This window comes from Erithacus rubecula, assembly GCF_903797595.1.
Source record: "Erithacus rubecula genome assembly, chromosome: 3".
NCBI classification, from domain to species: domain Eukaryota; kingdom Metazoa; phylum Chordata; class Aves; order Passeriformes; family Muscicapidae; genus Erithacus; species Erithacus rubecula.
In genome coordinates this window covers 136,047,966-136,120,054 of record NC_136689.1, presented here as the reverse complement: position 1 = coordinate 136,120,054, position 72,089 = coordinate 136,047,966, and the positions used below count along the sequence as shown (strand labels likewise).

Here is a 72,089-nt window from a genome sequence, read left to right as displayed (position 1 = left end):
TACAAAATAATGACTATATTTGTGGACAGATCTCATTTTCATCAATGCAAAGGGCTTCGAATCTTTGAAAGACATGAGAAGAATCTAACTGAATCCACAATGCTATTGCTGTATATTAACACACCTTTGCTGAGTAAAACTTTAATTCCTGGCCTGTACCAATGCTACTAGTCAGGAAACAAACTGAATTACATATGTTTTCCAACACCAATTCCAAGGTAATATGTGTCCACCTATCTTTGCAGACCCTTTTGGGCAACATCAATGTGATGGCCCTAGAAGAAAAAACCACCAGCATCTTACTGATAGGCCTAGCTGAGACTGAGAAAGGAAAATCCAAACCTCTGCCAAAGGCAGAGCATAAAGACTGCAGTTCACAAAATACAGGTGTTCTACAACTATTGCATTTTGACACAACTAAAAAATATAATGGAGCTGAACTCAAATTAGGACTGGTTTTCCTTCATGTTTGCTCAGGAAAAAGAATGAAAGCTGTTCAAAACATTTGTATCGAACTGGTATGCCAGAAAATTGAGTTTGACTAAGAGAAATGGCCACAAAGGTCATTGCTGACAGCAGGTACTTTAGTACTTTTCTATATGCTTTCTTTTTTTCAAACTGTACTCCTAAAGAATGGTCATTTTCCTATTTGTCTGAAAAATCTCTTCCTTTTGGTTAAATATCCCTGCAAATTAAGACACATCTTCTCATACTCAATGCATCAGCTTTCACCTACTTAGCTGTCATAAAACTCTTTGTAGAAACATTTATACACTTTCTACCTCTAGTACTCCTCCCACTGCAGTGAGCTGAACTGGTTCTGTACACATTTGGCTCTCACTGATTGGTTTAGCAGCCAACTAGTACCAGTTAGCCCAAACCTGAATTCTGAAATCCTCATCCACCACCTCCAAGTACTTCCATAAGAAGATGCCAGCTCTTTCTTTGGTTGTTCTTCCCCATCAGTGGCCCTTTGCTTTATCAGTCAGGTCTGGGAACCTGCTTGGGTGTTGTCTGCACATTTTTGGACAACCTTATCACTAAGTCTGGCATTCCCTCATGACACCTGTAAAATATCTGAACTGGTTGCCCACAAACTTCTGATTTCACAGAGTTCCACACACTCTGACAGGACTCTCTAAAGATATAGGAGTCTGTCCTAAAATTATCATGATTAACAGAGAATATGAGAAAGAAGTCTTGTAAATACTTTGTAAATCCTTTTGTAGTTACTAAGAGAATCTTCAAGTGTAGAAGTTGCTCTGTCTTCAGCCCTGTCAGGGCAGTGTAACACTGCAGTTACTATTTTCAATCACAGCACAGGTACTGCAGCAATGCACCAGTGAGCCAGACACCCTGAACACAGTACCCAGAACCTTGCCCCAGAACTAACTGGAAGGAAATCAGGGTAGACCAACAGTGGTAGCCATTTGTACTATTGTGTTGTCAGGATTTACCTGGACAGGTGAGCAGTGGTCTGCTCAATTGCATGGCACTGGCAGGGGTGGGAAACCTGAGGTGGGGAAAGGCTGATACCTGCAGCATCAGGCTGCTCTCTCAAAGACTCGAGAGCAGCACTACCAACAGGTACTGGTGAATATATGATTAGTTACTTACTGAAGCTATGGGAAATACTTTACAGGCTGGTCCTACAAAAACAGATGGGAATATACCATGATGGGAAAGATATTAATTTCATTGTGTTCTTTCAGTTCACTGAAACAGAGAGAGCCCACGAGGAAAGACTGCAGAAGCAGCTTGTGCCATCCTGAGGGCTCCTGAACACAGGTCCACAGTCACTGAACCCTGTAACTCTTCTCTCTGATCTCTATGGATTAAACAAAGCTCATCAAAAGATGAAAGCATCCAGAGGTCCGTGACAAGGACAGAGCTGAACAGAGGCCACAGCCGGTTCATGAACCCTGTTTGTGTCTGCATGGCAGCATGAACAGGAAATCAGCTGTCACATTGAGACAAGTAAAAACCCTTCTTTCACTCTGGCTTTCCATTTCCAGAATATGGGTAGTACCATCCATAACAACTCTCCCTTAGCTCTGCCCTGGATTAAGCCAGACAGCTGCATACATTACATCATTATCCACAGAGAAGCAAGATTCTCCATGTTCTAATAATATATTTTTAATAAATCCACCAATCCCTCACCAAAGAACCTACGCAAAGATCTGACGAGTAAGACTTATTTCCACAAGACTGACTCACATGGTGTTATGCCTCTTCAGGGAGGGCAAAATGTTCAGACATGAACTAATAAAGCAATTGCTGAAATTAGTGGGAAATGCCTACGTAGTCCTGGGTTAATGAGGACACTGGATATGGGTGGAGATCAGCAACGGCCCAGGGGTGGAGGGATGGGAGAAGGTGGGCACAGGAGAAATGTCTCAGTGGCAAGGCTGGACATGAAACCCTGTTGCAGAAAGGCAAAAGAAAGAGCAGAGCCCTTGAGCGGGGAGAGGCTGTGAAGAGGAGAAAACCAATGAGCTGGATTGAAGAGGCCAAGGAGGAAAGGACCTTGCCTCTCCACTTCATCATGCTTCCTACATTTCTGATATTTAGCATTGAAACACCCAGCTGACATTATGACAGGAAAATCTATCCAGTTAACTCTCAGATCTCTGTGATTCGTCACCCAAGGGTTATGTCTGCACTTTTAGGAGGTGTCACTTTAGTTCTTATGCCAAGCCCCAGAGCCTCTGCAGGATCATCATCACTTCCAGGTGGATGGGGGCTGTAAAAGCTGCTGCTTGGCAGCTCAGCTGAGTGTGCCTGCTGAGGTGAAACCTGCCAGGTTCAGGAACAGTAGGGATCTTGCTTTAACCCAGCTGTACCTGGTTGGAGAAAATGTATCTCTTTCCTTTGCGGTTCTATAAAACACATGTGAACAACTGGACACGCTCACTGATTTTCCTCTCTCACCCCCAAGTTCAGACTCACCCCACTGCCAGCAGACTGCCTTCCATGAACACTGAGTTAGTGATGACAACTTGGGGCTGAAAACTTGGGGTTTTTTCTCATTACTAATCAGCCCTACACATGGCACAAATGGTCTCGAGGAAGATCCCACATGTATTTCCTGCACAGCTGGCCAGTTAAGCCAGAACAGTTCCCCAAATGTATCAACAGATGTGTCCTTGCAGGCATACACGTAACATTTTGGACATTGTCGTTCGTCTTCAAGGAAGTAAATTTTCTTTTAACAGTTTTATGTTGGATAAAAACGACTTTAAACAGGATTAAATTGTATTTTCTCTAGCAGTCAGCCTGTAAGTAGTTAACTCATTCACTTCTGTGATGCCTTTTGGGCTAAGATTTGTTATTTCTTTGTGCTGTTAATTAGCTGATAACAGTGGCAAGGAGTTGTGGGTGCCGAGGACCGCATTACTGCTGCGTTTGTGAGAGATAAAGTCTGCCCGGCTCTGCTGAGGCAGAACAATAAAGCCCCTGAGCAATTAGGGAAATCCGATCAGTCCCACAAATATAAGGTGCAAGACCTCCTTTTGTCCAGGGCTCTGGCAAGTGCTTCACGCCTTCATTCAAGGGAATCCAGCGGGGAAGCTGTCGCCTCAAGAAAATGTTTATTAGCTGAGCTACTGAAACTGTGCCTGAGTAACATCCCTACTATTCTCCCCTAAAGCCAAGGGGAGCTCATTACATAATTTGCTAAATTAGATCTACTGATTGGGCTGCCAGTTCCCGGCAAACATGAACCAGCTCCGGTTCCTCAGGCAGCACAGACTGGCTGGTTGCACTGGTGACAAGGCTGATTCCATGACCTGAGAAAGGTGAGCTTCACTTTTCCCAATACCATAATCATATTTAAACAAATGCCTTGGGAGTGGTCAGATTCTAGCAGTTGCTGTCTTCTTCCTCTCTGTTACAAAATGTCCCAAGCTCTCAGGACAGAGTTCAACACCTTCCCTCAATCCACTCAGAGCATTCCATTCAATCCATTCAGCATGCAGAATATCAAAAGGTGGTAGCCCAAGGTTTATTTGATCTCATCCAGCTCTTCAGGTGAAGGACTCATACTTCACAATCCACTTTCTTGTGGTATTTAGTCATTAAAAGCAGAAAATCTCAGAGGATTTCCTCTTAAGTGTCTCAAATTCACTCAGAAAGTTATCTCTGACGTTCAAATTCGAAAACTTACACAACTGTCTCGTCTAGTTCTTGGAAGTAAACCCTTGTGCATCACAGCTTTTGTGCAATTTATACATGCTACAGTAAAATTAATATCCTCTGTTTAGTCTGAATTCGTTGGCTCAATGCCTAGAGTGACTAAGGAAAGAGACTAGCATTTATAGAACAAAGCTGGAATTAATTCTGCTGGGGAAATGGACTGTGTGGAGAAAAAAACTGTGAGAGGTGGAGAACAATGGGACTCTCACTATCCAGAAATCAAGAGTTGTCACATATGAACTGGAGTCTGGGAAGCAGAGAGGACATAACATGCAATAACTCACAGAATAAAGGATCTGATCCAAACTCCTTGACTGCCACTGGAAGTTTATACATTTCTGAGAGTGGGGCTCAGATAACATCTGTATACATTGAGTCATTTACAGTTGCAGGGCCAAATTCCATTTTCATTCATCCTAGTATTCAAGCAGAATTAATCCATCAGAATATAGACAGATCCACACTTCTTACCATGGCCAGACAAAGAGTGGCTCCCCTGTAATCTGTGTAGCTGTTCATACCCAAGAGGATGTTCCATCCCACCCATTCAGAGTGAAGCAGAAGAAAAAATTGCTCAGCTTATCCATTAAACCCCCAATATAAACCTATTAAATGTTTTGAAACATATAAATGTAGTTTGAGGATTTTCATGGCAGACATTGCAAGGCTATAGTGAAAACTGTATCACTGCAAACTAGGTCCAGGCTGGCAAATAGCTTTTTGCTATAACTTCAGCAGCAAAAAAAAAAAATCCACATTCCCAGAACTGGAGAAATGTTTGAAAGATATGGACTAATTAAGTGCTGCTAATATTTAAACAGCTTAGGGTTGAAATATTTTTGGGATTTAATAATGAAAGAGAATAATGGATATTATGATTGAATTTGGGAACAGTTTAGCTTGAAGGAAAATGGTACAGATTAGAGGGTGCTTATACCTGTCTTGGAACCAAAACTTAATCACTGTTCCTATAATAAATATTTCCATAAACTGATCACTCCAAAGTGAGCTGTGTTTCTTTGGAGTAAAAAAATGGTATATGAAAACAGCAACAATAGAGAACAGCCCACCTACTGAGGGCAAACTGTTTTAGACAATACAGGCTACAAAATAATCTGTTTTGATGTTTGCATTTAGACAGATTGACTCAGGAAAATGTGATAATTATTTATTAACAAACTCTGTAGAATAAAGAGCTTTCTGCAGGAATTAATAAACTCACATAGTTAGCTCACTGACAAAAATTGACTGTTCCTTTTTATTGGTGAAGTTTTCCACTAATCAAACAGATTTAAATCTTACCTTACTGCATAGCCATATCTTGTTGGGATCAGAGTGTTTTTAAGAGCAATAACAATCAGCAATGATAGCTTGGGAATTTATGATTGAAAGAGTTTAGAAGTTTAGAAAATTGGTTAAAAACATCCTTCAACCTTTGAAAGATTTGATAAACAAGACCAGAGATAATTTTATGACTCAAAAAGGAAAACAAATTTCAAGGAAAGTTTTAACCATTCATAACCACTTTGAGCAGGTCATAAAATTTCACCCATCATTAAGCTTTGATACTGTAATTAATAAAACCCCTGGGCACCAGATCTCGGTGTCAGTAAGACACTCTGTGGATGTTGTTATGGAAAAAACTGTTTCTAGGTCCCAAAATTATGATTTTCAGATACTTGGTTGTTTGCTATCAGTAGTTTAAAATTATGTTTGTAGAGATGATAATGTGAGGCTAATTCTTTTCAACACTATTTAATAAATCTGTAATTACTGATTTATGTATTTGTTTCCCATCTTTCCCACCCCCTCAAAAAAAAAAAAAGTGATGGTATTAAATATTATCAAGCATTGATAAATCCCATTTAATCAATTTTCAGGTATCAATACAGTGTGAAGACTGATGAAACAAAGCTCTATACAAAGGTAGATTTACCTGGCAATTCAATACTTCCAATTTCTTTTTAATGCTTTGGGAGGTGGCTTCAAGAGGAAAAATACTGGCATAGGAGGTGTATGCCCCCAAGGAAAAAACTGAGAGGTGAGAGATGGCAACTCAACAGCATCACTGGCCCTGCAGTTCCCTGGGTGGTAACTGCCAGGCCACCACCAGGTTCTTCCAGGTGGAAACGAGCACATTTATGGATGTTGCTACTTTTACTTACCTGTCGTGCATTTGCAATACTCATTACTCCTAAATTGTGCAGATGCAGTTTGCAGAGTCTCCTGAGCAGAGTGAAAGTGGTTTGGACAGACATGACCCAACAAGCAGAGAGAGGTGTCTGCTCCATACCCTGAGGGAAGTTCACTCAGTTAACAGAATATCATGGGCATGATGTGGTTTGTCTCTTTATTCACATGCATATGACTTGTTTCCTTGCATTTTACCAAACTATTTACTACTGACTGGCAACTTTGGGCAATTTATTTTTTTAAGAAAGAGGGTGGGTAGCTTTTCCAGCTCCTGACATTTTACTTAAGCTATAAAGCAATATATTTCTCATTTACTTGCTGAGCTTGTTCTAAAATGCAGTCAGTCTGTCTTCTCATGACTACTTTGCTGTCCTATCTGTTTCTGTTTTGCTGCATTCAGCGTGTTTCTTCAGCCTTTGCATTCAGCACGAAAGCCTGCTTGCATGTGAGGCTCATGGTCATTACTGTCATAGTGTTAACTTTGAGTTCTTGCACAAAGTCTGAGATCCGTTTTCATTTGCTGTACTGCCTCGGCAGAATACAACTGTTTGTTGCCATGACTGCAGTTTGCAAACAGAATTCACCCCTAAAAGATTTACTGAACCCTCCAGATATATTTCATTCACCTTCAGACAGTCACACTCTATTGATTTAGATTTTTCTTCATGAAAGGCTGTAGAACTGTCATTTTCTCCAGAGATATTTTTTTTATTGTGATGGTCATTATTATACGAATTGGTGAGTAAGTTTAGCAGCTACAATCTCACTTCAAATCCATATTGTTCATCTCTGTGAAAGAATAAAAAAGGAAAGGTTATAATAGCTTAATAGCAGAAGCTAGATTAACTGAAAGGATTTTTGATCCAGCCATGAGATTTTAAGGCATTGTGTGCATGTCAGAGCAATGGAAACTGCATGTGTGTGGATTGAGTTACAGCAATAGAAAGGGGAATTAGGAACGAATTGTCATTTGTTCTTGGGAATGAATAACATTAGCACATTGCTGTCAGCCCACTATGTCTTAGCTACAAGTATGTGCACAAACATTTACTGCCAATAAGCTCATTGCAGGAACCCATTAAACTGAGATAAGCTGCCTCAGGCCCATCTGCCTGCTCTGATGTGACATACCAATCTCCAGATAAGTCTCACCAGCATAGACCACAATTTGTAAGCATTCAAATGCATTGCAGAGATCACCAGCATATAAACGGAGCTCAGAGGAGTATTTTACTAGATCTCAAGGCAAATAAAGTTTTGAGTCAATGGAGTTTGCAATTTGAGCCCACAACATATATCCAACACTTTTTACATCTGCATTAAAATATTAAAAGGAAACGCTGTGATGTAAACATGCACACAAATCTCAAGGGCCATATATTACTAGTGGTGTCTTTTCAGCGGTGTCTGAAGCTTTTAGAAATGCTTCCCAGACTGGGCCAACTGTTAAAGTGGCCCAAAACCAAGAAGGAGACTGCCTGCCCTAACTCAAGAAGGGAAGCACTGTATTTGCTAATTAAAGATGACAGCCATAGGTGAATAATAGAGATAACTGTGACATTAATGATGGTCACTAACAGCCAGGGCACCCAAACTCCTTTATGGGACTGAAAAGGAAAATTCTGAGGCAAAACTGGGAAAAGGGAGTCAGAGTAGGGCTGCATTCCCTGCACAAGCAGTCTGAACTTGAGATGCAAGACAAGAGAAAGGTAATTGCAGTCCTGGGTTTTGTTATGGCCAAAAAAAAAAAAAAAAAAAAAAAAAAAAAAAAAAAAGGGCTTCTGCAGAAAATGGCAAGGTTTGGGAAGCAAGGAGATAACCTTTGTGCCAGAGATGTGTTTAGACTTGGAAGTGGTCCTAATGCTGCTTTTGGAGTCATTTTGGTCAAGCAGTTTGTTTTTCCCAGGCCTCCCTCTTTCCCTGGACTGCTTTTTTAGAAGACAATACAAAGCAAAAACAAACTGCAATTAAGTTCAGGTAACACTAAATGTCTGACCTGAATCCACAAACACAAGGGGTCTTTCAAGCTGAAGCTGGAAACTTCATCCCTATGTCAATGGTCTCAGTAATACTTTGAATGCCAGCTGAGATCGTCTAACAAACTGAGACCGCAGGTGATTGTGTAAAGAAAACAAGGTATCCTCAGGATGGAGTTGGGACTTTAACTCTATGTGATCTGGTTTCTGTTGGCTTAAAAAAAATAGAGTATTTCCTATGCCTATTGCAGGGTCCTGAAAGGATCAGATATGACAAAATCTTTTCCTAGTTCAACAAACAAATCTGTAATACCCAGCTTTGAAAACTGGAAAAGCTCTATCTTTCAGGTGTTAACTGTTCAAACAAAAGGTCAGATCTTAAAAGGTGAGCTTATACTGTTCTATTTGCTGCAATTTGCATAGATACAATGCAGGGGAGACTTTTCTTTATGCTACAGGAAACAAGGAGCTTACATTAAAGAGCACTGAAAGGTGTTCTGTAAGTTCACAGAGCAAGAAACCCCTTTGGTCTACATATCTGGATGGAAATCTCATGAAAACAGGCTCTTCCATAACATTTCCAGTCATTTCTAATCCTAGCTGGCTCAGAAACATCAGAGTGATAACATTTCTCAAGTTATTTCAGTAGCCCTGGTTTTGGTCAAACATGGGAAGCACATAAACTTCACAAACAAACAGAAGTCTGACAGACAGAGGAAGCCTCAGAAGAAAGGCTTACTTCAGATTTAGTTCATCTATGGGTAAAATTTTTTAGTATATTAATAAAGATGCTTTGTACTTTCATCCCAGAATCATGGAATACCCCAAGGCCTAGTCTGTGCCTCAATTTTCAAACTGTGCAATTCTGTAAATCCAGAGCTCCTTACTGCCAAGGTTAAAATCTACTTTTTCAGCTGCTCTACCTATGTGAGATTTTTTGTGCTAACATAAATTATGTTGTTTCACTGAACGTCTATCTGGAGTAGGCTGCTGTGGCTGAAAGAGAGAAATATTTCAACATACACATAACTTCCCACCAGCAGGAAAAGAATTAAAAGAAATAGCATGATCTCCTCTCATCCTGGGGGCTTCCTTTACTTTTTGTTGTTGTTGTTGTTGTTGTTGCTGCTGCAGTTTTTGCTGGTTTTGCTTTTTTTTTTTTTTTTTTTTTTTTTTTTTCTGTGATTCTTTCTCAAACAGCAGTTCTGTGGAAGTGGTGGGATGCTTTGGGTGCCCTTCTCTCCTCAAAGACCTCATCTCTGTTTATCGTTGCTTGATTTCATATTTTTTGCATGCCTAAATTGGGAGTTTAGAATTCAGTTCTCTCTTTGTTATTTCCTAGATTACTTTTACTAATTTTAAACTTTTTGAACCTTTTCAATCAATTCACTTGCTTCACAGTAGATCCCATGAAACCCTAAGGTCTGAAGACAATGTCACAGTATTAAATGATCAATGAATTCTTTTCAGACAGTGGAGGTCAATAAGGCAGATATTGTGACATTCAGCAGCAGTCAAATTGAAACATCAATAACACCTTTTCTGCATTTTTACCCACCAGTTTGTGATTTTATTTGGCAGTTACATGATCACAAAGGAAAACTGTGTGTCCAGCCCACATCAGTCCAGTAAAGACAGAAGCCAATTGCTTGCACAAAATAATCTTGAGAGCTTGTGCTTCCCAGCAGTTATCCTGGTATGTTTAAAGAGAACAAATTGCAGTCTGCAGGTCAGCATTGAATTTGCCAATAATATCAGCAGTCTGAAGAAAGCTGAGATGTTTGCCATTGCTCAGTAGTGTTGTTTGCCTGGCTCCTAGACTTGACCAGTCTTAGGTAAAAGCAAGGAAACACTGCCAGAAGGAGGAATGCCACACAACCTGGAGGCACAGATATTCCACAGGCAAGGAGGTTTGTTTGAAGCCCCTTCATGGAAGTATAGAGAGACAGTGCTACAAAGGAGGAATGCTGCTGGTCTGTGAGCAGACCAGGAGACTGGGTCTATGGCTGAAGAAACAACTCCCCTGAAAAACCCCTTTGTTTCCCCCTGGCCTCAGCAGAAATGGATGGATCTGACCTCTGAGCAGGGCACTGCCTTCTAGCCCATCATGCCACCTCTGAATCTTTCATTCTTCAAGACCATCAAGTGCATTTACACATTTACAAATAATATACTTGGTACAAGGATATTCCCCACTCTCATGAGTGAAACCGTTTTTTTGAGTTTTGGGCTTATTTCCCATTTAAGATGGCATCAGAATCATCTGACTCTTGAATGGCTGAGGACTCCTCATACCAAAGAAAGAGAAGCCAGAGTTTGGGAACTACCAGCTATAGGCAAAGCAAGTGTAAATAAAGGGATCTGAACTTATTAACAGTAAGTAAATTTTCCAGTGGTAGTTTGCTGTTAAAGATAAACCATCAGCCTAGCAGTGCTTCTACAGCAGACACTTGAGCTCCAGGCATAGCTTGCCACCTAGAAAATCCAAGCAAGAGAAGGAAACATGATCCCATATCCCCTTGAGGTACCTGCTCACTCCAGAGAGGCTACAAGAGACCTCTGAAAGATCAGTGCACTGTCAGCCACGGAGATCCTCTTCTGCATCTCGCTCTGGTTTTGCTCCAGACTCAGGCAGGTTTCAGCAGTAGGATGGTCCTTCTCAGCAGAACCTGAGCTCTCCCCATGCCCTCAGGCAGCCCTGGGCACTGCCAGCAGCCAGTGCTGCTCCCAGCTGCAGCCAGGCACAGCCCCATGAGCAGAGTCCTTCCCTTGCTGCCACCCCTGGCCCCTGCTTTCTGCTGGCAGAGCTTGTGGCTCTCCCCACTGGCCAGGGCTGGTGCTGGCTGCCCTGCTAATTGCTCTTAGTTAGTTGTTCTAACAAGGTTTGTTCCCAGGTAATCTTTTCCACCACTTATTTGCTGCTTTCCTTGTTGATTTCCTGGCTGCTGCCCTGGTTTGCATAGAGGCTCTCACAACAACCCCTGCAGGGATCCAACATGCAAAATCCATCAAAACCAGAGGAAACCCTTCAGGCTTTCATCCTCTGAAACTTAAACACTGTCCAGCACCTTCCTTCCTCAGTGTGAAGAGTAATAACATGTTTTCTACCTCTTTAAAATCTGATTGTTCATAAAAGAAATTGTCCCTAATACAGAAAAAAAAAAATCAAATTATATTCTCACTGCATTCTATTCCATTAGCCTCTTCCAGATTAATTCCTTTAACTTTTGAACACATACCAACCAAAGGTATCTCTCTAATCAGGGTATCTCCTCTACAACAAATCAGCAGACTTATACTGACAGTGCCATTGCTAGAATTACTTTCAGTGATGTAGCTTTGATCAGTATTTTTATATCATTATGCTCTTCTCCAAATGATGTATTACTTCTCAGCACTGCAACATCCTTAAATAATGAGCATTATATGTGTGCAAAGCATTACCAGAATTACATATCTCTCATTCAGGTAACACTTGAAGACTTTTTTCTAAGTGAGAGCTAAATTTTCACAGAACCAAAACCAGAGGCTTTCAATGTGCAACTAAACCTTTCTTTCCTTCAAAGTTTTCAACTTTTTTTCCAAAGTTACAAGTCACTAGAGAGTGGACTTTCCAGCTACTTCAGCTGAGTACCAGAACTTGTAATGGGAGTGTCTTCTTTTATCTGTGAGAGAAAGAGAAAAATGGGCATAATTCTACATGGAATTTCACAATAGGTCTTAAAAAGCTAAACTTTATGTCCAGACCACAAGAGGCAACAGAATGAATTACAACAAAACTTTGGTAGGAGGCTAACAGTTTGCAGAAAACATGTACATCACTAAACACTAACTAATCTGTCAGGCGTATCAAGGAAAATCAAAGCAAATAAGGAGCTGATAAAAGTGTTGAACAGTGTTAGACATGGAACAGCCCACTGGGGAATTTCCATGAGAAACACATCCATTTGGTAACAACTCCCCATCAACAAATACTTCTTGAAATCTGCCAGCTGGCCAGCCCTTAATCCATTTAGTGTGTGCTATACTCACATTTTAGCTGCCATGGTGCTAAACCAAGTGACTTTGCAGGAATATGCAAAATCTGAATTATTATGCTTATTAACCTATATGTGATTTCCTGCCAAACCAAAATAGTAGACAATCTTTTTCCTCAAAATAATTTTTGGTGTGTTGACCCAGACTGGATGCCACATGCTCACCAAAGCTGCTCTGTCACTCCTCTGCACAAGTGAACAGGAGAAAATAAAACAAATGTTACTGAGCTAAGATAAGGACCAGCAGATATCACTCACCAAATACCATCACAGACAAAACAGACTTGAATGGGGGAAATAAAGTTGAATTTGTTACTAATCAAAATCAGAGCAGAATGAGAAATAAAAAAAATCATCCCCCCTATCCCTCCCTCCTTCTCAGCTCTACCTCCTCCTCCTCAGAGGTGCAGGAAGACAGGGAATGAGGGTTACACAGCTCATCACAGGTTGTTTCTGCTGCTGCTCAGGGAGAGGAGTCCTTCCCCTGCTATGGTGAGGGGTTCCTCCCAAAGACAGTTCTTCATGAGATCATGGATTTAGCTCCAGTGTGAGTCCATCCCATGGCTGCAGATCTTCATGAACTGCTCCAGTGTGGCTCCCTTTCCACAGGGTGCAGTCCTTCAGGAACAGGCTGCTCCTGCATGGATCCCCCACAGGGTCACAAATCCTGTCCCCAGATTTGCTCCAGTGTGGATCCTTCTCTCCAAGAGTCCCTGCCAGAAACCTTTTTCCCACAGGTTCACAACCCTCTTTCAGGCATCCACCACTTCTGGTGTGGATGGATCCTCCATGGGCAGGGGAATCTTGACATCCCTGTGATCCTCTATGGGCTGCAGGTGGATCTCTGCATCCCTGTGATCCTCCATGGACTGCAGGTGGATCTCTGCATCCCTGTGATCCTCCATGGGCTGTGGGTGGGTCTCTGCATCCCTGTGATCCTCCATGGGCTGTGGGTGGATCTCTGCATCCCTGTGATCCTCCATGGGCTGTGGGTGGATCTCTGCATCCCTGTGACCCTCCATGGGCTGTGGGTGGATCTCTGCATCCCTGTGATCCTCCATGGGCTCTGGGGCACAGCAGCTGCCTCACCATGTTCTGCACCAGGGGCTGCAGGGGAATCTCTGCTACAGCACTTGGAGCATCTCCTGCCCCTCCTTGCTCACTGACCTGGGTGTCTGCAGGGCTGTTTCTCTCTGCAGGGCTGTTTCTCTCACACGTTTTCACTCCAACCTTCTCTGGCTACAACTACTTCTGTGCAAGAACTTTTTATTTGCCTTTTAAAATTTGTTATCACACAGTCATTGCTGCTATCACTGATGGAGTCTGCCTTGGTCAGTGGCACATCTGTCCTGGAGCTGGCTGGAATTTGCTCTGCCAGACATGGGGGAAGCTTCTGGCAGCTTCTTAGAGAATTCACCCCATACAGACCTGGCCACCAAACCTGGCCATGCGAAAGGCAATGCACATGTTGGTTGGCATCAGTGTATTACACAATTATCTACTTATTGATCCTGTTTCTGCTTTTGTTTTGCTTGGCAGTGGAAGCTCTCTGGGTTAAATTTCAAGAAAATAAAAACTCTTTTAAAAATGACAGACGAGAAAAACAGCATTCTGCATTGGCAGAATCTGTATATTAATCTTCAAGAAAATGTTCAATACCAACACCACTCTTTGTTCAAGATGGCTTAACAGTAGAAAAATTAGTAATACTGCAGTCAGAGGGAAATTTTTTTCACAGAAAGAGCATGTGTCATTAGAGAAGTAAGTTGTGTTACTGGTTTGCTGAAGATAGTTCCATCATTCATTATCTGTTCTACTTTTGCAATAAGTTGAACCATTTTTTTAAGTATGATTCAGATTTTTAGATGTATGTTAAGATGATTTTTAAGCTGGTCACAAAAGGTGAATTTTCCATATGTAAAGAAAACATCTTTAGCACTGATTGGGTGTTAAGTGTGAGACTCTGAGTATATGAAAAGAGTTTATGATTATTTCTCACAGAACCATTGAATGTTCTGGGTTGAAAGGAACCTTACAGACCAGCTAGTTCCATCCCTCTGCCATGGGCAGGGATGCCAACTGCTACATCAGGTTGCTCAGAGCTCCATTCAAACTTGTCTTGACCACTTCCAGATATGGGACAATCCCAGCTTCTGTGGGCAACCTGTTCCAATGCTTCACCACCCTCTGAGTAAAGAATTTCTTCCCAATACTTAATCTAGCCTTGTCCTCTCTAAGTTTAAAACAATTGCCCCTTGTCCTGTCACTGTTTTCCTACACAAAAAAAAAAAAAAAAAAAAAAGAAAAAAACTCGAAATATAAACAAAAAAAAAAAAAAGCCAAAACAAGCCCTCTGCCTTATTTTTCTAAACCCCCTTTAGGCCCTGTGAGGCTGCAATGAGCTCTCCCCAAAGCCTTCTCTTCTGCAGGCTGAACAATCCCAGCTCCCTCACCTCTCTCTGTAGGAAAGGTGTTCCATCCCTCACAGACTGAGCTCCTGGGAGGTGGTGGGGTTGCTCTGGTTCCAAGGGCAAATCAGAATTCAGCTCTTGTCTCTTGTATGGTTGTGATCACCAAAGATCACATCTTTACCCATCATGTACTTGGGAGATAGTTGTAGTTCACTTATAAAATCCATAAAAATTTAGGTATATGGATGATATAAATCAAATCAATTCCTTACAGCATGTAGCAACATAAACAAATTTTCCTTAAAGCCAACTATGTTTTTATCTTCCCAGATATGATACTACTGTTATGAACAATTAACGTGAGATATTTTTTAAAAAAAGATTTATTAAAATAAGGCAGGAGTGGGAAACCTAAAACCCCTTACAGTCCATGTGGTTTGATATGACCATATATTTATAGTGGTAAAGGATTATCAAGGGAAAATAACCTGGCTTGTTAACACCTGATCAGAGGGATTCACATCAGACTGATAAAATAAAAAAGGGGGATCTTGTTAAAGTGCTGGAAGTTGATGGAGTGTTTTGTTACTGATAGTCTCATTCTCAGTAATACGAACAGTGTTTGTACAATCTAATTATAGGGGAAATGGGATACAAAATGTTATCATATCTGTAGTGGGGGACTCAGGATGAGTTAGTGGAAGTTTTAACAGGCTAGGCAGGAAAATGTTGATTAGTAGCACTCGTGACTTGGAAGGTTTTAGTTCTTACATTTAGGAAATAAAAACTTTTGAAATAGTTTAACAAAGGTGTGAAGCTCACTGGAGCTGTTATTGCTGCCTTTTCTTATAGGAAATACTTAGAGGAGCACAGAGTGAGAAGGGGCAGAGGAAGTGGAGTGAGTAGACCCAGGGAGCAGCCCAAAGCATGGCCAACTCTGGTTCCTACCCAGCCCCTGGAAAAGACAGGAGCCTGCCTTGCTCCTGGAGCCCCACTGGGACCCCAGGCACCTGCTGGATGTCAGAGCTGGAAAGCTCAGGGCTGACAATGATCATTCCCATGGTGAGCACCCAGCTGAAGAACAGAGCCCACAGAAACCCAGACATCTGGTGATACCTCAGCCATCTGGGCAGTTCAAGGAGATGTTTGAGGTGATACTTTAGTCAGAGAAAGGAAAAACCAGACAAAAGGCTACCAGCCCAGATTCCAAGTGGTACAGACCCACTTATAGCACCGTGGCCTCTCTGGGAGCTTCTGTGTCCCGTCCAGCTGGTCAGACCCACTGGGGCACACTGAACACTTGCACAGAGCATGCTGGTCAGGTGTGGGGGCTGGGAGTAGGATGGAGAGCCATGCTGATGCCAGGGGGAGCCCTCCTTGGAGGGAGAGCTGCCTGCATGCTGCCCAGCCCTGACCTCATCACAGACTCTATAGACTTCCCACAGCCAAGAGAGGAATCCTTGTAATCTGGGAGAGCAGGAATCTGGGAGGTGTGAGGAAGAGCAGAAGATCCAGCACTGTGCCTGGAAGGTAATTTTGGGGGCTCCACATCCTCCTGGAAAATGTTGCCTCTGCACCAGAGAGGGGCAGGACTGTCTCCTCTTGTCTCATGGTGTGGTTCATGTATTTCACAGAGCTGGACCCATCTCATGAGCCCCACACAGCATCATCCAACCAGAGGAAACCTTTCAATGTTCCAGTGCAGCAGACTTCCAGCTCTGGCCATTCTGCCACTCTGCTCTGACATCCAGATCCATAGGAATGGACTCTGCATCTTCCACTGGGCACACTCTCCTCTGGGTGTGTTTAATCAGTCATCCTGCACAGTGGTGATAATGTTATTGTTGATGACCACAGGAACTGTAATTGCTGTGTCAATCCAGCACTTTGTAGATGAGGATGAGATCAAGATATTATTATAAGATATTAAAACCACTTGAGGTTGTGGAAGAGTATGTATATATATATATATATATATATATATGGAGATTACATAGATAGATAGATAGATAGATAGAGAGAGAGAGAGATGTATGTTGATTTCAAACACCATCTAAATCAGAGGGGTGTTTCCTATTTATTACCATTAGCTTTAGCTTAAACCCTGTGGGACTGACATTTACGGGAGCAAACAACTGGGCAAGGACTCCAGAGACCATTTGACCAGTTTACACAGTAGTTTTTTCCATTTTCTTCTTAATGACCTCAGACACCTCTCCCTATGACTCAGTTTCTCCATCTGCAGAGGGGGTAAACCTGACCTTCCTGGGAGAAGGATGAAAATCTACAGAGAAAAGGTGAGATGAGCTGGGTATTCTTATTTTGTACTTAGTAATAAGAGAAGAAATTAAAAATAAAAGATGAGAAACTTAATCCATTTAAGTAAATGTGTTTCCTTCTGGTGAGGAAGCTGATCTCAGAAGAATCTGTTAGCTATTACCAGAAAATTTCTCAGCAGCAGCTGCAGAGATTAGTAATCTGCAGCTACCCAGAACTCAAATCTATACTCTGTATTCAGTGTGCCACTATCAAATTCCTGCTAATCACTCAGTGCAATGGTGGCAGCTAATGCTGATTCCCAGCCTCAAACCCTGCCCTTGGTGAACATAAAAAGCAAAACTCTCCTCGCCACTCCTTCAGGAAGCAGCATGAGACAGGACTCAGCTAGAAATCAAGCTGGAAAAAGAAGTCTGGGCTCTAATCTAATCAATGGAAACTCTCCTCACATCTACAAAGCCAGGGTTTAGCTCTGTATCCAAAAATAAATATCAAGGATTTTCCAGTGTGTATCTGTGACATTTTAAGAAGGAGCCTGGATGAGCTTTGTCCCAGCAGCACCCTCAGCAGCAGCATCCCCCAGCCCTGGAAATGTGCTGCCCAAGGCTCCAGCCCTGCCCTCCCTCACAGTATCACAGACAGAGCTGCTGGCCTCACCAGAGTATTGTGGAACATTCTTCAGCTATGGCCAAGCTAAGGGTTGCTTGGCTGGAGGGTGTTTTGGAAGATAGTGCAGCCACATGCTTTGAATAACTGAATTAACTGAATCTCACATGTTCAATTATATTTCTGGTTTCTACAGCTACTGGGACAGTGCAGGGCAGGACATGAGCTCCAGTCACACAGCTGGAAACTCAGAGAAAGACATGGGATTCAATAATACCTCAGCTCTGCACAGTCCAGTAACAGGAGTCCTTTGGCACATGAATCTTCCATTAAGCACATTTTTGGAATCAGACTGATGGTCAGGGAGGGGTTTGTGTTTGCTTGATAGATTTACAATAGGATCTCATTGGTTTTCTGCTCTGTGTTTATCTGGCTCTTGCTTCTAGTTAAGCATTCGAAGCAATACCCTCGGGTTTGACTGCATGTGATCCAAACCTGCTAAAGTGAAATGGCTAAAATTTGAATATCTTTCCTAGGAGTCCATGAATCCTTGGAGATAAGTAAGGAATTCTTGCCATTGAGATAATATAGACACTCAGGCTGGCCAAAGCATGAGTCTCCATGTGCTGCCACTAAAAACTGGAATTTGGGGTGATTTTTTCAGTCATGATAGAGATGCAAAATACTGTTTGTGTAGATCAGGACACACCTTAAAATACCCACAGCTCTCTGTTACTAGTGCAGATAAAGCCAGTGAAGGACACATATCACTAAAGGTCAGTGGGCACAAAGATGCAAATGGAAATTAAAAACATCAGAAGGAAGGTGACAGTAGGTTCAGGGAATTTCAGAGGAAGGGTGGGCATCCATGATGGGAGTCACCAAGGCTGACCTCAGACCATGAAAGGAAAGATCATCACAGATGCCAGTAATGACAGCAGATGGAGATGTGACATAACATTGGCTTCCCAATACATCATTGACTAATTAAATGACCAATGCCATCTTACCACAAAAATCTACAAGTGTCTAAAGACTTCAAAGAAAGTAAACTCATTTTGTAGATGACAAATATTAATGAATAACTCAATTAAGAGGCTCATAACCCTCCACTCAAATTTAAAGCTACTTGCCCCAAGGATACTCAATGAATTGCCATGGTGTATTGTGAAACTTAACTCTTTATTTCAATCAGGAAATATTTTCTTCTTCAGTTACAGTAGTAATAATCATGGCTTTGCCTTCTTTATGGTAGTGTTAATCACAAACAGTGGAGTACAAAGGAAACATACCCAATATATGTCAGCAGAAATAGTGGTAAGATTTAGCCATTTTGTGTTTGTTCCTGAAACAAATAAACACAGTTGTAAAGGTAAGTGGTTTGAGGTCTTTTTTTTTATAAGGCTTTTACATAGCTATCTATCCTAAAAAAAAAAAAGAAAGAAAGAAACAAAACCAAAAAAGTTTAAAAAATAGTTAGATTTTCCTGCCTTCTAGCCACAGATGTAAGCCACATTACACATTGCAAAATTGTCTAATGTTGATGCAATTGTTGATCATAGTCATGTTGGTCATTTTAAGAAACCAGACCCACAACTTTGATTCGGAGTCATTCAATCTGCCAATTCTAACAAATTCAGCCTTTGTCATGTTATGCTGGAAGTGTGGCTCAGGAAGCCACCTCAATAACTTTGCTTATTCATTCATTTGGCTTTTATGAATGGAAACCAGAGATCTGGGCTATGGGTTATAGTGGGGTGGTTTGGTTGTGGTTTGGTTTTAATCTGAACAGAATACTGCTTTTTCTACTGTGGATGTTTATGGGATTTTATACAGCCTAAATTCATTCAGATTAGGTCAGGGCATCCTGAATTTGTCTGTAAACTGACCAACATAAAATTACAGAGAGATTCAAGAACCACACTTTGGTATCCTTCCATGTGTGTTTTATGCAGATAAACATCACCTAACTGAAGGACAACGAGCTTCCACAGAACTGCAATATCTTCACTAAATACAGAAGCTGTGATTCTAACAGTCTGGCTTAATTTACAGAAAATTATTAATTTCCATGTTATTGTTCAGTTATTTATTTCCCTGTTGTGAAGCATTTTATTTTTTTATTGTTGACATCTGAAATTGAACCCACGTCTGTTTAGCAAGACAGCTACTTTCTTTCAAACTGTCTGTTTATGAGACTTTCACCCCATTGTGCAAGTTATGCCGTATTTCACACAAAAAGACAAGTTTTATACATTTGCCATAAAAAAAGAGCTGTTCAGCTATATGAAAAGGCTTATCTAAAAAATTGAAAATATTAATCCCTAACTAGGCTGCTGCAAAAATCTGCTCTCCTTCATGTCATCTTCTTGGGTGTTTGAATACACATTTACAGAGACAGGCATCTTTCAGGTGATCTCCTCCCATTTCATTGCTCTAACTCAAACCAGCCAGTGTTCAGCCTGGTCATTTTCACATGGGAAGCAGGAAACAAGGCAGAGATTTATCAGCTGTGTCCCACTGGCATCTGGGAATATCAGATATTTTATGCAATAATTTTTAGCATTTGAGCTAAACTGGTTCAGTTCTTAATGAAACAGATTTGATTGCTGTGAAAACCAGCACTGAGGGTATGAAGAATAAGCTTCTTCTCATTTAGCTGCGTAAGAATTAGGCACTTCCTTTTAATGGCCACTCCAGATTCCTCACAAAACAGTAATCCAAGCCACCTCAGGAAGGGATGAACAGTCATTGTCAGTGCCCTGAATGTCTCTGTTAAAAAGTGAGAGAAGCTATGTGACCATCTTGAGCTCAGTATCAAATACTTGGATACACAAAGTGAGCAGAGATGAACTCAATCCTGAAAAGTGTATGCAAAAAGTACTTAGCAGCTTTTAAAATGATAATTATATAAGCAGCACAAAAGAGATTTGACCAGGTACAGATTAGAATAAATTATCGCTCTGTTGGAAATCTGAGCCTAAAAACTGTTAGAACTAAAAATCGAAGACAAGAAGTTAAAAATATGTGTGACAGGCGTATATTTAGGTATCTAAAGAAAGGGTAAAGGTTTTTTTGAAGTGTGTGTACTGGGCAGAGCCATATGGGCTCAAGAGTAGCTACCAGAATTTGGTGTTTTTGAGATGAAGCTATGTGTTGAAAACTTTAAACTGACAGAGGAATCTGCTTTATATCATTACTTTTCTTGTTATTGATCTTTTCCTAAAGCTTTTTCATTGTCCACAAAATGATCCATTTTTTCTACATTTTTTATAACAGAATTAAAGGGCAGTGTTCAGATGTCCTGAAATTTTCCCTCAGACAAGACACACAGCCCAGGTGCTCACACTTACAATTGGACAGGCAGTTCCTAAGCACCACTACACTGCCAAGGAGCCAAAATTCACCTTGCAATCACTTGCATATGCTCAGAAACACCCCAGCCTGCAGTAACTTCATTTTGCCTTTATTTATCTGTAGACTCTGAACTCTGCAAGAATCTGCAGGAGCACCTTGAACAAGCATGTGTGCCCTGAACAGACCTAATAACTTCTGACAGCAAGGGTGACATTACCTGGAGGGCAGCTGATGGAAGTGGGAATAGGCCCCATCTCATCAACCTTTGAGAAATACAGGAGCTTTCACTTGAAAATCTCAGAAATCATAATGGATGATTTTTATCTGCTTCAAGTTGCTGATGCAGAACAGCCCTTGCAAAGAAGAACACAAAACATGCTAAACGTGTGTATTAGAGAATTAGAGAATCATGTAATGAATAGTCTTGAAAAGGATCTGCTAGGATCTTTGTGTCCTACTTTCTATGTGCATCAGTGGCAGCATTTATAGTCTGTGTGGAAATGGACAGATGTTTAGAGGTGTTTTGCTGTGCTTCTGCAGAGCAAACAGGGCAGAAGAGGATGAAGAAACACATTCAGAGCTCTTTAGCTGCCAAATGGTTAAACATGGTAGATCTATCCCAGTAGATGCTAGATGCCTGTCCCAAGAAGCACCACTTGCACCAGAGCAGCTTCTGAAAGTGTGAATCTGGAAATACCTTGGAAGATGGAGGCTCCTGGGGAGCCTTTTGGTCCTATTGTGCATACAGAGAATTGTCTGCAATAACAGAAAGTTTTTCTGTCCTTGATACTGTTGAAGGCTTAGATCTCTGAAACCACAGCCAGGGACAGGAACCAGTCTAACTCGGGTGATAAAACTCTGCACTACAAGAAAATCGCCAAAACAACAAGAACCACATTCCTAAGACTAAAAATTAAAAATAAAATACAAAAGGGTAGACAGGGAGAGATATTTGCCACCTCCTAAGAAGATTTTTAAATCAAAGGGGGACACCGTGATTAGATTATGGCCCCAGAATGACAACAACTCAACTTTCTCTTTGAACTCAGAGAGGCTCCCAGGATGAAGTAGTGTTCAAAGACAATTCCTTTGCATGAATAATATGGGGGAGGGTTTAATTACCACCTCCTCTCATTCTTCATCTTCTCTAGCCAGAAAGCTCAGGTTTCAGCAGTTTTGTTTCTCACTGACACTGTGGCAGACTGGGGGAAGGGAGAGGAGGGTGGAAATACTACAAGGCTGGGAAAAAAGGGAAGCAGCCAGTGAGCTGTAGCAAAAAGAACAGAAAATAAAAGAAAAGGGCACTGCCTCATTCATATATAAACCAGTAAAAAAAAAAAAAAAAAAAAAAAAAAAAAAAAAAAAAAAAAAAAAAGGAAAGAAAAGAAAAGAAAAGAAAAGAGAAGAAAGAAAGCACTATCCCATCAATATTATAAATCTCTGGAAAGTTAGTGTCAGAAATCACAACTCTAGTGAGAAACAATCCTTTGTCTCAAAACTCATCTCACTCAAAAGTGTTACATTATCTCTGTAAGGGTGCATCTGAAACCTGGTTTCACTCTGGCTGTCAGCTTAAGTAGGGCTACAACAAACACAGACCAAGAATGAGTAAATCCTAGTGCTCGTCTCAGTAAATAAGAACTGAATTCATGCTGCCTTTATGTTTCACTTATCCCTATTTTAATAGATACAATATAAAGCACTGCTAATGTTATTGGCCAGTAACAGTGAACAAAGAGAGAAGTGTGAGTCTGTTTTAAAAAGATTTCAAATATTTTCAAATACAGTTGATTTGAGCTCATATAATGCAATAGATCAAAGGTAAGAAATGCTCTTAATTAATATTAGTGATAGTTTACAATCAGCTATGCTCTCACTTGCTTCTGCAGATCTCTTAAAATATCTGCAATAAGAGTGCCCTCTCTGGACAGAGGAGTAAGCCCTCCACACACAGTGGAGAGAAAGGGATCTGCTGTTTCCTTACTCAGAACAGAAGGATCTGCTGTGTTTCCTTGCTCAGAACAGAAAAGGATCTGCTGTGTTTCCTTGCTCAGAACACTAAGGATCTGCTGTGTTTCCTTACTCAGAACAGCAGGATCTGCTGTGTTTCCTTGCTCAGAACAGAAAAGGATCTGCTGTGTTTCCTTGCTCAAAGCTCTCCCTGTGACACTCAGGGAGCATCACCTCTCACTGCTCTCTGCCCAGCTCCTTTGCCAGCTGAGAACCTTTGTGATGCTGTGTCTCCAACACAGAGCTGCACGCCCTTCCTGACGTGAGCTTTCCCTCCCAGCTCTGCTGTGAGTCAGTTGGAACCAATTACTGTGTTGTGCAAAGCTCACGTTAGGCAATAGCAGCTGTGTGAGGGAGCAGATTCCTCCCAGGTTGCTCCGTTTCCAGTGGTTTCTGACTAACTATCCCTGTCCCTGCCAGGTGTTGATGGGACACCCCACTATGAGGGAAAGGCTTAGCTTGTTCTTCTCCATCCTTGGGTAGGGAGCAGAAAGGTGAAAGGGAACAGAGCAGGCAGATAAGGGAGAACTTGGCTGGTCCACCCAGCCCAAGGGCACCCAAGGACACCTGGGACCAGGAGGAAAGGATTGTCCCATGCCTGATGTCTGAATTACCAGAGATCCAGCCTAGAGTGTGATAACCACTCTCAGGACCCCAGTCTGAGCTTAGGTCTTCCCATTCCATCTTCTCCTGTGCTAAACAGCAATGGGCTTTCCTAGAGAAGTGCTCCAGCAGCCTGGAGCAGAGGTCACATGAAGACTCAGCATATGGACATAGAAGGTTTTGGCCAGGCATAAAGTGCTGGAGCCCACCCACACTGTGGGGAAGTGCTCCCCCAAACCTCCAGGACTTACCTAGAGACCTACATGGGCCAAATAAGCCAGCCCTGCAGGTGCTCATACAGTCAAGAAACATGAACAGAAAGAGAACTGACACTTAAGTGTGGTCTCAGGGCTATTTATACCCTCTAGAGATGCCTGTGAGCCCCTTTTCTAGTGTGCACAAAGTCTAGCCCACACCACACAAGGTGATGCTTAGGTGATTATCTTTCATCCAGAAGATGACAGGGGAATGGGGAATATTCAGTGGGACTCCTGATTTCTGTAGGAAGACAGAAAGTAAGAAAAAAACCATTTTTTAAAATCCTTTTAGACTTTGCTTCAAGGAACTATTCCTCTCCATTTCTGAAAAAGAACTAGAGATGAGCAAGTGTATGTCACCATGAACTAGCTCTAAGCACCTCCACACCTTGGGGAATTTTGTTCCTGACTTCATTTACCGAAACAATGCCCAGTTGCTGAGGGGTTTGGTCAGCCAACCAAAAGATGATGAAACAAATGACAGCAGATGAGATGGGGGTTCCCTGCAGCAGACACATGATAAGGATTCAGAGCACTGTGCAGCCCTGCCCTCCCTGCTGCAGCCAGCTCGAGCAGCCCACACAACTGCTGAGCTGCCTTGGGGAAGACCAGCTCCTGGAAGAGAGAAGATAAAGAAAGAGACGTGGACAGATCATCCAAGATTAATGATGGAAAAAAGTAAAAATACTTGTAAGAGGAAGCTTTCACTATGCCAGAATCATTCTTAATCGCCTGCAACTCCCTGTGACTAAGAGTTGTTAAACTTCATTGGCATTTAAAAATGAAGATATTCCATTACGCAGGCAAAAAACAGCTAAGATATTGGGATATGAAAGGGGGATTAACTGCAATGGGCACTTCTAATTAATTTTTTAAGAGTATTTTTTCAAAAGTATGTTTTACCTTGTCTGTTTAACTTCTGGCAAGCTGTTTTTACCTCTTCTATTTTAACTCTTTTTTTCTAATTTGTCAGTGTTTTTTAACTCCAATGCCAGTTTCTATGAAATTAATAAGAGCGATAGAGAAATTTCCAAAATATTAAGGTACTTCAAGCACTGGCTGAAACAGTGTCCAAAAGATGACTAAAATAATTTTCCTAACTGAGATCAGCAGAGCCACAACCCTTAGTAGATATCACAGAAGCAAAACTTGTCTGGAAGCAAGTCTTGACAGCCACAGCATCATTTTCTTTGATCCAAAATTGTATCAAATTGATACAAATATTTTAATTTTTTTGTGACCTTTCCTCTTCAGGGTCTTCTTCACAGGTGAATCTAATGTAGCATCTTTTTCTTTCATTGCTTTGCATAGCACACCATCTTTTGCACAACATGAGACAAATATTTGTGCAAAGGAAGTCTGGCATTCAGGTTTCCCATCTGTTCAGCTATAAATGGAGACCATGGAGACAAATGTTTTGCCTAAGAGGGATGATATCACAGTAGGCACTATCAAGCTCTTATACACCCCATATTCCAAACTCAGGTATTCCTAACAGATCTCAGTTGGAAGACCCCTCTGCTTTTGAGGCCAGAACTGGCACTGGAGCTGTGGAAGGCTGATAATGCACCAGCACGTGGAAAACCATTTGCAACTCTTTGTTGGGTTGGCAATGGGCAAAAAGCTGAGAGGGGCAAAGGGCTTAAACATCCCTCTGAGGCCACAACCCACACGAGTTCTCATCACTCTGAGCCTCCTCAGTTCTCATGTGCCTCTGTAAACTCCCTCTGAACACACAGGTGGGGGTTTCTGATGTCTTTGGTAGCTTCTATAGGGAAGATATGATTCTGCCTCCTGGATCTTCAAGCTTGCCTCAGGTTTGCACTGTTTGTGTGAAATGGAGTAAAGGGGCATATATGCATCTCTTACAAGGTTAACAGTGATGGTTCATTGAAACATATGGCCCTTTACTTCCTCTGGAAGAGAAAGGCTACAGCAGCTAAGCAAACTCAAAGGCAGGATGCAAGATAAAGGCAGCTTTGAGAAGGAGTTGAGGTTTTGGTATTCCATTGCTCCATTCTAAAAGTAAAACCAAACCTCAGGGAGGGGTGAGGTGGTACCCTGTGAGTGTTGGTGCACAGATGCTATTAGATCCCTAGCTAAGCCCTGGAGTTGAGCTGGAGTGCCTCAGGAATGGCTTTGCACTTTTGAGGAAGCAGTAAAAATGTTACAGGTGTCTTCAATGACTGCTTGTCTTCACCTGCCTTCACGAATCACCTCAATGCTTTCAACCACTTCTCTTGAATAAAGGACACAATCAACATGCCCATATTTTCCTTTGTTATGAGTAATTGTAACTAAAGGAGGGAACCAAATTCCTGCTGTCCTGGGTACCAGGAGAGAGAAAGCCTTGGTACATCCATCAGCTGGGGACACCAGAGGGTGAATCTAGGGAAAAGCCACCAGCTGCTGTTCCAGAGCACTAGGAGGAGGCAGGCTGTGAGTTCAAAGGACCCAGCAGATGTGTCTGGAAGGGAAGTGGGGAAAGAAGTGTCTGTTAGCTGTCACTGCTGTTGGACCAGAATGCAAAGGGCATTGGCAAAATTTTCTCTTGTTCTTTTGAGAACACAGATTTATGAGAAGGTGCTCCCTAATTTAGTTCTGCTTTTCCCAAGATTTCTCTGTCTCTACTCAGGATGGGTCTCCTTCCAGCAAGGAGTGCAACTTACAAAAATGAAGAAAACCCCTGATCTTCAAAGGGCTGCAGAACATTGCCATAATGCTGCCATAGTAAGGACAGAGCCCCATCTATACAGGCAAGATCAAACAGCATCCTGCAGAGTCAGGGTGCTATTGCATTACAACATGATTCTTCCCCATGACAGATTTGGCCAGAAGCCAGGCAATGAAATGGGTCTGCCAGAGTGAATGGACCTGGGGTCCCAGACAGCAGCTGGAGATTTATGCTGCTGCTGCTGCAGAAATCAAATCAAGACCTTGTTCTCCAGCATTACAGGCTTACCCAGCCATCTGCAGACCAATGGTGTGAGATCTGTGCCCTGTGTGTCACCACAGTAGCTAAACATCTTGTGTTTTTCTTTCAAAAAATGTGTTCATTGAGTTCATCATTAATAATAATTGATATCAATTAATACTAATTTTCAGAAAATGTGAGAAGGAAAATCATTTGAGAATATCCCTAGGCGAGCCCATCTAGGGATCATGCTGTGCTCTCATTTTCTAACATAACTGCCCATTCAATGATAGCTTGATAGGAAGTGGCATAGATCTTCTTAGTGGCACTTTGCTGCCAAGATCTTTTAATGAAAGGCAATCAACAGGACACAGAAGTACTCAGCAATGCTTCAAAATAAAGAGATTTTTGTGAATAGATTTTATCTGTTCTTCTTTGTACATCTATATCTTTGATTTTGATCTTGAAGTCATGGATATACTTAATATTCCTTGAATTATACAGGACAAATCAATACTGTGATTCCATCATTACTGTGGATTAAAGAGCAGAGAGTGAGAGAAACGAGCCTCTGAAGGTTTGGTGACTCTTGCAGGACTTGCAGAGGGACTGAGACCCTGAATGCATCTACGTTAAAGGGGCTGCTGTGTCTGCTGTAATCTGTTTGTTTCATGCATGTGGGAGCATACATGCTGGAATTTATGCTGCATGCTCATCTGAGTCACAGAATATGATAAGCTCAAACCCATTGCACAAAAAAAAACCCCAAAACCAAAATTGCTAAGGCATTTGCACAAAAATTAAGATAAGCATGGCCTGAATGAGTGTGTTTGATTGGGTCAAGTGATAGGTTGCAAGATCCTGTAACATAATTCCCAGCAATCATATGCCTAATACGTTATCATGTCTCTGTTTATTCTAGTAAATGAAATTAATTAGAGTTTATCCACTGGTTCTGAAGGGTCATGTTAAGGTTTGTATTCTCATGACTGGACTGAAGTCTGAAGCTCATCCTCCCAGGATTGGGACAATAGGACAGTAGGGACAGCCTGACCTGCTGCCAGATGAACATAATAAAAAATTAAAAAAAAAATCCTTCTTGACCTCAGAAACGTAAAACATGTGCAGATGGCATTAAATGTTATGAGGGGACAACAGGCCTCTCTAGAAGGTACTTTCAGACAAGGGGCTTTTTAAATGTCAAGTCCAGAAGGACTCGAAATTTCAGACAGATAGCTGATAAGAGGCTATGACATGTTTTACCACTGGTCACAGAACATGAGTGTTTGCAAAATCACTGTTAAAATAATGGTTTAATGGTGGACTTGGCAGTGCTGGGTTAACAGTTGGGCTTAGAGATCTTTTCCAACCTAAATGATTCTATTTATTTATTATGCTAAATTGCGTGTTTGCCTGCACAGTCCATTGTATAAAGTAGTGTAAGCTATGTTTAACATCTAGAAACAGGCACAGACAGGAGCACCAGAGTTAATTTTATAGCCAGATCACTGTGTGTCCTCCAGCCACACTGAGGAAAATCCACTCACTGAAACACAGAAGATGCAATGGGGGGAATGTCTCTTTAGCCTCTACTTTAAGAGACTCCTTTAGGAGTCAGTCCACATCATAACACACTCGCTTTTAATTACTTCAGGAGGATTCTGACCTTCTGGAAAATCTTGGGAAAACCATCCAGCCTTTGCAGCACTCCCCTCCTGCCTGGGGGTCAGAGGGACAGTGGCTGCCTGCAGCCTGCAGTGGGGACAGTGGGTAGCAAGGTTCACATGTACATGGAGTACACATCTTCTCATGGCATTGCTCCCCTGCTGCTATCTACCTGGACAATTCCCACTTCCCAGCAGCAGAAAGACTTTCCCCCACAAAGGACGCCACTTCAGAGCACAGTGAGCAGCAGGAGGGAAAGCTGAACTCTACATCAGGGCACATTAATACTCCCAGACAGATCTCTGCCAATTCACTGGTAGCTCTGATGTGTCACCCACTCCTGTGGCTTTGGGCAGGGGAAAACCTCATTGTCAAGGCTTCAGCTTGACAACAGGCATAAAGCTGTGTCTTTGAGATCTGCCCTCATAGCCAGAAGAGAAAACATTTTCAGTGGAGGATCAGAAGAGCCAGGGGAATCGGCAGGCTCTGCAGACTGTCACTGATCACGTTTGCTTTGTTACCAGCACATACATTCAAAAGTACGTTTGTCAAAGGGCTGTGGCACTGTTGCCTGTGCAAATCAAATCATAGTAGAAAGCCAGAAAAGTGTTTGCCTGTGATGAGATCTCACCTGCTTTGTGTGCAAGCTGCTGGAGATCATTAGTACTCTCTGATACTTGTTATTTGTAAGCAGCCCTGCTCTCTTCAGGTTCATTTCCTGCTCCACAATGCAACACTGCCAGACATTTTCACACATTCTGGATGCTTTGGGTAACATGGAGCAAAAATCTTCAGCTACTGACTTCCTGACCATTTAATAACCCAAACAGTTCAGCCATCATCATATGCTGGAAGCCAGTACTCAACCCAGACCACATGCCAAGAAAATCCTTGAAGGCCAGAGAGTTCATAAAATGGAACCTCTGCCCTTCCTAAAGCCTAAATGTATATGACAAGAAAGAATTTAGACTGGAAAAAAATCCAGACTCCTGAGGCAGGAATTTTTAGTGTTGTCCTAAAAGATGCTGGGGTCCCATCTTGAGATGCTTCCTTGGTAAACTGTGTATATCACAGCCAAACTTCCACACAGCCATGCTGCTGAGCAGCCAGCTGGGAGGTGCACAGCATCATGTAACTGTTAGTTTCAGTCTTGATTTTTAGCTACTTTTGATGAAAAATATGTCATTAACTGAGAATTGATGCTCTGATGCAGGATTTCCTGGAAGGAAGAGATACATGGAAAGGAATAAGAGATACATGTATCCTCTGGTTTCTGGTGAATTCTCATACAACATGGGCAGAAAATGGGCCTTCAGCCTGTGTGAGTGCAGCTGCATTCCTTGAGGTATCCTGGGCTAGTTGTACTCAGATGTCTGCAGGAGGGTGACCCATCTCTCATGGAGCTGGTGATGGTAGGGAGGGACAATCAGTTTAGTCACATTCACCTTCCTGACACTGAGCTGCAATATGTGTTCATGGGAAGTAAGCAAAAGACCACTTAATTACTTGGGTAAAGTGGCAGCTTTGATTGAACTGTTTGGTAAGTACCAGCAATAGATAAAAGAGCATCCTAAAAATGAATAATAGGAGTGTCCTATGTCCCTGTCTAAATAGCATGCAATCTAGAAAAGCCTCACTTGCTCTTTTTTTAATTTCAGTTAATGAAAATTTCATTCCAAAGGAAATTTAATGTCCATAAAAATTTGTATTTAATGTAAATTATTTTAAAATTTTATTGTTGCTGTTGTTGTCATTATAGAACATGGCAAGTGCTTACCTTAGAGGTCCCTGCATCTTTGTTCCCATGTGGTGGCCAGGAGTTGCACTGGCTCTACTGGCATCACTGTTGGGAGCACAGCTGCAGCCAGCAGGCTGTCAGAGGCCAGGGCAATGCTGCAAGCAGGCTGTGACTGGCTGCACCACTTCAGGTGGCACCTGCTCTGCCCAGGAAGAAGGGAGTTAATAAAGGCAACTACCTCCAACCAGTTGTGGAGGCTTCTAAAAACCACTATGCTGGTATGTGTAAAACCCATTATTCATTCATTTCTCCATCTGAAGGTGTCTGGGAATGCAGAGGAGTATTTCCCCATCCTGTGAGCAGCCCACTGGAGATGAGAGCCTGGGCATTCTTCCAGGGGGGACCTGGTTCCCTTCAGGGGCAGTCAGACTCTCCAGACTGGTCAAGGTCAGTCCTGCCAGGAGCTTGGCAGCAGTGAAATTGTGTGGATGAACATGTGCCAACCTTGAGCTGCCTGGCTCTGGTCAGTCTAATCCACTAGCAGAAGTCATTGTGTATAGATCTACCTTTAATTGCACGTGCTCTTTGTTTTATGTGCTGTTATCTGTGGATCCTACAGAATATAATGCTTCTACTTTAACATTGAGACACTCTAAACTGGACTCTCACTACTGTCACATTAGACTATAGGCATGTGATTAACTCATTTTTCTTAAATTAGACTTCACAAAAGAAACCTCTAACTGACCTGCTTTGCCTTCTGCTCCATGCTGGTTGCACATTAAAACCCATTACTTCAAACCATCCTGACAGGCATTTTTGCTGACAGTCATAGGCCATTCTAGCCAAGAGTTCTGGACACATCCAAATATGCATGACTTGTTTCTAGTCTGAACCTGACTCCTATTAACTTCTAACTTGCTTCAAGTTATGGCTTTCCCTGTTTTAGTAAAAATAAATTGTTGGAAAGTTTCCATTTTGCAAGAGGGATTTAATTGTAAAGATCAATGATTTTCTCTGGACCCTGTAAATCTTTGCATATAAATAACCTTGTATTTAAATTCCCAGAACACTGAAAGTCTCTAAAATGGCTCTATATATGGTGAAAGCAAACACAGTGTTAGGTCTGTCTGTACCCAGTCTTCATAAGCCTTAAACAACCCATGATATTTATGTTAAAATCTGCAAGTGGATTCTCAGTTACCAAAAAATCATACTTTAGGGCATGATTCTGCTTTCACTTACACCCATATGGGTTTCTGCAACTCTCCCACTTCCAGCAGAATTTGCTACATGTGAAAATAGGTGTAGAACACACGACACATCAGTCTGGTTGTCTATAGCACCATGGGGTTTAGAGATGGAAGGAACTGATAGATCACTTTATCTGACCTGCCTGTTATGGAAATCCATTCATTTATTCTTGTACTGGGCCAAATAAATTTAACTGAACTAAAATGTAGCTTCCAAAAAAGCATTCAGAGGATTTAAAAACATAGGAATCCACCACTCCCCTTCATCGTTCAGATAACTGTTTAAAGAAAGCTTGCAATATATTAAATGTGTCTTCTGTCTAGCATGAATACATCTACCTTCCAGTTTTAGCTTTCCACTGTTACATGACAAAGATCCTTATTTTCTCTCATTTTCTTACTTGAAGACAACCATGCATTGCAAAGGGTCTGCTTCTGGCTTTTGTTTTTGATAAGCCCTGCACAATAGCTGATCTGCAGTAAAAGGGTGTGTGTAAATCCTTACCTTAGAGACAATGCCAGATAAGAGCCTTCAGCAGTGGGCTCAGCCATCTCAGTGTCACTGGGGGACCAGATCTGCTCCTGTCTTCTGGCAGCAATGCTCCTGAAGAGGCTGTTCAGGGCAGTCCTGCTGTCTGCTAGCACTGCCTGCTCGTTTCCACTCGAGAGCAGCCCCTTCCCTTCACCCTGCATGGCCAGTTCACACATGCAGGTAGGAAATGGCCATCAGTCACTGAAGGGATCAGTGAAGCACTGCAAACTCTGCCAGTCCAAGCATGTGGGTATGCTGGGGGTGAGTATTCACACACTTAAGAGTGACAGGAAAGAGAGAGGAAAGATGCACATGGAGCCATTCCCTCAGGGTAAAAGTGAGTACTCAACAGTTGCTGAAAAGTAGCTTACATGTCATCAATTCACCCACTCTAATTCACTCTGCAGTAATCAATTTATTTAACCATAGCCTGTGCTAATCTCCCCCAAAATATATTTTGTCTGACCTCTCTCAAACAATCCCATTGCCTTATTAGAAGATTAAGTCAGGTTAGTTCATTAAGATTATTCTCCTATGGCTGGTGACAATCTATTCCTGTGGACAGTGACAGCCAAGAACTCCCTTCTCCTCACGACTTGTGACTATAAATCACAATTAGGAGACAGGATTGTTTGATAATGGTAACCATGTAGACATAACATAACATATAAATGTAGATGTGATATACTTCTAATGAAACACATCTACATCTGGTTTCTGTAGCACTGCATGGATTGGCATTAATCATATCCTCCTACTTTTAATTCCTTCCTGGTAGGCAAACCGAACTTCCCGATCTACATTATCCCGCTTTCCCTGACAGTGTGACACACAACATGAGCTATGGCTGAGAAGGAAACAGCCATAGACATGAGAGACTCACCATCCCCATTATGTCATTTTCTAAAGCTAAGTTTTGGTCTGATTTAAGTGCTGCTATTGCGGCATAAAGATTTGTGCCTCATCTACTGTCTCTTGATCCTGTTCAAGCCTAAGGAGCATGCCAATGGGATACTGTGTATTTCCAGGGTAATGTATGTTCATCAGTAGAGAAGACATGCAATCTTCAAGTGGAACTATTAAAAGGTGGAATTAAAAAAACAAAACAAAACCAAAAACCAAAATAAACAAAAAAGCGATTTTATTTACAACAAATGCTCACTTGAAAAAATGAATCTGTAACATTTAGCTATTAACCAAAAAAAACCAAATCCACCCTCCCCCTGAAACCTCATTTCAGAAATTATCCTAGATGTGAAGACTCCAGTGCAGGACATATGTATCCCTGAATCAACAGAAAGTCACCAAGTGCCCAAGGAACACAAATGAGGCTGGCAGCAACAGCTCCCCAAGTCACAGCGTTGAGAGTAGCCATGGATGGACTAGGGACACCTGTGTTAATCCTCTCCAGCCTCTGACAGTGCCAGAGAAAGTCTGATGCCAGGAAATCACACCTTAGGGCTCACACACACATCAAGGCCATGGTTATGGGTACAACAGTAGCAGAGCTTGCCAGGCTAAATGACATTCAGCATTCATCAGGAGCTGGAGTGACAGGACAAGCAGCAATGGGTACAAATTGAAAGAGGGATAATTTAGGTTACATATTAGGAAGAAATTTTTCACTGTGAGGGTGGTGAGGTACTGGAACAGGTTGCTCATGGAGACTGTGTATGCCACAACCCTGTCAGTGTTCAAAGCCAGGCTGGATGGGGCTCTGAGCAACCTGGTCTAGTGGAAGGTGTCTCTGCCCATGATCTTTAAGGTCCATTCCAAACCTGAACATTGTGTGATTCTGTGATTGTGTTATAAGCCTGGCTTACACCAAACACTTGGCTAGTAGGGTGGCTCCTGTGAAGAGAGGGATCAAGGAGCCCTCTTGACACCCTTCTGCCCTCTGCCCCTGTTTGCAGCAGACAGTGCCATATGTCCCTTGCCTGATGACAGAGGTGTGCAGGGCTCGGTATCTAAAGGTTCTGTGACACAGATTTGGAGGTGGTTGCAGTATGGGAATGGAGCTGCCATGGCAGGAAGGTCTGAGAGGGAGGAATACCTGAAAGCCCTTGTTAAGTCACGCTGTACTTTTAAGGACACTCTAAACCATTAAAAGCCAGATTGTTACCAAAGCAGTTGTTTTGCTTTCATCCAGCCCAAATGATATCTTACTTTATTGCTGCTCTTTCTCCCCAAATAACTAATTACTAACTTAGGACAGTTCTCCTGACATAGGAAAAGGGACAGTGAGGAGGAGGGTGAAATAGCTGCTTTCCCTGGCAATGCCAGGTTAAAACTGCCCTAAACTAAACAAAACTCTGGCTTAAACTGTCATCAGATTTGTTATTTGAGACAGATTGATGGTTCAAGGAGCTCGGCTTCAATGCGCATCCTAAAGCCACTCTCCCTGTGGCAGTGACTGAACACACCTGTGAATGTAACCACTTTTGAGTAGGAACTCAAAAAATCTCCAGCCTAGGTGACCGCCGACTTTAAACCATTTATTGCACACTAGAAGCCCCCAGACTGCTCTGAAGTTTTCCTACACCAGAAGGTAAGAGGGGCGATAACTCGGCGAAGAGTCATCTCCGGATTTCCCAACGGTGTCTGGATACTGTTCCCTTTGTGAGCTCGACGCCCCAAAGCGGCGACCTCTGCGGTCCTTGAGCAAACAGCACGGGGGAAGGGAAAGCTGATGCCGCCATCCTCCCCCGCGGGTCCCGCCAGGGCACGGCGGACGCGGCAGCGCCAGCCCGGCCCCGCTCGGCTCCGTTCGGTCCTGCTCGGCCCCGCTCGGTCCCGCTTCGGCCCTGCTCGGCCCCGTTCGGTCCCGCTTCGGCCCTGCTCGGGCCCCGTTCGGTCCCGCTTCGATCCTGCTCAGTTCCTCTCCGACCCCTCGGCCTCGCTCGGTCCCGTTCGGCCCCGCTCGGTCTCGTTCGGTCCCGCTCGGGCCCGCGGCTCCCCGGGCTCCGCCGCCTCAACAGCGCCACCCAGTGCTCCGCTCTGTCCCTCGCGGACATTGTGGCACTCTCGAGGCGCAGAAACCCTCCCTGCAGAGAAACCCTCCTTGCAGGCAGAGCAGAGCCGCCAGGAGTCAGGGAAAGAGGAGAAACCCTCCTTGCAGGCAGAGCAGAGCCACAGGGAGCCAGGGAAAGCGGCCGGCAAGCGGCAATGGGGTGTGCTGCGAGCTACTGGTGCCCCTGCCTAACCGGGAACCATCGACAGAATTAACACTTCTTATGTATAACGAAGCAAAACCTACAAAACACCCCAAAAACCAAACTAATCCAAAAGACCAAAACAAAGCCCACACCACAGTTTTCTAGTTTTTAAACGGCCTAGCATGTTTCCCAGCTTGTTTTAACACAAGTGGCATGGGTATGAATATCAGTGAAAGCTTTCTTGGGTATTTACTACAAGAAATCTTCCCGAGAGTGAACGGGTAAAGCAGGATTCAAAACTGCGAAGTTCATCCATTCATAGACGCAATTCCCTTATTAATAAAAACCAGCAGCAGCAAAAACTGTCCCAGCCGAATAGTGGCTGTGGGAGGGACGAATCCCACACCCCAAGCCCGAAGATGCAGGGAATGGGGAAGGTGGGGTGTTCCCCCAACTGCGGGGCATGAGAGGAAACCAGTTGGTGGCAACATATGTGTATTGTATTTCTCTGAAAAAATTTTCAACTTGACTAATTAAATTCCTGTCGCTGAACTGGTCCCTAGGCTGAGATCACGGCAATTGGGAGGGTTGGGTTTTTTTTTTTTCCTCCTTACAGGAGTTCCCTCCTTCTTCCCATCCTCCGCCTATTAAAACAAGTCAAGTCTCCCTTGTTAAAAGACCCCATAACGTGGAAGAGGCAGAAAAGCAGCAGCAGCAGCAGGAAAGAAAAAGACGTCTGGAAAATATTACCCGTTTGCTGCTGCTGCTGCTGAGAAACCTCATTGAAACAGTTACTCGGGCAGCAAGGTATCACCAAAGAGACTTTATCTGATGCTGATCTCTCAAACTTTCAGACGCTGCCTTGCAACTTCTCCAGGCTCCTGGCTAGCCGGGTTTGAAATAAGATCTTCAGCTTCGACCACGAGAAATTAACTCCTAATTTATTATTCCTAACTTTTTTTAATTATTATTATAATTATTATTATTATTACTATTATTTGGGAAAAAATCCCACAACTTTGAGCTAGAAACTGAAGCAGAGAAAGACAAATACACGATAATTGTGAAAACACGTGGGAGAAAATGAGTAGGACTGAATAGCCTTACACGATTTTTTTTTATTATTTTCATTTTTAATTATTATTTTTTATTTCTGAGCGTCTCAATAAGTCCCTGAAAAGTGCGATTTGTTCTTTTACCTCAAACTTGGAAACTATTCAGCGGGAGCAACGGTACGTGAGACCACACAGTTGGCTGGAGCCCCTCTATGACCAAAGGACAGAAGAACAAACAAGGTAGGTGATTTATGATTATGCTTCTGTCAGCTGCAGAGCAGAAGACCCCCTCCTCCCATCCCCACGATTCAAGGGAGGAAAGCTGGAACAGATCCCCAAAATACGAGTGGGGCTGGGGGAGGATCTTACCGGCTCCTACGCTACACCTATTTCAGCAATGAATAGGAGCGTCGTGAGGATGAATGAGGTTTTCAGCTTCAACCCCTCCTCCGTGTAATCCGTTTAAGACATTGCTGAGCTTCAAGATCTGAGGGAAAAAAACCGGACTCAAAAAAACAAACAAAAAAAAAAAGCGCCAACCGCCACATAAACCCTCTGAAATTAGAATAAAACCGAGCGCAGGCTGCTGGCAGCGGGGAAGGCGAGAGCTGCTCAGAGCGCAGCCCGGGCTCTCTCCGGCCGCCGCCGCCTCAGCATCCAGGGCGGGCGGGGCGGCGGCGGGAGCGCAGGCAGCGCTGGCACTGAGGGGAGCAGCGAGCGGCGGCCGGCCCGGCCCGGACAGCGCTGCCGAGCCGCCCGGGCGCCGCGCAGCGCGGCCAGGGCAGGGCAGGGCAGGGCGGCTTCCCGGGGGAGGGCCGGGGCCGGGGCTGTGGGGCGGGGGCTGCCCGAGCCCCGCACACCGCGCCGGGCCCGCCCCGGCCGAGGGAGGGAGGGAGGGAGGGCCGGCCCGGCCCGCGGCAGCAGCAGCAGCAGCAGCGGGGGGCGATGGCAGCGCCGGCGCTCCGGGCCCGGCGCTCCCGCGGGCGGGCCCGTGACGTGGCCGCGCGGGGATCCCCGGCCCGCCCGCTGACGCCGCCGCTCCGCCCCGTTGGCCGCGGCTCCGGGCCGGGGTTCCCCCGCTCCGTCTGCGGCCCGCGGCCAGAGCGGGGCCCGCCGCCCCACAGCCCTGCCCGGCTCCTGGGGCGGCGGGACGCGTCTCTCGGACACGGCCGAGGGCCGGCTCCGCACAGCCTCGCCACACTCCTTAGGACGCTGGCAGAAGGGGGCATTGGCCCTTGGGAGGGAGTTTACCCCACTGCCCGGCCCCGAGAGGATCCCAGTGTAGTACAGCACTCCTGCAATGTCTCAGTCTAGAGAAGACGGAGAGGGGATCTCAGAGTGTGTATAAATATCTCAAAGGCGGCTGCCGAGAGGATGTGCCAGACTTGTCAGTGGTGCCCAGGGACAGGACGAGGAGCAATGGCCTTAAGCTAAAACACAAAAGTTTCACCTCAACAGGAGGAAGAGCTTCTTCAGGATGAGGATGGCAGAGCACCAAACAGGCTGTCAGGGAAGCCGTGGAGTCTCCGGCTCTGGAGACATTCCAAGCCCAGCTGGCCACGTTCTTGTGTCACCTGCTCTGGGTGACCACACCTGGGCAGGGGGACTGGACTCCCCCATGGTCACAGGTCCCTCTAACCCCAAGGGTTCTGCAGTCACCCCACAGCCCTTAGGGCACAGCTGCTTCTCCATGTTTCACTCGGCTTCGTAATCTTCTGCCTTTGGGATCATTTTTCTATTGACACTCATGCACTTTTTTGAAAGCACGCATTGTGTGTAACATGGGTGCCTTGAGGGTTCTTCTGAGGACTAGATAAGGATAAGAAATCTTTCTTACCCTGCACCCAAGCATAGAAAAACCTGGGTCAAGTCTTTCTCGGTAAGAAGAGCAGTTCTATTGAATTCAGTGGCGTTTTCCAGGCAAGTTTGCTAGGAAGAAACTCAAGTCTTCATATTTGTGGCATGAAAGCATATTTGCTTCATTTTTTTGCTATTCAAGATTAGTGTATAGAGCAGCAAAGTATTCCTCCATTTAATGTAGTGGGACTTAGTAGAACAAGGTATGACCTGTGCTTTATGAACAAATTACAAGATAATAAGCTGTGTACTCTAGATAATTATTTATTTGCTGGATTAAGGCATGAAATAGGTTTTTGCCAAAAGCACTGAAAACATTTGTAAACTAGATTTTCATTTCACCACAATCCAAAATATTTGAGGACAAATATGATTTACTTCTTGTTTTGTTTCTTGGAGCATTTGTCTGGGGAGTTTTTTGGTTGTTTTGTTTGGGTTTTGGTTTGGGTTTTTTTGGTTAATTTAACAACTACTTAAATTACTGTGTACATGTACTGTGTACATCAGGGTCCAGTCCAACCTGCAGCCATTGAATTCATTCCACATTGGTTACTCAAACCTGTAAGAGATTAAATTTGGGCAGTTTAGTAGGAAACATACTCTGAACAAATAAGAGATTCTTGATTTGCTGATCAAAGCCTCTACACACAGATAGTAATCCTGTTCTTTACTTTCTGTTTAACCTCAGAATTAACTTTAGTCTTATGTAAACCCTTTCCAGAAGATCAATAGCGTAACAAAATCTGGAAGTTATAAATAACCAAAAGTTCCAGATATGGTAATTGTGCTGTAATAAACGTGTAGAGATGGAGCATAGCTTTTCACTTTCCTCTCTGCAGTCTGTAGAATAGAAGAGTGAGTCTGGACAGCTATCTTATGCTTGTGATTAATATGTACCTAGAATCATTTGTGCTCCAATGACAAATGATTTAATTTGCCACCAAAATAAGGCTAATAATGAATCTAAGTGTTGTCTGAGGAACTGTAAGCCTCAAACACCATGTGCTCCTAGAGAGTGTGTGTACAGGCCCAGGTACAGTGTGTGCAGGCACTCACACGTGCACTCACACACCTTGAAAAGCTGCTGTGTGGCAGCCAGCACTACTATTCTCATGAGTAAGGAGTATTAAGGCTTACAAAGATTACATTCTTCCTTTGGTTGTGTGCAGAACAGCCCTTGGTCTGTATACACTTAAAGCTGTGTGTGCTGGCTTTTGTGGTGCCCACCTCACTATCTCAGCATCCTGCTGAGTTAGAGTTGCATGTTTGTTACAAATCCCCACAGACTGTACCTTCAGGTGAATATAGCCAAGGAAAATAGCAAGGGTTGTTGGCTTTTGTCAGAGTTTTTTGACTAAAAACGGTTATATGGAACTGCAGAACAGGTGGATTTCATACAGCACTAAAGTCAGTAACCTAAGCCTTATGAAGGGTTTTATAGACCTCCAAAAGTATCTTGCATGACCATGATTCCCATTTTACAGGTGAGGAAGCTGTGACAGAGAGAAGCAAATTCACTTATCTAAGGTCACCCAACAGGTGTATGGCAACACTAGGAAGCAAATTCAAATTGCCTAGGCCCTGATCCACTCTTAGATTCCCTAATGCAAGAAATGCAGTGGTTAAGCCTTGACATATCCAACGACCTTCTCAAGGGAGTTTGTAATAAATTTGTCAAAAATATACTTGCATTTTTATCTTGAGTGTCAGAAATAGCAACTTTTCAGAGAAAGGTTTTTTTAATGTCTTTACTACAGAACTGCATAAAATTATCCACTGCTTTCCCTCTTCAGCAAAATACCTGAGTGCACTCTTATCTTTAATGACACACTTCAATTCTTTGCCGAATTCAAAGCTTCAGCACTAAGGTTCAATAGATGTTCAAGAGTTCAGCTTCCATACAGGCATATAAAGATGAGATGTTTTCAAAGGTTTTCTGTGCTCAGCAATTCTGGTTTCCACAAAGGTTCCTGACAAATCTGATCTGCATATCTCATATGTGAGGTTGATTTGTATTAACAATTTATTTTCAATGAGGAGGTGTTATAGTAGCTGCTGCTACAAATGTCCCCCTTTCAATGAAATTGCTTGAGTTTCTATTGCAAAGCAATAACTGGACACCCAGACTGGATTCCTTTTGAATGAAACTTATTGCAAGGTGTACCTCTGGAGGATGCTTTTCAGGTTTTTAGTCCTTTGGGTGCAACTATACTTAGTTCAGAGTGCAGCATGAGAATGTATGGAGGGTGGAGTTAGGCCCTCAGCACCAGGTGCTCCTCCTTGCAAATCTGTTCATGTGGTATTGCACTATTTGCTGGTGTGACCACAGCCCTCGATGTCTAGAGAGAGACACAGCTCTTTGTCACCTTTAAAAGTGAAGGGGACTGTGGTGGGTTGACCCTGGATGGCTGCATGGTGCCCTCCCAGCTGCTCTATCACCCCTCCTCAGCAGAATGTAGATGCAGAAGAGGGCAGAACACCTGGTATGTTGAGATAAAGACAACTTAATAAAGCAAAGGCTGTGCATGAAGCAAAGAAAAACAAAACATTTATCCTCTACTTCTCATCAGTAGGTGATGTTCAGCCACTTCCCAGGAAGTAGGGCTTCAGTATTGAAAAACAAGTCATAACAAATGCTTCCCCCCTCCTCCTTTTAGCTTTTGTATCTGAGCACATGTCACATAGTATGGGATATCCTTCTGGTCAGTTTGGGTCAGCTGTCCTGGTTATGTTCCCTTCCAGACCTTGCCCACCCATAGCATATTAGTGTGGGAGAAAATGTTGGAGAGACATTCTGGATGCTGTGGGAGCACTGCTCAGCAGTAGCCAAAACCCTGCTGTGTTATCAACACCTTCCCAGCTACCAACACAAAGTAGAGCACTTGGAGGGCTGTGGGAAAAACAATTCCATGTCAGCCAGGCCTCATACAGGAACAAATTGAGCACATTTGTGATCAAACCTTTATTACTGCCTCCTGGATAGATAGTAGCTTTTGCAGCTTGTTGTTAGGCTTTTTCTGTGTCATCAGATGTTTGGAATTAACAAGTGCTAATTCTTTCAAACAATCTTCCAAATCATTACATGTTAGGTACCAACTTTCTGTGCCTGCCTCTCTCGCTTTTTAATCTTCTGAGGAAAAGCTACCCAGAATTACTATGTGGCAATGTTTAAGCATTGCACATGAGAAGGAATTTCTGAAAGTGATGATGGAGTGGGATGCATCCCATATGTACAAGCAAACCTGACTTCAGTTTGACCTCCATCAGTTTGATCCCTGTCACTGATTCCATGCCCTGTTATCAATAGATGCCAGGCACCACCTGATTGCTTCCTTTGTCCTCATAGCAGCAGCACAACAGAGGGTGCAGAATTGAACAGGCTGCAGACAATACTGATATCTTCTGGCACCAGAGTACCTTGGTTTTCTGGATATCTATTTGCCCCTGTTCAGTATTGGTAACAAAATAAGCCTTTTCTTTCTCTTTGCCTCCTGACTATCTTATCAAGATGCATAAAAGCTGATTAATAGCCATGTGGATGAACTTTGCCACAGGAGTTTGGAGGAGGGAAAATTGGTATTTTACCATGGACGTCACCAGTGTTCTTTGCTGTCTAAAGATGCAGTTCAAAACAGGACATAAGAACCTGCTGAATTTCAGTCAGGTGTCTAGATCTTATAAAAGTTAGATCCATGTACATAACTATAGTAAATGCTAGCTTAAATATTTTTCAGAATAGAGAAAACAGAAGCATATTTTGCTATGTTCTTCTAATTTGAGATCTAAGGCATTATTCAGTCTGAGAAAGGAGTGTGATCTCTAGTGCTACAGTCAATACCCCAATCATGAGATCTAATGTACAGGGATCAGTCATTTGTTAACCTGATGTTTTTCATGAAAGCGTTGTTAGAATACAACTTTTAGTTATGCTAGTTGTTAATAATGATGTAAATATAGTAAATTCACCTTTGTCACAAAGGAGAAATACTCTTTTTGTGTATATATTTGGCTTTATCAGGATGTCAAGAGACACAATATCCAACAGTTCACTGAGTGGACTCTGATGTCAAGTACATGGAAGGGTCCATTTCTTGGTCATGCTTTCCAAAGAAAGGCACTCCTTGCCTGCTACTGTACAGCACTGCAAGGCACAATTATACACTGCTCTGTGAATCAAAATGTGTGACTGAATCAGCAACAGCCTACACAGCATTAGCATTTAGCATATGGCTTTGACATTTCAGCTTTACTAGATGGGCTGATGAGCAGTGCTCAGCTCCATCCCTGAAAGGAAGAGCTGCAATGTCATGACATCAAATTGCTCAGTAGCAGATTTGAAGGCTCTGCATAAACTCACCTTGTGCATGCAAACCTTGGGTCTGCTTGCTGGAGGGTGTGTAAAATTCACACTGGGATCAGCACCACGGGGTTAGGTGAAGGTGCCTGTGAGGGATTTAGATGCCCAAATATAATTATTATATTTCACTGTGTCAGGCCAGGCTAGATGTTTGTAACAGCACTGTCTCATCTGAAAGTCTGATTCAGTGCTGCCTAGCCTCAGTATTTGACTCAGCAGCTCATTTTTGGTCCCAAACTTGTACAAGCATCATTTTCTTTTAACTTCTTGGCTTAATTACTAGAGATGGGTGGAGCAATTTTGGCTTCTTTGCTATTGTCTGGGCATGCTAAAGTTGATAAAGATCATTTCTGCTGGGCAAGCTATCAATACCTCGTGTTAAATCTTGAGAATATTGAGCAACTTTTCCAGTTTCCCTGAGATTCAGTCAATTAAAAGACTATACATAAAACATTCAATTGCACATACAAAGGGGAAAGTCTCTTTGATGAAAGTCAGGAATTTAGATCAAAACACTGTTTATTTTCCTAAGGTTCACAGTGAAAGGAAAGAAGAAAAATTGTTTTATTAACACCAAAAATTAATTTCTTGATCTTAAAAGACTGAATTATTGCAATGGATAGGATCTGTGCTGTAATGACAAAATCAGAAAATCTGGTGGTTTTTTTCTTTTTGTGCAGAAGCACTTCATAGGCAGAGCAAAACAATAGCAAATTAATGTAAAATATGCCTGCTACAGTATATAGTCATTCAAATGTAGCCACTCCAGATCTTCATGTAAATCCTTTTTATTTCAGCCACATAATTCTCAATGTAAGCAGACTTTAGGGCCCCAAATGGGAAAGCAGAGTACAAGTGCACTATTAATGAGACATTTACCTTGATGTTTGTAACATTTTGCATGCTTGAGGATTAGTAAACACATGGACTATTTTACTTTGAGGTAATCTAGAGAGGATTCATTACTTAATCTGTTTTCTAAAGCAAGTCTATTTTGGTCACTAAGTTTCAATTCACCTATAGTGGTGGTAAGCATAAGCTGTCTTTTATTAGGCATCTTTATGACCTCTGCTGTGAAAGATTTTCAGACAGACCAAAACAGGGAGGGTCTCTTTTGCTGGTGGATGATTACAGCACCTGTCAGAGCCCAGCCTTAAGTATTCAAGGAAGTCCTAGAGATAGGGTCCAATTTCTTTAACAGTGCCTCCAAATATTTAAGAGGCTTCCTCCTGTCTTGAAATTTAAGACCCTAAATAGCCAGTGGAAAAAGACAAAGTCTTTGTAACCTCAAACTTCATGCTTGCCTGGTTTATTTTTATGTTGTAAGTGATTCTGTGTTGACTTGTTTGCTCCAAGCCTGTAACTTTTTAGACATGTATATAGTTGATGACAGCTATGCTGCTGTGTCTTAGTAGTAATTTTTCAAGGAAGAGTTAAAAACATATATGATGTAAGGAATTCCTGTTCCAAATTCAGCTTTGGCCAACAGATGGTGAAAAAAACATGAGCAGCAGATGAGTGAGATGATAACAGCAGGGAAAATATGAATAATAGCAAGAAAACACAAATATTAAATCCATTACTCTGAGAAGAACTAATTCAGCAAAATATTCAAGCATGAGCTTTATTGACTTGCAACGTACTTGCTGGGTTAGCCTTAAACAGACATAGTCTGTTTTATGTCCTTCACATAAAATGTATCTATTGACAGAAAAAGTGGTCATTAACTTCTTACAATTCTGAGAAAGCTGTTGCATAAAATGGGTAATGTGATTGTCAGAAAAGGTATTTAGGTACCAATAGATTTCACCTGCCTGCCTGCCCATGCTGTTTATTTGTTTTGAGAATGCCAGAGCACCCTCCATGCCAGCCAGTTGCTCCATAGCCCAGAGTTTAGGTTAGAAGATTTTACAGCCAGGTAACCTAAATATGTAGAAGTGGTAAGAATCAGCTGATGTCCTAGCAAATTTCTGAGTCCAGGGTGGAGTGTTGGCTGTGTTAAATTTATGCATATTTTTGCCACAGACATAATCTCAGTTAAGCTTTAGCCCCTATACACACAGGCTCACGTGTGTGTGTCTCTATGTACACAACTATATGAATAATACATTTTTGCAGTGGTATTGAGAAGACCTTTTAAAGCAGATGTCTGATTATATAAATATAAATTATAAATATAGTCAGACATCTGTTTGAAAAATTATAAATACATTCAGGCATCTGTTTTAAGAATGTCTTTCCAATATTTTTGCAAACATAACTAAGCGACAATTTGGGGCGGGATGCAGTCGTGACATGGGCGGGGGATGAGGAGGGGCTGCCCAGACTTTCAGCTGTTCTGCTCTCCTGTGGCCCTATGAAGCGAGCAGTGGCCCAAAAGCCCCTTCTCCAACCTTCTCAGAATAATATGACAGTGTCTTACCAACCAGCCCAGGCTGCCAAAATAAGATCCTGACACAGACAGTACCTTCTGTGAGGGCACTGCAAATAGCAGGAAACATCTCTGCTACACTAAATCTGTTGGGTTGTACTTTACATGGGTGTTCAATTGAGTGAGGGGATGCAGTGAGTCTGTGAGCCAGAAGATAAGAGTGTACCTGTTGATGCTGAGATCAGCCACATGCACACCTTATGATGTCTTATATCAGCAAGTGGTGGCTCTGCTAATGGTTTCCCTACTTCTTTGCAGATGTATTGTGAGAGGTTTATATGTATCCTGAGAATACTTGGAACCACACTCTTCGGGGTGTCCCTCCTGCTGGGAATCACCGCTGCTTACATTGTGGGCTACCAGTTCATCCAAACAGACAATTACTACTTCTCCTTTGGACTCTATGGTGCTATCCTGGCATCACATCTCATCATCCAAAGCCTGTTTGCCTACCTAGAGCACAGGAAAATGAAACGGTCGCTAGAGACTCCAATCAAACTGAACAAAACAGTTGCCCTTTGTATTGCTGCCTATCAAGAAGATCCTGACTACTTAAGAAAATGTTTACTTTCTGTAAAAAGATTGACCTACCCTGGAATTAAAGTTGTAATGGTCATTGATGGGAACTCAGAAGATGACGTTTACATGATGGACATTTTCACTGAAATCATGGGTAGGGACAGTTGTGCCACTTATATCTGGAGTAATAACTTCCATGACAAAGGTCCAGGTGAGACAGAGGAGTCTCACAGAGAGAGCATGCAACACGTATCTCAGCTGGTCCTGTCCAACAAAAGTGTTTGCATCATGCAGAAATGGGGTGGAAAAAGAGAAGTAATGTACACAGCATTCAAAGCACTGGGGAGAAGTGTGGATTATGTACAGGTAGGTATTAGAGCACCAGGTCAGTGCCAATTCAAACACACTTTGAAAGAAAGCAGCTTTTGTATATTTTGTGCAGCATGTTAGAGGCCATCCTAGTCCCTGATGAACACAGTGCTCCTTTCAGTCTGTTTGGAAACAGCTTGACCGTTAAAAGGGTATTTTGCTACCTTTTAAAATGGACAATCTATCCGTGACTATTTTAAATCTGTGCACCAGCTACTGGAGAAATCTGAAATCTTTCCCCTGCCTTCAGTACTGCCCCCTCATCCAAATGGTTTTGCTTCAGACAAAGCCAGTGACCTCCTGAAAGCCCCATCTCTGCTCTTGTAGGTGAAGGTCTTGGGTAAGGCTTTATTTTGTGAGTTTGTGAGCAGCCCCATATATGAGCAGACAGACAGGTATTTGGTCTCACTGGGGAATATCTTGGAGAAGTGGTGAAGTCTGTAAAAAAGATGGGGATATATTTCAAAAGCTTTGAAGGCCATGTGGAATATTCAATAAAACAGTCAATGTGTAGATTTGAAAGAAAATTTCTTCAGCTAAAGCCTGAAGGAGCTTTTGCTTCATCGCTTACAGCTGCATTACCTCACTCACTGCAACTTGGCCTTTAAGGCCCTTATGACACACTACTCACTTAAAAATGAATTAGGCTGGGTCCTCTCTCCCTGTTTCCAAAGCAGCAGAGGCACATTTCTTTCCAGCTGCCTTGGATCCCCTGAAAGATTGTCTATGTTTTTGCCTTACTTACATGGAAGCAGTCCCCACTCCTGCAAACAGCCCCGCTGACTGTGGGAAGGGAAAGGGGTCATGTGTGGAGGAAGGTGGGTGGGATCAGAAAATCTGGCTGGACATAGAGGACCCTTCTTTAGAAATCTAGGCCAAGAAGGCTGATTTGACTAATCCCAGTGAATAGGAGATTATTTTCCTAATGAACCACCCTTAGTTCTTCCCAGCTTCTCCCACACTCAGAGCATCCAGCAGTCTCCTGCAGTGGAGCAGCAGTTCCCCGCGCGCTGCTCTCTGCTGGCTCAGGGCAGCTCCAGGGCTGAGCCACATGTGTTTCTGGGGCCTGTGCCCAGCCCTGTGTGGGTGTGTGCACACTCTGCACTGCACAGCATCCACGTGCAGTGTCCCAGGGACCTGGAGAGGCTGCCAGTAGCTGGGCTGAGAGCAGCAAATTTTCATGCACAGGAGGGGCAGAAACTGAAGAGTGCCAGGAGCTGCTCTGTTATTGGAGCTAGGAGAGTAAGGCCAAGATTTAAAACCCATCCTCTACCACTTCCCAAACTGAAACTGATTTATTCTTGCAAAACAATGGGCTTAAGCTCTCCATTGTCTGAGCTTTGGTTTTGTGCTGTGAGAAACTATGATGGGATAAAAATGCTGATTTTCTTTATTAGCATGGGTTTATAATCACTTTGCACAGACATACCAAATTGCAAAGAAAGAAGGCAGAGAGGAAGCTGATTCATTGCAAGTCTCCTCCCTCAGTTCAGCTCTTGTATTTTTCAGGGAACCTGGAAAAAATGTTTCTATTTCAACAACCATAGCATAAACTCAGAAAATAGAAGAGATATTTCTGTTTAGTTAACAGTGCTGTCCTGGCTCAGAAGTTCTAATGAATTTGTCAGGGACTGTAGTGCTGCTGTGAGCACAGTCTGCAGTAGTGACTAATGCCACAGTCACATCAACAGTCACATCTGTAGTAGAAATGCAACCTCTTGGTGGCCCTGGATACTGTAGAGTCATAAAAAATTGCAGCTAAAATGTGGCTCTGTTTTATGAATGAATAAAGGTTGAGATATTTGAAATGGTCCTTTGGGGTGACCCAGGGTAAATTACTTTAAGCAAGCCAAATATTTCAAGGGCTAAGCAGTCTGCATCAATTATTAAGCACTTTAAAAAGTGGCCAGTCAGCACCATTGCTCACTCCCAAAATTGTAGACCTTACAGTTCTTAGAAGACACCCTGGAATTATGAACAGGCAATCATAAACAGTCAGACCAGTGCAGATAACAAGCTGTTACTCATTAGTGGTGTCTCATTGAGTACTGAAAACTGCTGTGAAGGATTGTCTCCATCCTAGAAGAGTTTATGAGTGTGCAAATAATCAGGTGGAGGAGTTAAACTGGCAGGTATTATCAGTGCAGAGTTGTGAGGTAACCAGGGTGCAATGGATGGCTTGATGGAGGTGTCTGTGAGGACAGTCCAGTGCAGTCTGAACTCAGAGCAGCTTGGATAAATTGTCACTGCCTATAGCAAGTAAAAAACCCTTAAGGTCAGCTGTCCTTTCATGTAACTCTGTGATCCAAGGCAGTGATGTTTGGGTCACTTGGCCCTTATATGGAAAGATGGCAATTGTCTTTTGGGCTGTCCTGGGCACACCCTGGCTAGGCAGTGTCAGTGTTTATTTGGGCTCCTAAGTGTCTGTGTTTCTCTGAGTGTGACCTCTGTTCACCTGCAAAAACCTCATCCAGATGGAAAATGATGGCTTGTTAGATTTGTCCCAGAAACCCAGACATACCCACTGTGCTGGCACCCCATGTACTGGACATCTGATGGTATTTTGCTTAAAATTTCAGTGTTTTCAGGATTCCTCATCTCTATATTAGTGATGTGGCTCATGGGCAGGCCTTTCTGCCCTAGGTAAATACATCTGGTGGGGTGGGAGCTGCTCAAGTGACAGGTGCTGGAGGGAAAGCAGAGAGGCTGGGAGGCAACTGATCCCAGCCCACCACACATGGTCACAAGAAATGGCCTGTCACTGCCTTTTGGGAATTCAGCAAACTATTGATCCCTGTGCAAAACACTCAGCAACAGGTTTGTCCAGGAAGACCCAGGTAAAAGTACAGGCATTGTTTCCCCTCTTCAGGATAATTATTTTGCTCCCTATCATCCAGTGCTGCCACTGATGGCAGCTTTCCACTAAAGCTGGAATCATGCCTTGGCAGGTTACAAAGATGCTGTGGGACGAGGCCATTGAGGAGAGGAGATGGATCAATCAAGTTAAGGAGCTGGAGATGCTTGTGGCTTTTCTCCTGATGGAAATATGAGAGCTTTCATCAGCTCTCTCCTCTTGGCCACCTCTGAGTGAGCATGGAGGGAAGCATGAGGTTGGCAGAGTCCCACCTTGCATCCCAAACTGTGCAGCCCAGCTATCCTGGGTAGCCTCTCCTCTTGAGTCTGGTCCAGAGCAGACACAAAGGTTACCTGTCCCTGGGAGTGAAAGGGCTTAGAATGAATTGAAAGTTTGCATGAAAAGACACCAAAATTAGGATACCCATTACAAAGCCTCAGCAGAATCTCTCTTAATATGCTGTTTATTCAGAGCTACTGACTTTCCTACTGGCCCCATCTGAAGGCACAGGAATGCAATGTGGGGACAAACTGGAGGCAGTATGAGAATTTGTAGGGTGGGATTCAGCTGGTCAGAGGGGGGTGTTCTGGGACAGTCTCTGCTCCATTTCCTGGGTGTCTGTGAAATGAGTTCACACACGATGTGGCCAGTTCTTTCAGCTGCAGCAACTACAACAAGGAGACACCCTCTTGTTTTAAACAGGCTGCAGCCCGAGTCATTCTCCTCAGAGCAAACGAAAGCAATGCCAGCTGTCTCAGACCAGCCAGCCTGTCTGAGCCCTCCTCCTACTCTCCAGGGGAAAGCCAATTTCCTAATGTACACAGTGTTTAGTTGACTAGGAGTGTTTGTGTAGCTGAAATGCCTTGTGTGTCATCTACTTCTGCCTTGGTCTTTTGGAATACTGAACTTCAGGACTCACGCCTTCTGGCCTTACATATTTTTTTATAAGAATGCCAGAGAAAAATAGCAAATAATTTCTCTACATCAAATCCCTGCACTACTAATAACACATCATGCATTTAAAATTAAAAATTAGTTTGTTCTGAAATACAAGATACATATTTTACACAAATTGCTAAAGCCTTCTGTGAGGGAAAAAACTGTTGGGTTTCTTCCCAGACTCCTACTTGACTTTTTTTTTCTTTTTAATAACAAGTGCCTGGGATTTAATTCCTTGCTCCTTCCTTCATACAGCAGTGGAAAACATTTGACCAGGGTGCTCCAATCGTGCAGCTGATGCAGGGAAATTCCATGTCAGAGCACAACAGGAATCTGCTGCATGCCCACGAACAGTCTTACTCTGCAGTGCCCCATATCTTACTCAAAGAAGCCAGTCCAGTGTGCCAGTAAAACAAATGGAGCTGATACAGAGGATTGTTTGTGTGCACAGTCTTAACAAGCTCTCTGTTTTGTGCAGCACTATGCCTTGCTGCCTGGTACAAGTGACCTTTAACAGAAATATCAGTGCAGACTTCAAAGTCAGATTTATTTGCATTCAGGAGAATATGCATTTAGAGTCATTATAGCCACTTGCATGATCTTTATTTTCTTCTGCAGTGAACTCCTTAACCCATTTTTGTTTTACTTGTAGGTCTGTGATTCAGATACAATGCTTGATCCAGCCTCATCAGTGGAGATGGTAAAAGTTTTAGAGGAAGATCCAATGGTTGGAGGAGTTGGAGGTGATGTACAGGTGAGTGTTTTCAGATTAACAGAGATGTTTCAGCAACTATTTGTATTGCAATAGATTTATCTGCCTGAAATAGCATTATATATAATTTATGTGCATATGCTATATGCATATATAATATGTGATGCCATTATAGATGCTCTTATCATACCTTAACCTTTTTGTTCACTGACTGGAAACTCTTCTTGGATGTGAGCACTGTATGGTTTTAACATACATACCTAGCAAACAATAATATTCTGCCCCCTATATATGAAAAGGGGGGCACTGGCATTGTCAGGACTATTGTGGCATCTTTGAGTCTCTGGGTATAGCTGCTTACCCAATGTACCAAAGAAAAACTATAGGGGAGCTGAGAATTGAGAACAAGTCTCCCAAAGCCATATCCAGCAACCTCAAGCACTTCAATTATACTACTGCTGGCAGCCAAGACTGCTAGAAATAAAAGTAATTTTGAAACTGTGCACTGTGCACTCTGTGTGTTGCTGGGTCTCCCATCTCTGTCAGGCAGGGCAATAGAAGACTTCCAAGTCAGATCAGCTCCATGTGTGGTAGGATTTTCAGCATTACTGAGTTTGGCTGATTACTACAGCAAAAGGCTATTGGTTCCTTTTGACACAACTACTTCTGCTGCAATTTATAAAGAGAAAGATATATGAATATTTCAGATGGCCTTCAGATCAGTCCCCTATACTCAGTTGTGCCTTTTATGTAGACATTTGTAGACATTATGTAGACAGATGAGAAAAAGCCATGTAAATGAGCAAGAATGCCCAAGTAGTCAGAAGTATTTCAGGCATGTGGCTCATAATTCCAGAAAGTAGGATTTCCTCAACCTGAATAACTCTGGAGCTCTAGACTGGCCACAAACCAGGCATACACAGCATATGCATGTGAAATTCCAGGCATGTGTGAGTACAAGTGAAGGGAGGCAGTACAGGTTCAGCTGTGACAGTGAAGGTTCATAAGCATCTGCATTGGGAAGGACATGTGTCCTCTGTGAGGAAAGGTGACAGAATGAAGGCTCTGGGCTTTTTTTTTTCCCCCAGTCCATTTTCCAGCATACACCAAATACATTTGAGCCAGGCCTGAGCCTGTCCCCAAGCCCTGCTACTTCTAATATGTTCTGGAATTAAAACTGAAAGAAATTAGGATAATCAGATCAAAAGACTATGTTTTTCTAGTTGCATGGCAATGCTTTATAGTTGTAGAAGGTCAAAGATCCACACACTTCCTTGTCACATACTCTGGCACAAGGTGTGTGTTGAGAACCTGGATGTGAAGCCAGACTTGCATGTCTGCATGGACTCATACATCCACTGAGTGTTCAGACTGGTGTATAGCTGGGTTGGGCAGAAGAGAAAGAATGAGATATTTATGTGGGCCTGAGGAAGACTACTGGAGTATCACCATATGTCTTGGGACAAGGTAACAAGCTAGTACTGCAGAGATAGAACAGGTTGTTCCTCAGAGGGCCCAATGCTGGATATGGGGACATAGTTCAGGGTTAAACCTCTAGGGCCAGTCTTACCATACCAAAAATGTAGGGCAAAGACCATGTGCTCAGCTTTTCTCATGCTCCAGCATAGTTCTGGGAGGGCTGGAAGGAGTCCTGTGAGTCCCAAAGATGTGCATGGGCAGAGAAGCAGCAGGAGGCCATGAATTCACCAGTTCCTTTTGGGAAAGTCTAAATCCAGCAGGTCTTAACTGGGGGCAAAAGGGAAGGAAGAATGACACAGAAAATAAGGAAATTTCTTTGTGGAGAATAGGAAAGGTTGCAAGGAAAAGAAGAACCTCTCAGTAAAACAGACATTTGAAGGTTTTATCTCACCCTTCCTGTCAATACCCTGGCTGAAATGCTTGTGTAGCTCCTGGGTTTGCCATGAGCTGGACCAGGAGTGAGGTTCCTACCACATTTCATCTAATGGTGCTCTAGTCTCAGCAAATTCCTTATTGATCCAGTATGCACATTTTCTGTTTTAAGAGCTCATTTAAAAGGAAACCTTTTTCTTTTTTATTTTGCAGATTTTGAACAAATATGATTCCTGGATCTCCTTTCTGAGCAGTGTGAGATACTGGATGGCATTTAACATCGAAAGAGCCTGTCAGTCCTACTTTGGCTGCGTACAGTGCATCAGTGGACCTCTGGGAATGTACAGAAACTCTTTACTCCATGAATTTGTGGAAGATTGGTACAATCAGGAGTTTATGGGCTCCCAGTGCAGCTTCGGAGATGACAGGCATCTAACTAACAGAGTGCTAAGTCTGGGCTATGCAACAAAATACACAGCTAGATCCAAGTGCCTCACGGAAACACCGATAGAGTATCTCAGGTGGCTGAATCAGCAGACCCGCTGGAGTAAATCCTACTTTAGAGAGTGGCTTTATAATGCCATGTGGTTCCACAAGCACCATTTGTGGATGACCTACGAAGCTGTAATCACTGGATTCTTTCCTTTCTTCCTTATTGCCACAGTCATCCAGCTCTTCTACAGGGGAAAAATCTGGAACATCCTCCTTTTCCTGTTGACAGTTCAGTTAGTTGGCCTGATAAAGTCTTCCTTTGCCAGCTTCCTTAGGGGCAACATTGTCATGGTTTTCATGTCACTCTACTCAGTGTTGTACATGTCAAGTTTACTGCCAGCAAAGATGTTTGCAATTGCCACGATAAACAAAGCAGGGTGGGGCACGTCAGGAAGGAAAACCATTGTAGTTAATTTTATAGGACTCATTCCAGTCTCCATTTGGTTTACAATCCTCCTAGGTGGCGTAATTTTCACTATTTACAAGGAATCAAAAAAGCCATTTTCTGAGTCAAAACAGACAGTTCTCATCATTGGCACAATACTCTATGCATGTTACTGGGTTTTGCTTTTGACTCTGTACATGGTTCTTATCAACAAATGTGGCAGGCGGAAGAAAGAGCAACAACACTACGACATGGTGCTAGACGTATGATGTTCCCGTGGGGAGTCACCCAGAGCTGTAAAGCAACCCAACAACCTTGTAGTATCTGTGGCATCACACATATGTTGCCAAGGGAAATGGATCACTGCTGCTGGGAATAGGACACTTATATTCCTCTGGGTTCATTTTCATCCTGCCAAAGTAAGGAGAACAAAAAAAAAAAAAAAAAAAAAAAAAAAAAAAAGAAAAAAAGAAAAAAAAATTTTTTGTTTCCAAGGGGGAAGGACACAAACCACACAGTTACGACCTGTTCACAAGAAAAGGGGAGAACTTCTGTGTTTATGCACTTTTTTTATTGTGCATATGCCTGACAGTGTTATGTTCTATATACCTCACTGGTCATGCTTATGTGTGTGGACAGAAAGAAAGGGAGTTTGGAGAATCAAGAAAAGGACTGTACAACCCCTTGCAACCTAATTTATGAACTTATCCTTTTTTATAGTTCTGTTTATAGGAAGGGTCTTTTGTTTTAGGCTGCCAAATGTAATGCCAAAGGTAAATTTTAAGAGGCCATTGGCTGAGCTGTATTTTTATATTATTGTATTATTTGTGTGTGTGTATTTTTAAGCCAACTTTTTTTTAAATCACATATTTTATATTTTACTATCTGCCAAAAAAAGCTGCCTCCCCAACATTTTGTTCTTTAGCCTTTTTAAATATATTTGGGGACAAAAAAAATCATACATTCTCCCCTCAAATTTCTGCTGAAATGATATTGTTCTCAACAGAAAGAATAAAAAGTCTCTCTGCTTTTTGCAACTAATGAATGGTTATTTCTGTGAAAAAGCATTTAAATGTGCTCTTTTAAGACATTTATTAGAAAAGGCCCAAAATTGTCAGGTTTTGCATACAAGCACATTTGTGTATAAAAAAAGGCCAAAGGGGTAGATATGTGCAATTTGGGGTATTTTTTTTATAACATTGTAAAAGGGAAACTTTCTTCTCTGCTGAGAACTTAATATCCCTGGCAATGACAATAAACCATAAGGCAAGGCAGGCCTCCATGCCACTGGAAAAGACATTGCTGTGGAAAGCCTCCCACTGATTTTATATGGGACCTGAGCAGTTATAAACTTCTGACCTGGAAAAATCCTGGGCACATGAAACTGCTATTGAATTCACTGATGGTCCTAGTTGTTCATAATCTGCTAGTACCAAGCAAATAGTTCAGGTTTTTTTTTTCAAAAAACAAAAAAACAACAAAAAAACCAACCTGGAAGGAAAAACTTACCAACACTTTCAAAATGTGTGTGTTGTACTATAAAACTTCTGCAGAGCCCTTCATACAGTTTACAGGAAATAAACACATCACCTTCTCTGACATCCAGTGTAATACAGACCCCAGTACTGAGCCCAATAATTTGTTTTTGACTACAGCATATCTACCAGAAAAGAATCCAATTTTTTAATCAGAAAACATCAAGCCTTAGCAAATGCATCACTTCCTTGGTGCCTAATAATCAGTCTTGGACATTTATTTTGGACCATGGTTTTGGGAAATAATATTCAAGACTAAATTCTTCAGTCCTTCACCAGCCAAAGGAATGTGGCATTGAGCCCTAATGTACTTTATAAAGAGCAACAGAAAGACCAGCTGCCCTTTTTAGATTCTGGTATTAAAAGCACTGTGGTAAAGCAGAAATCGGCCTATGATGCTTAAAGAACTTAGAAGCATTTTCAGCTTCTCTTTTTTATGCAGACATGAGTAGATTCTGCTGTAGAATGAACTGCACACACACTACCTTATTGTCTGATTATCTTGAGGTACATGATTGCTTGAAAGTCATACTAATATTATGCTAATGATTGGAGAGTTGATTCATGTTGATTACAAAATAGAACAGTATTAAAAAAAGCAAGAGAAACAGTAAAAATCAAAAAAACTTGACTATGCCTTTTAACTATTTATGATGTAAGTTAAAGCTTGGGTTAACATTCAAATGTCAAATAAATCTTCTCATTCTATAAAAAGATTGAATTAATTGCCTGTATTTATTCTAGCAATTATTCAATGTATTTCCAATATAGGTTGTATAGTATAATTGTTACTTTCATAAATAAAATATTTTTGATAAGATTATGACTAATTAATGGTATTTCTCACCAGCACTTGTACTTTGAAGCCACAGATCTGCCCAGTTTGAAGGCTGTTGTTCTCACATCTCCAGCCTGGTTTCCAAGTGGGAATTTGCCATGGAGCACCTGTGGAGTGCAGTGCATACCTGAGGTGGCTGGGGCTGGTCCCTGCTCTGAGAGGCAGCACACTCAGAGTCTCTGACAGCAGCTGCTAGATCAACCCAGTCAAAACACTTCCTTCCCCTTTTCCTCAGCTTCCTGATTTACAAAACAGGAATAGCAATCCAACTTCCTTTTGGGAAGCACTTTGAAGTTTATGGCCAAAGTACTTTAGTACTTACAGGAGCTGATGTTTTCCAGCCCTCCTGTCCACTGGAAATTATCACCCTCCATAGCTTGGGAAGCAGAGGAGAACAGGTCCAAGGCCTTCTCCTGCTCCTCATTAGTGCTCTTTGTCAAGCCCCCTTTGCCCTGGCACAGCTGAAGTGCAGCTGTGTGTTTTCTCTCACTGAAGGTTATGGGCAGCAGCCACTGCTGCAGGGACATGGGGCAAAGTGAAATCTCACAGGTCAGTTCCTTAGGAGAGCTTTCTCAGCCCTCAGTCCTTGTTACCCTGTGTCTGTACCCTGTGCCCAGTATTGAGTGCCCCAGCACAGGGACCATTGATAAACTGCAGAAAGTTCAGTCCAAGTTGGTTTGGGCTGGAGTGGAGAGTCTGAGACACCTGGGCTCGTTGGGCTGGACAGGGGATGGCTTAGGCAGAAGGGTCCTAGGGTCACATCCAATACCTATAGGGAGGTTTTCATAGAAAATAGTTCCAGGCTCTTCACAGTGCTGCTTGGTTTGATGACAAGAGACTGCAAGTTGAAACGGGAGAGGTTCAAGGTTCAGGGTTCAGCCTGGATATGAACAGGGACTTCTTCCCCATGAAGACATCTAAGCAGGTTGCCAGGACAGTGCATCCTCCCTCCATTCTGAACAAGTTTCAAGACTAAACTAGGTAAAGTCCTGAGATGCCTGGTCTGACCTTGGAGCTGCCCCTACTTTAAGCAAGGGGTTGGGGTAGGGATATGAACTCTCCTGCCATCCTTTCTGAAGCAGGTGCTGACAGCTCCCACTCACACAGGGGCTCATTCCATCTCTGTTCCAAAGACATCCATCCTGACCCCAGGCACAAATGGCTTAGCAGCAGCTGGTACTGAGCACCCAAACAATCAGAGCCCTTCCTGTGACTGGGTCACTCTCCTCATCATGTTTGTGGCTGTTTAGAAAAAGGTTTCAGCAGAAAAATAGAGTATGAAACAGTTCTTATTGAAAGTGTTCTCAAACAAATTAAGATTTTAAATAACATTTCTTGGTTTTCATTAATAGCAAATATATTTTTGAGATCTCTGTAAAAAGAAGAAAACACATTAAAAGAAATATTCATGGTCTGTTTTGAACATTTTTAAAAACACTGATATTTTTTTAGTCACCTCTGATAGACAGATGGTGCTGAAAAAAGTCCCACAAATTATGAATTCTACATAAAAGTTTAAAAACAACCTTTCAAAAAATGCCATGAATTGGCAATATCTCAAGTTATAAATCATTTCCATAGTAGACTAATTTGGGTTTGAGAGCATCTGTTTGCAGAGACCAGGTGTGATGCAAAACCTACAATAATCAGGGGTGCAGCAAGGAGGAAAGACCCCTCCTCTTCTGTCTGCTAATAAGCTTCATTTTGGCCAAGAATCAGGTTTCTTTCAATGGGAAATGCATGAATATTTAGCAGAACTTTTCTAGGAGGCAGAAAAATTCCTGTCAGACACATACTGCCAAACATGTCCTGATGCACAAGCTGTTGTGAATCTGTTAAAAATGGTCTGAATTTTTTCTTAGCAAGAATTAAGATGGTAAAGAGGAGACAAAACTACTGAAAGTTGCTGATGAGATCTGGTATTACTGAGGCTTTGTTGCAAATGCCACTTTTCTCTGGAGTTAATGCAATTATTTTAAATAAAGTATATTTCCCCCCCAGCTTTTATTTAGCTTAAATTTGCTGCTTCAGTTTTAATTTGGATGGATGGGTGCCACAAATTGTTCCTGCTTCTTCCAGGAAGAAGCATGTTATACTTTTTAGAATAAATATTATACTTTCTATAATATTTGCCTCAGCCAAATAAATTCAATTTATTCTTGTAAAACAACACTAAGATTTCTGTAAGCTACCAAACTGCCTAGAGGAAAGTAACCTTGTAGATACAATGTCACTAAATAAAGGAAAGATCCAGAGCATATTTTTAAGCTTTGGTACATGATAATACTCTACTGATCAAGTGTAAATACAGTCTGTGACATGTTTTTGTCATAGGCCAGACAGTCCTGCCCCAGAAAATGCTGGACACAGGTGGGATTGATACCTGGAGCAGGAACTAGCCTGGTCTGGGAGACTTTAGGTGTCATCTCTGTCATCATATGATGACCAGATTGAACAGAGTCCCTGGCTTCTTTTTACTAGATTAAATACAAGCTATCACTAAGAAGCAAAAGGCAGGTCAGCTCACTCCTGTACCAGAGGACTAACACTTTCATTGCTTCTTTTACAGCATCCCTGCTGGGCTCACTGTCTTCTAGTACTTCAGCTTGTTCCAGTTGGACACACTCTTAGAAACTATATGGTTATGACAGGACCTTCTTTTGGCTGCTTCTCACAAATATCATTGAGAACAGGAAGCATTAAGGGCTTGCTCATGATCACTGCTGCCTTACATAACCCAAGGGAGTAAAGTCTGGAATTTGATATTATCACATACATTATTATAAATTACAAAACTCACAGAAAGATCATGTGAAAGAGTGACAGCTAGCAAGTGAATCACAGGAAATTAGATTTTGTAAGTTCCTCTGCCCATATAATTATTTATTTCATAGCCTTTTTGAGTAAAAGTAGCACTTATTTCTGTGTCTTGACCCTACAGCACTTTAACTATGTGCTACATGCTACGTGGAACACTTAGGTATGAAGAACTGAGATGCATGTGGCTAAAAATAGATCAAGTGGACAGCTTGCTCTAAATTAATTATGACATTGTGGCCTGTATCTGCTTCCCAAAATTGTTCTTAAATTTTCCATGCTGATTCTTTCTAATGAATGTAGTGAGCTGATGCTGCAGATACCAGTGATTTCTGTCTACGCTCATTCTTCATTGCCTTCCTAAAAGTTGGTCCTGGCCTGGATTCTGCCACCGTCTACAACACCTGGATAACCATGACAGCACTGTGAGGTGTATGAAGAGATAGCTCAGCCGTGAAAGAGAAGGTCTGTGAAGATCATAGAAGAGGGCTCCTTCTTCAGAAAAGGAAACATTCGATAACAGAGATATAAAGATATCCCACAGTTAGCACAGCCTTTCCCTAGATGCTGACTTTTGTAGATGCTCAGATTTGGTCAAATGTGTAAACACATATGCACTCTGAAAACCCTGTCTACACAAGGAAGTGTAATGTAACCAAAATCTTTGTGATTTTACTTATTGTAGTCTAAGTATTATCATATTTGGTTTGATTTATGTTTCTTGGGAAATTATGTTCGCAACTGTAAAATTGAAACTTCTGTTACTAGCTTGTATACAAAGAAAACTTTACTTCAATTGTGCTAATAAATTGATTTAATCAAACTGGCAGAAATACATGACACTTTTATGTTGACCTATGCCAGATCAATCTCACAAGATTTACCATAAGATAAGACAAGTGAATTTACAGCATTTTTGTTTCCATGAGGTCTGCCCTGGGCAAATCCTTGCTCTGCAGTAAGCATGAGGTAGCTTAAGTCTGCAGTGTCAGAGTCATTAGTTATATTGCATTGGCCACAGGGCATGAGAGGAAATATGGACAAGTAATGTATGATAATTAAGGCAGTGTAAACTCATGCCCTAGGCTATTCAAAGGTTTTAGATGTATATGTACCTTGAACTGCTCAGGACTGATCAGGTAAGCCAGGGGCCTGTGCCATGTGCACACAAAGACACCTGGGACTTGTGAAGTGAATTACCAAAATTTCACCCTGGATATTTAAACTGTTGGAAAACTCCATTAAGAATGTGTTTTCAGAATAAAAGCAATTCTGATTTGATTTAGTAACACCTCCTCTTCTCCACATTTTTTTTTCAGGCAGGACTTTAAGCAGTTTGCTTCTTGCACTCTAGAAATGTGACCAAAATGTGCTCACACGATCACAAGTGTAGAATACAGGGCTGCCCTCCTGCAGGCATTGGAGAAGATGCTGAAGATACCACTGAGTGCAAAGCAGAGGAAGCTGAGGCAGTGGCAGGTGCCTCTGGGCATGCACTGTCTCTGCATGGGACTTTGCACAGGCCAGAACTGACATACCTGCCTCCCCTTGCCAGCACCCCCTTTGCTCAGGCTGAGCAAGATGCAGGCTGGACGATGCATGGTGCCCTTCTGAGGCAACTCCAGCATGACAGCTGCACAGGCTGCATGTATGTTGTACCTGTGGCAGAACAGAACATGCTGTACATGCAGCAAACCCAGATTAGCCAGGAGCCACAGAAGTTGGGTATGCAAGTCAGACATCTGGTCCTGGCAGCAGAGGAGGGAGAAGAGGGATATCATCACTGGAAGAAGCATAAATAAGCTGTAAATAAGCTAACTCACTGCATGGCACATCCCTTTGTGGCCAGATGAGCATTGCTGTACTGCTCTGCCTGCTGGCATTGGCATATCAGTGTGTTACCACAGGGGGAAAAGAGTGTGAACCTACAGTGCCTTGTGCTGGGTGCAGCTGTCATGCTGCATGGTCTTCCCTCTTGGCCCACTGGCAGCAGTTTACCCTTTTCTGACAGACTGTTTTATACATACTGCAAGATGACAGCATGATCCATTAACTACATTTTTTATAATTATTAGTCCTTAATTTTAGTAATTAATTATTTGATGGTCATTTGGCTTAACACAGTTCTGGTTCTAAAACACAGACTCATCCCATGCAGAATGAAGAGCTGCCCACCCCCAGCAGGGTGTACTCCCTGGCAGCCTGACAGATCTCACATGGGTGTCTTTACCTGTCAGGGAGCCCGTGTTGCCCTCAGCTGCCAGCTCAGTCCCTCTCTTGCTTTGTCACTGCTCTGATTGCTACTTATGTTCTTAATTAAATTAAAGGAGTGCGAGGTTCTGGCCAAATTAATCATGGCTGGGAATCAATGTTCATATTTTTCTTGCAGCTTTGAAGTCTGTCTAATCTCTCCTGTTATCACTAAAATATCTGAGATGTGATGAGGGCTTTGTAAGTACACAGATTAGACAGATTGCAAAGTTAATGGGGACATATGGGTGTTTTTTCTCAGCCATTATTCTCTCTGTAATTGTGGTGGAAAGAATCTGTCAGCAGAAATGCACTCCTCATTAATACATTGCTGTAGCATGTTGGTAAATGCTGGGGAGAGTGCTGGTCCCTGCAAGTGTGTTCTGCACACATGACAGATCACTCCATACCCTTTGTTTTTTTTTTTTTTTTTTTTTTTAAACAACTAACCAGTGAAGAAGTAATTTGGAAATATATCTGGCATTGACTTCAGCTTGCCAAGAACTGTGGGAAGTTTTCTGATCAACCCAGTGTAGAAATAAAAAAGCTTATTACCCTTGTGGGTTTCTTCCTGTGAATTTTGGGTGATACCCTACTTGCTAACAAGGAAAGCCCCGAGAAGCTCAGCATCATGGCACAGGACACCTGTATCCTTTTGTTTTCCAGCCACTTCCTCAAATCTATTTTGTTACTTCTCTAGGCAGGTATAAAGCTAAAGTCTTAACCACCCAAACAATTACACGTTTCTTAAGATTAGGCAGGAAACACTTCATAAATTCTGGTAGTTAACACTTGTTTTAATTGAATTGCTCCTGAAGCTTGAATGGAACTGGTATTTCTCTGCTCTGAAGGTTGCTTTTCCCAAAACACAGCTACATAACAACAAACAGATGTTTCCTGAGGGAGATAAAGCCACATTTCCAGTATTGGTAAAATGATGCCTCTGTTTTTTACATTTATCATGTACTTCCACATCTAAAATAGTTGGAAAAAAACTTTGTTTTACGTCACCTACATAGAATCTCTTGGCATTAACAGAAATTAAAAAAGATAATGTAATTAGCTAGAGTTTAATGCATTTTAAATAATTTGATCTTGATTTGCCTTCATGACCATGGGTAGAACAAGTCATCACGATGCAGGGATACATGTTTTTCTAAGAAAAGCAGAAAAGGAGCTAATGAACCATTCCTTAGATCCATTTAGGCTGCAAAGCATGCTATGCTGTAGGATTGTATCCTAGCAGAGCAGCTTTTACCTGTTTGCATGAGGTAAACTAAAATAACTTGCCCAGGAACATTGTGCTTTAGAAGACTTGCATCTAGACTGATGCTAAATAGTTCATATTGATTTAGAAATAGGTGGGGCATACAGGATGCTCCCATCTTTATACCTGTTGCCATAGAGATTTTATGCTTTGCACCCTCACCTGCTTCAGCACCAGGTCAGCCAGGTTAATGCAAACCATGCTCATCAATGCTTATTCAGGTAAAAGATTTGAATAGCAACATCCAGGCAAATATCATCTCAGTCCCTTTTATGACCCAGATGTGGAGGCAATAGCAGCAGCCAACAGCCAGGGTTATTTACTTCTTCCTAGAGTTACAGCTCCATCAGAAAGCACTGTCTGTCTTTGCCCTGATACAAGTAGACTGTAATCCAGCTGGCATCATCCTGTGCTGCTGCTGCCAAACTTCTGAGAGGGAGGGGCTGCATATTTTAAAAACCTTGTCTGCACATGTCAGTTTACTTAGTATATGTTAAGTCATTTATTTTAATCAAATAGATCAATGAAACTCTTGAGAGTTTATTCAGGCACACCTGTTTTGTTTTTTCTTTTAAGCCTATGTTATTTGGAATCAAAGCCAAAAAAGCCATTCTTATACCACAGTAAGTCTGTTCAAGAGTAGAAGAGGCCTCCTCCATGGATTGTCCTATTATTATTATATTAATGCAGTAAAATTCAGACAAGCCACAACTCATTGCAAGCAGGAACATACAAATGCTAAAATGCTAGAAGGAGCAGTCTTACATTACTTACATAGGAGTAGAATACTCTGGGAAAGGACGTTCCAACCCACAGTTCTGAGTCCTCAAAAACTGGTTGTTTTCAGAGGAGACAAGTTAAAAGAAGAGACCAGCAGCAGAGCCAAGCTTGTAACTTCTGCAGTTTTGTTTCTAACTTCCACCCATGAGCTAATTGCAAACTGAAGAGAACTGAAGAGTTTTTTTCCCAACTCTAAAGGCTATAAGGTCACTGTTGAATTTCTTCGTGTTAAGTTCAACACTCATTTTGCTTTAGTATTTAGCAGAAAGGTAAGAAATTCTCTATTCAAGGAATTCTGAAGTGCAGTGAAATGCATTCTCATTTAACATACCTTTGTTAAAAATACCTCAGAAATTGTTTTCCACTTAAAGTTCTGAGTATGTTTGTTAATTCTCTGCAGAATCTGTACATATAAGTGCCCAATGAAACCAGATTTCCTCCAATGGAATTCTAAGATTTCAAGACCATTTTATAAAACTGTGTGAAATGTTTCAAGGATGTGTTAACTAGCATCATTCAATGCTGAATAATGGCCAGTTAGATAGGTTAGGTTGTGGCACCATTGCCACATCCTAGAGTTTGAGTAAAATTTCAATCACCATTTGACTGATCCCCAAATGCCATTTGACTGATTCCCCAATCCCAAATGGATTCCAGGCAGATCTTGATTGTATCCCTGCTGAGACATCCTCTTTGAAATGCAACCTTTTTTTGTCAACCAGGTGTCATATAATTTTTATCTATATATTTTCACCAACCATGTAACTTACACTGGTTCTTTTGGATCATATGTCCTTGCTCAAGACATAGTCCTGTGAAATGTCTTGAAAGTTGCATCAAACTGAGAAATAGATGTCTACACCTTCTCTCTCTTCTGCTCTCTCTGCTGTTGCAGTTTGTCTGCATTTGTTCCCGGAAAAGACATGTTAGCTAACTTCATCACTTACTGTTTTCTATCCTCCTTGCTTTTCTCCTGCCTTCTTTTTCATGATGTCAGCCTCCAATCTTCTGGAGGCTCCCCATGTCCCAGAGAGCTCCTGCTGGTCCATAAAAGGTTTTGTGTTAACTCAGTGAATGCTAAAGGCCATGGTCACTTGCATAAATAGCTTTTCCAGCACAGTCTTTCCTTTTAGGCCAGACTGTAGATATTGGGTAGGAGTCAACAGATGGCACGTGAGGCTGGAATATCTCCATTCCTATCAACTGTGCCCTCTGCTCCTTGCCCTGTGGTAGTTGTCAAACTATAGTTCAGAGTCACCCCCAATATTCAGGCAAACACAAGCACCACAACCATGTCAAAAAATATGGAGATGAATAATGAGTTTGAGGCTTTCTTGATCTGTTTTCTCAAACCCCAAGCAAACTAATCTTTTCCTCCTACATTTATTGTGGCAATCAAATCTTTCATTTCAGCTCCTCTCTCTGACGCGTCTATGTTACTTCACTTGTTTGAGCTACCAGAACTGAAAACAGGTGGTTGCTTCAACATGTTTTGGAGTGGTTCAGAGCACTTCACGTCCTCTATCTGAATGCACTGTGCAATTATGAAAATTTGAGTCTGTGCTGTTATTAAACCTTGAATCAGTTCTATCTGTAAGCTAGAAGAGGATTCCCTTCATTTTCTTTCCTAGACCAACACAGGACTTAATGAATTCAAGATGTGTATATTCTAAGTCAGCGGGGACACTAAGATAATGGGAATTACCTAATTGACACATACCACCACCCACACACTTCATAAAATCCAGTCTCAAATTTACTAGTATTCCATTCAGAAGCAGGCTTTTCCCAGTGTAGCTCCATGTAAAACTGCTACCCATTTCTGGTCCAGTGTTGCATAGCTATGGGTCTAGTCTTGTGAGGTACTAAGCTCATACATACCGTGGAGGAGGCAGTGATCTCTGCCTGCATCTACAGGTCTAAATTCAGTGTGCATTTTGCCTGAGGAAAGACTATTATTTTTTATTTTACTTGTCTTCATAAAAATTCTTTGAAGTGCTAATTATCGTTCTGCTGCCACTTGTTGGTATATGCAGCATGTGCTGCTTTGTGATATTTCTATCTTATCTGTTTACTATTTTCTAGTGAGTGGCTTGCTATGAGCAATTCATTCCTTCATTTTCTCTTTTACCTCCTTAAAACAACATTTGAGTTCAGGGTGGAAACTTCCACTTCTCTACTGGAAGAGATCAGACAGCTTGACAGAATTTTTGCCAAGGTATACAGAATTTCTACACAGGCTTTTTCTACCTACTTTGCTATTTGTTGCCTACTTGGTCCTCTCATACTTTTGTCAAGATACGATTGGTACTTTCAGAAAAGTTGCTTTTTTTTAGATTTGGTGTTGAGAACAGGTTTAACCCCCCCCCCCCCCACAAATTCTGTCAGCTGAGCTACATGCCAGAGTGCAGCATATTTTAGCAACTGTCTTTTATGCACTTCATTAAGTGTAAATGTAACAAGCATCTCAGTGTTCTCCATAATGAAAGGATTCTTTGAGTGTTAAATACTCCTTTGGTTGTTTTTAATCAAGCTTAATATGTGTGAAATTTGTGGGAACGACAGTCCCATAGACTTACAGCAACAACAGGTACAGCCAGAAATCCCAACTTGCATAACAGATGCATAACATACCCACTTTCCTTACCCCTTGGCCTACTCAGAAGACCTTGTTGATCTCATGGACATTCAGTTGGAGTGCTCCCTGCTGTCTTTCAGCAATGACATCCACAGGTGGCTTGTTGACATCCACCTTAAGGAGAAGGTGTAAATACCACTTGGCTTCCTTATGCAATTGAATTCCCTGTGGAACCCCATCTGTGCTTTCACAGCTGGCAAAATGGGCAAGACCTTTTCACAGTAGGACAGTGCCATGTTAGCCATCTGCAAGTATTCTGGGGGGCTAACTTGTCAGTTGGGTAATCAGATTTTAGCAAAAATCTCCTGGCTAGGGTTATCTTGAAGCAAAGACCCAGAGCAAGTGGGACAGGTTTATAGGTTTGTTTCAACTTCACTTAAAACAATAGGCTTGAGGTGTTATTTGCCTGTTCATTTCAAAGGGTTGTTAACTAGATGGCCAGTGCTGATAAATGTCATCACACTATGTCCTTTTTACAGTATGTTCCAGATCAGGAACCTGGACTGAGCACGTGTACCCTCCTTGTGTTGCCTGCTTACAGAGCAATTATGTCCTGGACACATTTTAGCCACTGCAGAGCCAGGCAAACCCATCTTAAGTTGCCTGTCCCAGAGGAAATTGTTTCAGGTTGACTTGGGAGTACACAAAAAGCATGGCAAATGGAAGAAAAGGAGAGATGGGGAATCCTAGGAAGCTCCAGCAGAGAGGAATACAGGCAGGAACATCCAGCAGTCTTTTCCTGTGACATGACCCAGGCTGAGTGCTCACCTCTCAAAGGGCTGCACTCAGATGTGCAGTAGAAAGAGTATTAAGCAACTTATATTTACAGTCTATTCAATGCTGTAGCTGGTTTTATAAAGCTGCCTGAAGACATAGTGGGCTGACAAATACATTCCAAAGACAGCACAACAACATAACTTAAAATGAATAATGACTGCCATGCAAATCAAATGCAAAATCCATTTTAATGCTCTGAACAGCATTCCCCCTATTTTCTTTTATTCCTTCCCATTTCATCTTCACTGTTTACTCTTCTCATACCTTGCCAGAGCAGCTTCCTAGTCTGGAACATCTTTGGTTGTTTACTCACTCAGCAGCAGTGAAACATTTCATATATCTCTTTCCCTGGTGATATATATAGACATATAGATATACATAGATACAGAGATAGATATATGTAGATATATATATATAAATATATATTTTGTATAGAGTTTGCATATATATTTGAATATAAGAGGAAGAAAAGGTATCACTTTTCCAGACATCATTCAATAACGAACAGAATATCAACAGCTTTCAAAACTTGAGATGAATTAAAATCTGCGAATTTAATTTTTTCTGGTCATGTCTATCTCATCCATCCCAGTGATCTCCAGTTTTTCCCATCTGTGCTCTCTCCCCTGACAGCTCCAGGCCTGTCCATTCCCTCCCTCACCACACAGATGCTTTAGTAAAACTCGCGGTTTTTCCACACACCTGGCAAACTTTTGCTTAGGTTTTAAACACAGAATTGGGAAAAAAAACGTTCAGGAAGTTGTTTTCACTCCCAAATTCTCTGAATTCAAGGAGTGGGAAAGACATATGTTCTTAGAAAAAACCGCACATCCTGAGGGACAGGGCCTGGAAATATCTTTTTTGCTCTGAGAAGATGGATCTACTCGTCCTTACCTACTGCACTGTGAAAGAAGTTGAAGAGAATTATTACTGTGCCAGTGCAAAAGCTGAGCAAAGCAGCGTATATATAAGCCCCATATATTCTTCTTTCCAATCCATCTGAGCAAAATCTGCATCGGGCCTCACTAAGTCAGAGCCCTTCGCTGTTCCTCAGCTCCAGCCTGAGTGATCCCAGATTTTCCCCAGCTCTTCAAACACATCCCGGGCCTTCCCGGGAAGGGAAAGCTGGCAGCCTCAGGAGCTCCTGCCGCTGCTCGGCCGCACATCCCGGCTTTGCTGCGCTGACCTGCCCTGAGGAGCAGCCGCTGTTTCTCGGCTGCCATTGCCCAGGCGATGAACTGCCCTGGCCAGGGCCGGTCCGTGTTGTGTTGTGTGAGGCACCGCAGGCTGGCATTGCCCGGGGTGATGAACTGCCCTGGCCAGGGCCGGTCCGTGTTGTGTTGTGTGAGGCACCGCAGGCTGGCATTGCCCGGGGCGATGAACTGCCCTGGCCAGGGCCGGTCCGTGTTGTGTTGTGTGAGGCACTGCAGGCTGCCATTGCCCGGGGTGATGAACTGCCCTGGCCAGGGCCGATCCGTGTTGTGTTGTGTGAGGCACCGCAGGCCTGAGGGCCTGCGCTCCTCTGAGCCCTTCAAAGTGCTCCGATGGAAGGGCTCGGCCGCTGTCGGGACTAAACAGAAGCCGATTGTGAAATCTGATTTCCAAACTTCCCCAGTTTCTAAATGGGCATTAAGGTCGGTTCAATGTATAACTTCAACAGGAAGCCTCCATGGGTCATTGGTTTGTGACTCCCTTTGCTTCCTCTTTTGTGCCGTCCTTCCCCTGCACATATCTTCCACTCTCCGCTTTAAAGCAATAAGAATTTATTAAATTATTTTTCTTCTTCACCAGACTCTGTCCCCAAAAAGTTTGCAAAATGAAAAGAGTAAACAAACGGTGGTCATAGTTATTTATAAAATAACTTTTATTAATACCTATATTTTTGTCCCGGGCAATAAAAAAATCAAACTGCATAACGAAAATCAGCTGATATGCTAAATCCACTCACATTCTGCCCCAGCTGCAAGCTTACACATGGACAGCACATTCAAAAGATCTTTCACAATATGTGATTTAGGGCTGGGCCATTCTATGACTTAAGCTTTTAGATAAAGAGCCTTTTTTTTGGTTTTGGTTTTTTTTTTTTTTCTGGTGCATTATACTGGGAAACATGCAACTGAAGAAACCCACTTGGATTATTAATTGTAGCCCATAATCATAAGTAAATCTGTGTAGTGACTTGACAGATCAATCAATCCACCCCAGCCATAAAATAGTTCCTCTGGAAAAAAATGGAGAATAAAAAGACATCACCAGTGTCCTGCATTAGTTTGGTTAAAAGCACAAGGTGCTCTTTAAAGTTTGAGCACCAACACATAAAACCAAAATATCTCCTTATTTGCCAGCATGGCCTGGGACATGCTCCTTCTAGCCCCAGACTCAGTAGCAAGTCTTACCTTGAGCAAGTGAAAAAGAGTAAAAGACTTAAGGGCAGAAATATTTTGGAGAGCCTTTGGGAGCAGTCTATCTATCAGGTGTGCTGGGACTAATTCACCAACCTCAGGCAGCTTTTCATCAAGAAGTGTAAAGAAACATTAAATAGAACATATCAAAATCTACTTCCTCAGTTGGAATAAATCAGCCTTATTCAGCAGATTCATGCTGACTTACACCAGTTAAACTCATAATGAATTTTGGATTGCATTCTACACAGCACTCACATAAATTAGGATATTTTACTACATTTTTACTTTTTGCAGCAAACCAAAATGGGTTTGAGCTGTCCTTTTAAAACAATATAAATATTTCAGCATGTCTCAACTTTGAGAATGTCCTCTTCTTCCCTGCCCCTGATAGGTAGCAAGTGATTGCAGCTGATAGTTATCTGCTTGCCAGAGGATATGAATGTGCTAATCTTACTTCCAATATAAACAGCTGTTGGGGCAACTTTTTGCAATGTAAATGGTTTGTTGGGTGTATTTTATGACACAGCTTGTGTCATCACAAGCACTGGTCATTGTTTGCTTTTCTTTAAAATTAAGTCAAAGTATTTCACAGCATTGTTTGGCACCAAAATAAATCAGGTCCATTTGTGTATGGTCTAGGTGCAATTGTGCACGTAGGCATTTCTACTCAGTTTTTAAAAGGGGTGCAGTTATCAAGAATTCAGAAGACCTGAACTGCATGTAAGGATTTACCAGGTCTTCTCAACAATGAAGAGGAATAAATATTCAGAAAAGAATATGTAGGGCTTATGTTTTCCTCCCTGGTTACTGAGATGTGCACGAACACTGTATTTTCAGGCAATTGTTCGTGGTTGCTGTTTGCTTAAAAATTGCACTTCATTTTTTTCATACGAATTTGAGACCTATGAAGGTGCCCAAAACAACCCCAAAACCTACAAGCCAGAAAAACTGTATTTGAGTCTTTCTGTTTGTTTATCCAGAGTAATTTTAAAAGACATTTAAAAAGTGCTATTAACTGAAGTGAACTTCACATTTGCAGTCACTGTGCTCACTGGGAGATGAAAGGATCCTCCTGGCCATTGCTCAGCACTTTCCTTTCACACTGCCCTGTTCCACCATGAAGGTTATTAACTTTTTACAAGCACTGCTCACATCCTCTCTTTGATGGATGGTGCTGAAGTTGTATTTAGATTACAGGATTTCCTAGCAAGGCTGTTTCATTATTGAGAGGGAGGAAATTTTAACACAAGGTGATTTTTCATATCAACCCCTCCATTCTCCCCATAAAAATTTGCACAGGGAAATTGTTTCAAGGAGTTTCACACCACACCAGCCTGAGGCCTTAACGGATGGTCATGGCTATCCCAAGCACACAGTGCAGTGGTAGGTTTTGGGCTAATCCTCCCCTGCTTTTTGTGTCCAACTGCAAGTTACAAGGGGGCTATGCCCCAGGAATTCAGTGCTGCTCTCTTGCACTTCCCACTGAGACACAGGAAACCTGGGGTGACCCGTGGGAAGACTGAATGAGAATAAAGAAAGGGGGCAGAAAGAGGGGAAAGAAAGCACCCTTTTTACTTTCTGAAACAGTTGTCTCTTTTCAGAGTGGAAAAAAAAAAAAAAAAAAAAAAGGAGTCGAGGTGGAGAGGAAGGCCAGAGGGGAAGAAATTTTCCTGCTACCTCATTTCTCTCCACTCACTCTGAGCTCCCAGCTGTGGCCAGCCTAGCTCCCACCCTTCTTACCCCGCTGGCCTCTGCACCTAAATTTCTCACAGCCTTCTTCCCAGCTGGAAATGCAAATCAAGACACATTCAGAAATTTAAAAAACAACAACAAAAGCCAACAACAAAAGCAAAACAAACGAAAACCAAAACAAACATGAATAAGAATGCCCCATTCTCCTTTATGGATTATGTAAAAACAAGTATAGCTGGTTTTCACCATCTGTAACTTTCTATGATTTCTAGCTGAAGTTTCATGACTCAAGAACTTACTTTTCTATCTAAAAAACTTACTGGCTTTATTTTTTTTCCTTAGTGGAAAAAAGCTGACACCAGATGTTTCTTTAGGCTCTTCCCTGTCCTGAGTGAGTACACACCAGAGACAAACAGTCTGTTCTGTCATCTTGCTCCTCTCCAGAACACCAACAGTTTCAACACTTAGTTAAGAAAAAGAAATTTAAACTGCTACCAACTGTATTTCCAGCTAAAGATATGTAAGTCTTCACTCTTAAAGTTAAATAAAAGTTTCTGCTCATGAATAATCCGACTGTTTATGAGCAGTGTGGTATGATGCACAGATACAATAAAGCTCTTGTGCTGTCTGAGCACTTGGCTCAAGTGAGTGTGTCTCCTGGCCCAGGAAGGCAACAGCCTTTTCTAACAGCCGCCTGTCAGTATTTTTAAACCTTCTATCCTAAAATAACATGTCAATGTTTGCCTACCTGAACTTACAGGAAGACTGAATGAAAATTTGTGGGCACACCACTGTAAATGGATTTTGTCACGGTTTTTATGATGTCATCAGATTATTTATCCTTCTGTGCTGAGAAACTGAGAATTGCATTTCCCCCTGCAGTCCATCATCGCTGAAGGCATTTTTGAGCTCTTTTTTCTTAACACCTCTGAAAGTAAAGGGTTGAAATTGTGGAGAGCAAACTACCCCTCCTGAGTGAAGGTGAATGCATTGGATCCATTCTGCCAGCTGGGATTCAAGCTTGCCATGTTGCTTACAAATATATCCCAAAGCAAACCTCAAAAAAAACCTCCACACAGACAGTTTTAATTCCTTCCCTGTCAGTAATACCACTACGTTTGTTTAGCAGCTAGGCATGGGACTTTGGCACTAGCTAGTATTTTATCTTCTACTTATATTATACCAAGACGTTTGAGAGAGATGAAAGAGTAAACAGGCTCTCAGACCCATGATATTTTTATACTGAGACCACTACATCTGCAAATTACAGGTGTTTTAAACTTTTTTTCAATTACACACACATAAAATATTAGATCACTGCATGCTTAGCTAATATTATTTTAACATCACCTTTCATGTAGAAAAATGTTACTTCTATCTCAGTCTTTGCTTAACAAGTTATTCAAATAAGGGGTGTAGGTGTTTTCTCAGCTTACCAAAATTATTTAGAAATTAAGTTTCACTCTATCCTTGTTCAGTAGTCAGAAGATAGAGTTATGTATCTTCTGGGATCTACTCATCCATTCAAAAATAGATGCCTACTTTCATATGGACAGAGGCAGAATTTTTTTTCTCTAGGATCCTGGTGTGCCCCAGGGCAAGACCTAATAGTGTAAGCCATTGCTTTCACTATAGGCAGTAAAACACATTTATGCATATGTGCATTTTGCAGCAGGAATTGTACCCGGTCATTTGCATCATAATTCCTGGAGCAGCTCTTCTGCACTACCCCAGGGGTTTGGATTGCAGCACTGGGATGGGTGGAATGTGTTTGTGGATGGTGTGGAGGGATTTCACACTGCAAAAGCTGTCTGATACAGGTCTGGGGGACATCTGGGAATGAGGAAAGTGCTGTCTCCTACCCTCAGTGGGAAGCAGGCCATGCAGCAAACCCTCTATAGCTGGGAAGCAGTTGCTTCATGCTGGGAAAGGTCCTGAGTGAGAACTAATGCACAAAAACTGTGGGTGATGTGGGGAGGGGAAGCTGGGACGAGGGAGGGAGCACGGTCACTAAAATAGCCAGGAAGTCTGTCTGGAAACTACTGTTTCAGTAGTGCCAATGTCTTCAACTTAGTCTAAAATCTGATT

At 42.3% G+C, this 72,089-nt stretch overlaps 1 protein-coding gene across 2 annotated transcripts; it reads left to right on the top strand.

The window, feature by feature from the left end:
* Positions 1 to 35,847: 35,847 nt before the first annotated feature.
* On the top strand, positions 35,848 to 55,324 carry HAS2 (hyaluronan synthase 2). 2 transcript variants are annotated; one of them, XM_079299769.1, is made up of 5 exons: positions 35,848 to 35,988; positions 36,403 to 36,476; positions 45,140 to 45,766; positions 50,215 to 50,316; positions 52,339 to 55,324. In XM_079299769.1, the coding sequence occupies exons 3-5, from the start codon at positions 45,140 to 45,142 to the stop codon at positions 53,269 to 53,271; spliced, it is 1,662 nt and encodes a 553-aa protein (XP_079155895.1). In that variant the 5' UTR covers positions 35,848 to 35,988; positions 36,403 to 36,476; the 3' UTR covers positions 53,272 to 55,324. The 2 variants fall into 2 exon arrangements, with proteins under 2 accessions (XP_079155895.1, XP_079155894.1); XM_079299768.1 differs by lacking the exon at positions 35,848 to 35,988 and having other exon boundaries at positions 36,341 to 36,476.
* Positions 55,325 to 72,089: the final 16,765 nt, after the last annotated feature.

Coding starts and splice junctions, on each gene's coding strand:
- HAS2 (XM_079299769.1), top strand. CDS start 45,140: ATGTATTGTGAGAGGTTTATATGTATCCTGAGAATACTTGGAACCACA. Junction 45,767..50,214: donor GAAGTGTGGATTATGTACAG/GTAGGTATTAGA, acceptor TTTTACTTGTAG/GTCTGTGATTCAGATACAAT. Junction 50,317..52,338: donor GAGTTGGAGGTGATGTACAG/GTGAGTGTTTTC, acceptor TTTATTTTGCAG/ATTTTGAACAAATATGATTC.